The following is a 52,376-nucleotide window of genomic DNA, read 5'->3' as shown; positions in this document are numbered from 1 at the left end:
TTGAGCTACAAGTTTTGCCAAGGAGTGTTAAGCAGTGTTAAGAGCAGTTTGTAAGAATATATTCAAATAATTTATTCTATCTCAACATATTTAAAAAGTATCGTTTTTTATCTTTGCGATTAAAAGAGTCACAACAGATGACAAAAGAATCACAACAACAGAGTCACAACCGCTCAATATTTCTATTCTTAAAACCATTGATTTAAGTCAAAAGATTTTAGGACGACGTTTTTCCTTGTTATACCGTATTCTATCAGTTTTAGAGAATTTGATATATCGATCAGGTTGAGTTCTAGCGTTGTTAGTTAATAATAACGGCTAACAAGTGTTCAACTTCGACGTTTATACGATTATTCGAGACTAACTGGTCGAAATATCACCACTCATCCCTCTGTATTTTGCGTTATTATCTGAAAGAAGAAAAGCCAAATTATTAACCTTCCTAGTTACATGTCTGATGCTAGTGTAAATTGCCCTACAAAATCTAGATTTCACAATTCACTTCGAGATAACTTCTCCATGTTTTGCTGAAATACAAAAGTATTAGGTTTGAAGTTAGCTGGGTGAATGACTCTCTATCGTACTGACTGTAATTTTGACGAGTCTTTCAAAATTGTTGCAAGTTAAATTCAAAGACAAGCGGTTTAGTCGTTTGTTTGTCACAAATGCAATTGCTATTATCGGAGTGGGCAGTGACATAATACCAATATGATTACTGAATTGTATTGATAAAGTCGACAAAAATTACCGACCTTTAATTTATCATGCTGACAGGAAAGTAACTTGTTTATCAACTTTAAGAGTCCTTTAACTTGGATCTAGTTAGTTAAATTATCAGCTCCTATTTATGCCTTAAAGGTCCGTATGTGAAACTACATTATCACAGTCTTTTTATAATTGTTGATGAAAAGGAGCAAATTTCAATACTAACATGAATGATTAATAAAATAGATCCTCTATTATTAATAACCCTGGTAAAATTGATTAAACAATTTCCATTATCAAAGTCCTCTAATCTGGATCTAAGTTAGTTTTAATCACCATTTTCATACACATATTTGTTTTCTTTTCTACTTTTCTAGTATATTCATTTATTTTATCTTCCATCAATCATTATTTTTCTTACATGGTACTCCTAGTGATGTTTCCTATGTTTCATATAAAAATGTTTTGTTATTTATTTTCCTGTCTTTTATAGAAGCAGTCCAAATACTCTTACCTATGTTACCTATAACTACAACATAATCCAATATTATTGTGCTGTTTTTTTGATAGTGGATATGTCTTATATGGATGGCGTCTTATAGTCATTAGAGAATTATTTTTATATGTGAGTCTAAGAATGTACAGTTTATACATATATCAGATTGAATTTTGTGAAGTATTTAAATGCACAGAGTAGCTCCTAATCATTAGCTATGTAACATCAGAAAAGGAATGTTTGAAATTTTGTTGTGGGGTCTGCATTTGTTTGGTAGATTGATTTCATTTCTATGTAATTTAATTGAATTACATTTTAGTGAATCTATAAATATGGGATATTTATGTATATAAATGATGTAAAAAATAATTATTCAAAATACTTTCTTTTAGAAGTTTGGTATCTAACATACTCAAATCTGAATGACCACATACTATAAGATCAATGCTGGTATGCATATTGGTATTTTATTGTTTCCAGTGTAGAAAACAAGTTGCTCTTCTCGAGTCTAAAGATCACACATATCGAAATACATAAATACATATATATAAGCACTTACAAATATATTGTATTTGTATCTGCTTTGCTTAAGAAAACAAAATAAATATCTTCAAGTGTGGTTAGTTTGTTTTTCCTTTTTTTAGACTGAACGAGCAAAGAAATTTTATTTGAGTGAAGTGATCCCGTCCGATCTTGTTTAGACAATCTTCAGTTGTGTTTGAGTTTTGCTCACGTGAAGTTCTCCGTACTTCGCTCTCCTTTCGTTGCACTGTGATAGTTTTAACAACATAAGTAAAGTTTAATTAACTTGAACCGAACGAACCGAGTCTTGTTATGTTTCTCTGCAATGGGAAGCTTGGGAATCTTTTAACAAGATTTTGTAGATTCGTTAAGGAAAATGAATGTGAATAGGTAAAAAGCTACCAAATCCGTCAAGAAATTTATTATTGAAATTTTTGTTATTGAAAGGGTTGGATAAACCGGTTTAAAGTTCAATGGTTATAAATAAATGCGTGCAGAATGAAAAAAAATCTATAAGTTATTTGTGATAAGAAAAAATATAACCATGATATAATAACAAGTTCAGAGGTCACAAGAGTGTGAATAATTTGTTGTAAATACATTTAATTATAAATGGAAGAAGTACAAAAATTTAAAATACAAAATTAAAAAATGCGCCATAAACAAAAATCGCAGGCTCGTCTTGAGACCACTGCGTCTTGCAACAATTTGTGCCGCCCACCGCCTCAAACAAGGGAACCAATAGATTTTAGGTTTCTAATCGGTGGATATGTTCCTAAGACTTCTACTCTGGATACTGCAAACTACAATGCGTCCACAGCGAGTTCAACTGATACGGGTCATCAATATCACTACATACAATATCAACAGGCTGCGAAATACAATTGCTGTCATTGCACTTGTACCTGTATAGCACAGAATGCTCACCAACAACGACCTATGGTGCAAAATAGTTTCCCAATGCAAAAAGAGCAACAACAACTGCAACAGTCACAACCACCAACATCGCACGATCAGCAACAGAGTAATGATAAAATGGCAGTAGCTGTTGTTGTGCATCAGCGCAGTGGCGTTGGAGTGGACACTGAGCATGCGCACTCGGAAACATCACTGCTACACCATTCGTATCAAGCACTGCAAGTCACTCAAGCTGAGGATAAACCGCTCAATGTATTAGCGAATTCTAAACATAACTCAAGTTGTGATTGTGACTTGGAATGCACATGTAGCGCATCGGTCCCAAAAAAACAAAAACATTCCAATCTCGTTGATGCTGTAATAGGCGCTGATGAGATAACTGTTAGCGAATCTGATAACAATAGCACAATTCTGAAGAAGAAAAAGATTCATGATTGTCCGTATACGCATAAGAAGATGTAAGATCATAAATTTATAATTAGAAATTTATAATTATTAGAATCATCTCATTTGTAATCGCAGAGATGCATGTTGTGAAAATCATAACCCCACAGTCATACGAGGGAAAGTATGCAATTCAAATTACAATTCCAGCCAAATAGATATTTACAATGAAAGTATCATAACAGATGGAGAAACGAATGAGAGACCACCTTTACCGCCAAGACCAGCTTTAGGCCCAAGAAGCATGTCTAATACGAGTGGTAAGTATACAGTTAAAATTTTATAAACTTGAATTCGAAATAAAATAACAATATATATAGTTATTCAGAAATGTTATTATAACTTGTTATAATCTCAATTAAAAAAGGAAAATTTAAATATGTGAATATGTAAATAATTAACATTTACAATTTAAAATTTTATTATAATATAAGCTTCGAGACCCAAAGCGTCAACAGTTTAAGGATTCTCTGCATATACATAATAATTTTTATAACTCTAAAAAAAAATTTGAAGTTAAAATAATTGAATTGCATCATCTTATGTCCAATTTACATAACCAAAACTTCAATTTATAGGTGCGGGAAATTGGTTATGTGGTTATAGCAATTAGAATCGATGGGTTGTATCACAACGGGGCCAAATACTTTCAATGATTCTCGTCGATGAAATAAATAACACCGTAGATCACTGTACAGATTGGAGGGTCGCAGAAACAAATAAATACGTTCATAGTTGTTTTTGCCAAAAATAAAAATACGGTTATAATGATAAATTTAGTTTTATAAATTTATCAATTTAAATTCATTTATTTGGTATACCATACAAATAAAATAAAATAGTTTCACCAGTACATCAAATGAAAATTTGTGTAATTGTAGTAGATTAAAAACATGTCGCAGGCCGCATGTGGTCCGTGGGCCGTACTTTGGACAGCCCTGCTGTAGATGTTTAAATTAGATTAAACAATATTGGTTGTATTTAATTGAATCTATACTTGGTATACTCGTATTGACTTAGCTTCTGCACCAAATGCAGAAGTCAATGCTACGCTAAAATTATGTATATGTAGCCATACTCCATAAGGAACACAATGAATTAAATCCATAACAACAATGAATATGAAATATATAAATATTCAGTTATCATGATTTCGACGTATTCCATTCCTTTGCAGTAGCTAAAACATAATGGTAAATTGACATTTTTCAGCTATGAGCTGTACTGGTACTTTATACGAGTATTCCGGTTAAATTTTATTATATTTTATATCAGTATAATTTATTGGATCATGTTAAATATATTAGTTAAAAATCTAGAGTGTGATATACGACTAGGATCTCGAATTTATAAGTCCTCTGGAAATTGTCCTGATTCGAACGACCTTTAAATCAAATTAAATAATTAAAGTCTTTAATGCTCTTGATGCAGTTCTTTCTTTAAATAATACATTCTTTAAATAAGAGGGATTGTCTTCAATTACAAATTATTCATATTTCTTCTCGATTTAACGATGGGTTGATAACGATGTGTGTTGCTTGTATTATAATACTTATACTATGAATATCATCCTTAAATATCTTCTATTCCGGGCATCAATCACCTGTGTAAGTTTTAGTAAGCGCTGATCAAATTAGACAGTTTTTGGGTGTAGTTCATATGTAATTAATACTTAGATGGCAGAACGTAGGCACTTGTTGAATGCAACAGTTGACTTGCTATCCGTCTAAATTACTTTGCTCACGATAAATTCTAGTGGTACCTTCATTTAGTTATGTCTATTTGAAATATCATTTACCGCATATTGAAAATATAATCTTCCATCGTCATAGTGAAATCTCTTCTTTTTTTAATAATATAGATACATCTTTGTTTAATAACACCCTGTATTACTGCATATTCCTGTACATTCCGACATCTAAAAGGTACAAGCATTCAAAATTCGGGACATGCGTAGTCTCTTGAAACATATAAGCTTCTTAAGAGCAAATCAAGATTAATGCCAACAATTCAGGAAAGCTTTCCCAAAGAAAAGCTTTTTGCATTCAATACTCTCGTTAGCATTGAGTTCTTGAGCATTGAGTTCAGGGATATGTGTGCAAGAGTAGGAAGTGCGTTAATGTCATGAATTATAGTTGACATTTAATATACTGCATATAGATATTCGGGTAGATACTAAAATAGAGGTTAAACCGTTATAGTGAAAATAGTTTAAAAAATTTTTGAAAAATATAAATAAATATTCTGGGATTTTAAAATGGTTTAATGTGATTTTCAGTAAATATAGTTGCAGTGTTAATTACCCTCTCCTTGCCCCATACTTCTTTGTTTAATTATTTGTATTGAGCAAGCAGAATGCATGGGTATCCAGTCATGCAGTTTGTGCAATATAGTGTACCACCTCTTTGTACTTGGGTACCATCGCACGATCCACACAGAGTAGCTCATGGACCGCCGCCTTCAATGGGTGGTTAGTTGAAACGAATATAATTATTAGATACTATAGATATAAATATATATATATATATATATATATATACACATAAATAAACTATTATAATTTTTAAATATATGCAATCATATTATTTTTGCAGTAAATCCAAGCAACACTGGATTGAAAAAGTACGTTATTTGGTGTCTCATATGTGGCGGATTTTCATGTTTACTAGGTTTACTATTTCTGGGAGTTTATTTTTTATTGCACTCCTACACAATAACCGTGGGTAGCTTTGAAACCGTACCAACGTTTGTGCCAGCTGCTTTAGTATGTTTTACAGTTTCTAATTTTCTTAATTAAATAATAGAATAAATATTAATTAAATTATCAAATTTCAGTTAATACTAACAGGATTGTGCATAATCAGCTTAGCTAAACGAAAAAATCGTTACAGTTACTTGGTAAATATAAACTTATGTTCTCTTGATATTCATGATATTCATAACATTTAATTATATACACACATTTTTATAGATTAAACTGTCAGGAGTTTGTGGGCTCATATCTGCTCTTACTTGTGCCTTGGTTACAGTGACAACTACCGTTCTTCATATGAGCAGGTTGCAGGTAAGCTCGTATGTCCGATTATCGTTGTTTACATTAAGTTTATCGTGGTATCCCATAGGCTTTGCGTGAATGTGAGTATGCACAAAAGACGCGTACGTGCACTTGTTATTCGGATGTGATTGATTCACGTGGAGATGTAGACCGTGTCGATAAGGGTAAGTGGTTAGTCTTTTTACCTAAAAGGGCTCAAGTTATAGCAACAAAGACAAAGATATTTTAAATGTTACATATTATGTCGAATTTATAGGGCAACATTTATATATTTCACTTGAAGTAATAGGTTTTCATTATAGTTAGTTTGCTTTGCTCATTTTTGGAGCCCGTAGAGTTTCTCTTCTGTCCATATAACGCATAGCGCCGTTTTGTTCCAAAAACTCATTAATAAGATTAAGACAAATTTTTTTGATGTCAACCTTCTTGATTTAGAAAGATTTTTATTTTAAAATCAATATCTAGGATATCTGCTTGGTTCATTTATTAGTAAACTTCCATCTTGAAAAGACTTAACCTATGCAGGCTTGAGCATTTATATAAAAAGATTTCAATTGTATATTTTTCTCTTTTCTCCCTGCAGCTTATTTAATTTTGGTTACCGCGGATGTATGGTATCAGTAATTATCTGCCCATAACTTGTCATTACAATACTCTTAAAAGTTTTTATTATTTTTAAAATTCTTTGTTTATAACATATTTGAAGTATTTTATCATCAATTCTTTACTAACATCAGAGTGAATAACAATTAACCAGTGCTTTCCTTCTAAGTAAATCCTCAGTGCTTCCCTAAGATATACTCTTATTATATATGTTATTATATGTTAATGACACGATGCGTATGTACTAGAATTACGGCACAGAAGATCTGAGCTGAAATCCTACTATGGTGTGGTATTAAAAGACGCACTAAAACAGGCGTTAAAATATGTTTGATGGTACTGTCTCAGAAATAGAGCTTCTATTTGCAAAAAAACTCAACTACAAAATTTACATAGAGCTTTAACTTCAATCACCCAGATTGCCCTATGTTATAAATAAATAACAATTAAATTTTTTTTAGCATTATATATAATGCTATATAGTTTTTAATTAATCAATTTACATTTATTTTTCTTAAGGTATTCGCTTAGTGTTTGACTCGTTGTCAGATTGTGGGGTTGTACACGGCTCGCTCTACTCATGTCTTCGAGCAATTTTTGGACTATCTGTGGCTGGCGTATTAATAGCAGTGTTTAGTTGTATGCTGGTTTATCAGCTATTAAGGTTTGTTGTTAAATTTCATAAACATGTACATAACTCTAATAATTTTATATTTCCAGTCATGAACGAAAGAAAATGTACTGGGAACAACTTGAATTACGTTGTCGTTCTCTTTATACTAGTCAACATGCGCCACCAACGAATATTGCGCCATCAAATACACGTAATCCTGTTTGCCGTTGTTGCGAACAGTGCCACGCTCATCGTCAAATGCCATTACAAACCACCGCTTATCCTTGGGATGAAAATGTTGATCCTCGTTTTTGGAATGGTCCACAAGCAAGTAACTTTTACTCCCCAAATCCAGGGACAGATGAAGTACATGCTGGCCAGCTTTGTCGTGGACATGCGCCGCCCAATTCTCGTACTCGAACAACTGGCTGGAGTTGGCCTCGTATGCCATGGCAAAGAAACACTCAAGATGCAAATCCTCGATTTCGTCAAACACCTTCCAGTCCGGACTCACAGTATGGTTTTTCAAACAATGCACAAAACAATGAACATGTTATAAATCAAGAAGAATTAGCAGTGGCTCCACGAAATGCGCAACCCTTCAATGTTGTATCAAATTATGGTGTTTGGGGACCACCACCACCATACAGTGACCCCAATAGTCCGGCCCGTCGGGGATACTATCAGTATATACAGCCTAATAATTGTGTTGGTCATAATGCGCCAACTGAGTGCAACACCAATGTAACACCTGCAGAACAGCATATGCCATGCATCAATCACCGTGGTCAATTTCTTGAACACCGTAGTATGCCTTGCACTACACAAATCTCCAATACGAGAAATTTAAATAAAAATAATAATGACAATAGTAGTAACAATAATTTTAAGTCCAAAATGGAATATGATAATGCACATTCCGATGAGGATATTGGCACCGCTTGCGATCGTTTTTCTAACACTCTTCCAACTCGCAAAATGAAAAAACGTATCGATACTGGTCATAAAAGTATAGGTCATAATTCTAATACTGCTGTAAGTACACAAAGAATTAATGTACAGCAAGTCTTTCCAAATGCTTCTGGAAACAATAACATCCTTTCTGGAGAGCCAAGTACCAGTGAAGCTACGTCAGTAATAGTACGCAGCAGTGAAGACAACGCAAGTGGTAGAGGTTTGTGTCAACAGTCAAGTATGCATCAGCTCGGAGTTGAGAACTCAGCTTTTCAAGGCGCAAGCGCTGATTGTGGTGCCACTGCGATTATAAACAATAATTGCGATCCAACAGAATCTGAGGTTTATTTCGCAGATGTTAGTAGTTGTTGCAATATATCAGTCAAGAATGATAACTTTTACGATGAAACTAATCAACGCAATCTTCATGGTATGTTACTTCACCATCACCACCACCAACATAGCAACTGCAGTCATAGCAGTAGTGCAAACGAGGATTATCTAGCACAACGATTCGGTAAAAGAGAAAATTCAAAACGCAGTCGCTTACCATTTCCACAAACACGTAATGAAATGTATGATGAAGACAATAATCCTATTAACATGAGATGTGGAAACAATATATCAAATTTGAATAAAATGCAGAAGGAAATATCTCGACAAAGCATGTGTTCAACCGAATCAGATGCAAAGACTGAATTTACTGATCTATCACCATCGACTCCCTGCAGTAATAAATTCATTCAAACTAATCAAATTCCAACCAATAACAGCAATGTTAACAGTAATAACCAAGATCCAAATGAAATAGTAAGACCACCTGTTAATTTCGTTGCAACTTTTCCTTATTCCTCCGAATCGCAAAGTTTGGAAGCCCATCGGCGCTCAACAAAAAATGTACAACAGGAACTAATGCTAGCACCCGAAGCACACTATGAGGTAATCAGTGAAAACAATTGTGATTTCGCCAAAACAACAGGAATGCAAAAACTGTCCCGCCCTAACAATTTTTTAAACAATAAGCACAATGAGTTTATACACAAATCCAAACCCAAATCCAAGTCAAGAGAGCGTTTAGACACGAGTGAAAATTATAAGTCAGAACTCGAATGGTCTGAAAGTAGCGGAGATAATCGAAGACATTTGTGAAACGAAGTTTTTGTCTAGTTCATAATTTAATAACGCATAATATGTATAGATGTTTTTATAAAGATAGAACTTAAATCTATGCTTTTGAAGAGTAGCACGAATACATGGGAAATAGTAACGAACGATATTGTCATTGACATCTTAGATATATTTAGTTAAGGAAATTTTTGCAGTGTGTTAGTTACTTAATTCGTTAAAACGAAACAAAATATTTTCAATATTTTAAACTAATATTTTTCAATATCGCAAAATAAAAAGAGCATTTTGTTGAAATTTACAAGCACTTCTTTGACAAAATCTGATTGATGAATTGATTATTTTTAATACTATACATTAGGTCTTCCTAAAACGTGTGTACCCACATGCTTAAAGCATTTCATTGGATTATTTAAATTTAAAACCTTAAGTTCATTTATAACTTCTCATTGTTGGACCTCTAAATTTAAGCTCAGCCTTGAGTTGTTATGTTATATTCCAATTATACGCGGTTTCCGGTTTACCGAAATAATGCCTTTGTGTGTTATAACTAAGTTATACTATTAGTTATATATTTTTTTTTTGACATAACATTCCTTGAAGGATTTGAAAAAATGCATTCTCCCATATTTGTCGATTTTTCGTTTCCGGTAGCTGACAACTATTCTTCGTATATCATTTTTCACTTTATCTTGCATAAAATGTATTTGTTGGCAGTCAGGTATAAATAAGGTGGACTGAATATTTTGTTTCAATACTTCTGCATATATACCCGTATGTAAGAGAACTATAAAAACTATTAGAACACAGAAACTCTACAGAATATAGTTTGGAAAAATGTTTAGACGATACAAGTATGTCTCACTGATAATGTTTTCAAATTTATACTTATTTCAGTTAACTACATACATAAATTATATGTATTACATATTATATAATTTTATATATGTATATAGAATTCCCAAATCATACGTGGCATATATGTGTAGTATATCAAGTTCTATATATTGATTTCCATTTCAACGAATAATCAATTGTCTTTATTTTTGTGCATTTAGTACATCATTTTTATAATATGTAAGCCTTTATGTCTATCAAATTGTATTCAATTTTAGTGGTATGAATATTTATGTGTAAATTTATCTATGTTATATATATATAGTAGTGAATATCTTTCTCATTGTAGTTTTAACTATCTGCTCTATATACTCAAAAAACTATGATATGCTGTGTATTATTACCTATTAAATAGAAAGAAAATTGTATTTATGATATTAGCAATCCTTATATGGATATATATATGTATAAAAAATGAGTCATATATATATATATACATATATATATATATTTATATGTATATATAAATATATATATATATATTTACGTGCCGAACATATTTCTTGTTGATGTGGCAAATATTCTAGAATTTAGGAAAATATAGTAGTATTTATGATATATCAGTATTTAAAAATATATATCAATATATATAGACTATATTTACAAATATGTTAGTTATATTAAATTAAATATACATAAAATGCATTTATATACATTCATATATAGCTATTTATCTATATACAAATAAGTAATTTTAACTAATCATATTAGTCGTTGAAGAACGAAACCAACCATATTAACCATATTAAATGTGAAGACCCACATAGCTCTGAATTGTTCAGTTAAATATATAGTATAAATAATAAATTAAATTAATTATAAATTAGTTATTTAATTCACATTTTTGTTGTATATGATGTTGTAAACTTATAGCCTGCTTTATATAAATAGAAGAATTGTAATAACTTTTTAAACTGTTAAATGATAAGACATTTATGCTAACTTTGGACTCGATAAGAATTATTTTAATTTTTAATAGAACTATTGCTCAAAATAGAAAAATGTATAATAATAAAAATTATTATAAAACAAAAAGTGTTTTTTTTTAACAGCATTAGTATTGCCACCAATATTTTGTATAATAGTTGGTATCGCATGTGATAAGTATTTGTCATTCTCTTACGATGACCAGAGTGTATATGAATAATGCGGAAGGCAGGTTTTTGCACTTTGCCAGGTAAAGGTGTCATGTATTTGATAACTTATTACATATATCATTATATTACTAGGAATTCATAATAAACTTATAATCTGTGGTATCATAGAGTAAACCAGTATAACTAGTTTAATTCTCAAATATACTTATATCTCGCATAAACAATGATTCTCATTTCGATCAAGTTATTTATGATCTATTGTAGTTCATCATTTTGTTTACCATAACTTATTACAAAAGTTTACTTAAAATGTAAATATTAGACTAGCTATTTGCTGGTTTTTCTTACTGTCTGATTTTTCCATGACTATTTTGGGTCGATAGCTATAACTTAGTATTATATTTTGTTTGCGATATACATAATTTTAATGGTTATGATATTAACTTGTACGCTGCAGGGGTGATAAGTTTTATTGAAACATACATCTTCCATTATCAAAATGGAAGATCCATATTATCTTCCATTATTCTCTAATTAATAAACTTTTGTAATTAACTTGCTGTATATCTTTACTAAAAAAATTATGACATAGGATATCATCTGCAAATGTTGCTATCATAAGTGATACATAAGTGGTATAAAGTTGGACTAAGCACTCATCCTTGTGATACGCCTGCCTCAACAGAAGTGTTATTTAGCATAACTTAATTTACGTAAATTTGATATTAAATGTACTAATAACATTGAGTGGATTTGGAAAATATTGTACTTCAAAGGAGATTTTATAAGAAAAAAAGGTAATTAATAATTCCATACGCACTTGTAGAAAAAATTCAATACTTCTATACAAAATCAAGAGGTATATTCTTATAAAAATATCTTTATTTTGTTTTCTTATTAAAGTATTTAGTATATATTTTAATTTTGAGTTCAAAATTTTATAATACATAAATTAACACAATATTATATCATTTGTTTAGCAATGTCTTATTAGTTTTTGAAGACTATTTTAATTTCTTGATACAAAGTTAATGAAAATGGGACAAATTAAATTTTAATTGCTTAAAATATTTTCAAATTAAAAAAAATTATGTATAATATGTGTAATAATATAATATTTTTATAGTTATTATAAGCTTACCTATCTTAATTTTGTTGCAGCTGAATGTTGATCATTAAGCATCCTTAAAGAATTCAAAGAAGAATACTTTTAAGTGGTTTCATTTAGATCTATATATGATCAGAATGATCAATTTGTCAAAAGTAATGAATAATGAATTCATGTACTAAATTAAATTAATAACTTAAAATTTAATATAATAGGTGATCTACTAAAAATACATTTAATATTAAAAACAAAACTTGAACTGCTATCGTATTCATTTTGGTTGCATTATTACTTTCGCCTTTACGGTCTGTTAAAACTCCATGTGGAATTTCGTTATCTATAATATGAGGTATAACAGCATTTTGTTCCTTATATTTAATTTCTTCTATAGACAGTATAATTGCTTCGTTAATTGTACGCAACAATGGATAGTTAGTATTTAAACGAGTTGGCACAGTCAAAGGCGACCCTTTATTAACAAATTCGTAATCCATATATATGTCTTCCTCAGGTAAACAATCACCAATGAAATCATCCGTATCAACTGACCAAACCATAAGACCAGCGAGATCTTTTCCCATAGCAAACTTCACCTTATTCGCAATGGAACGTGAATTATCAAATGTAACGACACGTACAAGTCCATTGAACACGTCTCGCTCTGAACGACCAAGCATTTGAGAAGTTTCTACATCGAATTCTGTCACCCAACCAGATGTTTTGTTACTTAAAATATTGCATATTTCATTGTATCCGAGGAAACCATCTTCACGGGTATATGGGCCTTGGAAGCCAACACCTTCGGAATCATCATTAATATTTCCACTAAATGGTGTTTTAAATGTACGCCCATAAAAAGGTAAACCAACAACTATTTTATGCGATGGTGCGCCTAATTTTAACAAGTAATCAATTGTGAATTGCTGTAATTTAAATAAGATTTATAAAAATGTTGATAACTAGTTTGGAAATAATTGACTTACGACACTGAGTACGTCACTGCTTGAGGATTTAAGTGGTGCATTATACCCAATTTTTTTATCCCAACTGCCATGATAGTCATAACACATTATGTGTAAGAAATCTAAATATCTAGAAAGTTGACGCACATCATAAGCTTGATCAATAACATTTTTAGCAGCGCCAATTGCAGATGTTAACAACAAATTATACTGATCAAATTCTTCCCGCAGTTCTTTCGTCAACTTAACAAAGTTTTCACGATCGCTTGGATTGCCTCCACGCTGTGTTGGATATTCCCAATCCAAATCAAGGCCATCGAAATTATATTTTCGTATAAAGCTCGTTACTTGTTTAACAAATCGTCCACGTTGCATTGCATCTGCAACTAGTATTGAATAATTTTTCGAACCCTCGTTCCATCCACCAATCGCTAAGCTCACTTTTAGATGTGGATGCATACGTTTTAAACCAGTTAAACGCTCATAACCACCTTTACCGTATTCTTCTTTTAAGTCCTGCCATGGATCTAAATAATAAATTTTATAATTAAAATATAAACTATTACAATTAAAATTATCTCTTACACTACCTAAAGACTTAATCGCGGATTGTGTGATATCCAAACCAGCAAAAGCATACACAACATGCGTACATAGGTTAGGGTCAAAATTGTCAATTGAGTATGCACCGTGACTAGGTCGATACACAGCCCAAGTTGATATATAACAAACCACAACTTTTCCGTGTGCTGGTCCTGTAATCCAACAAAATAACTCAGTTTTCACCAAATATTTGGTAACATAGTAATTACCTGTTTTAGCTGAAACCAAACATGTTAAGGTCATGAACACGATACAGGTAAGAATAGTCCTACTTCCTGCATTTATGTATCGCCAGCAGTTCATTTGTGTTTGTGTTGATGTTTTCCTTCAAAGAAATTCGATTGAAATGTTACAAGTTGAATAAGGGTGTATATATAAATATAAAATTTCATGTGTACTGAAGTCATTTCTCACATCATTGATATAATATATCAATAAAAGGGTTAAAATTAGTTGGTAAATTCGAATTTCACAAATAACATATTGCAGTATTAATTAAGTATGCACAAACGATGATGAAGCATAAATATTTCTTCCAGTAGCCATAGCAGCTATAATATTTTTATACTCAAATAACAATGGGGTAGTTCATTATTACTTTCTGTAGCCGATTAGCATTCATTCGGACTATAAGATATGGCTTATTATTTTAATCGCAAGCATCTTGAAGTTCGTTATATTATCGCAGGTGTTAGCTTTCATAGAATATACTATATTGACTGTTTTACCCATCCAATGAATTTTAAATAAATTTTTATGGAATATTATTGGACGAAATGAATTAATTTAGTCTATGTTTGAACCTGATAGGTAATATTAATATTTTTCCAAAAAAAATACATGAAATATTGATATTTTAAGGATCAGAAATTGTTTATTTTATTTTTTTATTGCTATAAATTATTTTTTGTAGCAACCAACTATATATATATATAGTTGGTTAAGATGCGCTGACTCTGGGCTTTAAATTTGGCAGGATACGAGTTCCTGGTGCTTGCAGTCTCAAAAAATTATTTACTAATAATCAAATACATGAATTATTTCCAAGACCATTGATGACGGGTATTTGGCAACACTCGAAACAAGTGTATGGTCAGCCAATATAATAATATAAAAATAATTTTTGTTGTTGTAGTTCACTACTTTTTGAAAACCTCTTTATAAATTATTATTATAAATATTTTATCATTCAAAAAATAAAATTCCACCAAAGTAATGATTAACAACTAGATTCGTGATTAACGAGATATTAGAGAATGAAATAAATCTTATTAGAGTATACATAAAACGGATAAAGATAAGATTGTCCTTCGTCAATAGGTGGATCAGTTCAAAAAAAAATATATATAAGAAAGGTAGTGCTTTTGTTTCTGATGCACTTTGTCTTATATGCATACACATATATACATACCATATACATCTACATATATGAAAATAAGCAAAATCGGACGATTCAGCGAATAAAACATCAAATTCAAGTGCAAAGTTCAGAGATATGTGAAAAAATAAAAATCTACTCTTAGAATTGTAGGATTGCACTTTGTCAATATGTAGAACAATTTAAAAGAGAAGAAGAAGTAAAAGAAGTGAAGTGTTTTTATTTCTGATGCACTTATCTGCGTGTATATCTTAATAGTTAAGAATAGAATTTAAGACAAGAGAGTATATAGTATAGAGAAATACTGACATATAATATTTAAAATTATTTTAATTTAAAGTGAATGGAATATATAATTGAAAACATGAGCAATTTAATTAAAGTTAATAAATAATTAATATTTATTCATTTGTAACACACGTAATAGAGCTGTTCGCTTGAATTTCGATATTTACTGATTTTTCATGACTAATTGATTAGGTATTTAATTTGTAATAACAAAATTAATATATTAATTCACTAATAGCAAAATACTCATAGAATTCGTCACCTAAAAGACAAAATATGAACATTCTCTCTGACAGCGACGATAACGGTGACGGTGAAATTCTGACCAAACGCCGATCAATGACCACCAGTTTTTATTGAAAGGCAACGCACGCAAACTGCTACCGCTTAATTAATTAAACGCCGACGAACAATTGAAACAATTAAAAAAAATTTTATGAATTTTACTTTGTAGATTTAAAATGAAGAAAGATTTCCAGATAACGCCGACTTTTACTTAAAATATACATACATATGTATAATATCATATTTTGTAATTATAACCAGCATTATTTAAAGATCGTTTGAAGTTTCTATTTTCAATCTTAACTATCGAGATACAGAATATCATATAAAAATTCTACCCTCAACAAGCTATCAGTCAAGAAATTAATAACAATATCCCGAAAATTCATTTAAATAGTTTGTATATATATAGGAATTTATATATATATATATATGTATATATATATATATATATATATATATATATATTGTGGGATATATTATATATTTATATATATAACGATTTAACTTCGTACAAGTCTAGTTAAAAAAACCATACATCGATAAACATTAATCGATAACTCAAAGCAATTAAGTTCCCTATTGAATGGTGTATTATTTGCTATGCAAGAGATAATAAAATTTCATAATTAGAATCGTACAAGTATGTTTAGGCTAGTTGAGTCAGTGCACTTCAACACTTTTACTCTCTACAAACTGCGAGGTGTCTTCATAACCCCTCTCTACGCCTTGACTGGATTATTGATTATCACTTCATCTGACTAAACAATAACTGAGCTCAGATCTGCATACCTCGTCGCCTGTAACCAATTTAAGATTTGATAACGCGGTGTTGGTAATACTCTATCCTTTATATATTTTTTGATCGGATCGATCTTGAGGTCCCTGAGGATGTCATTCGTCCTAATGTACCATGGCACCTTGAGAAGTCTTCTCAAAGCATGGCCTTGTGCAATTTTCAGCTATCAATGATTTAAGTAGTTAATTTTCAAGTGAAATATATATATTGGCTTAGGTTGAGGTGTCAGCCTTGTGAACCAAAATGCCCTCAAGCATAAATAATGACATGTTGTAATACAATACTGAACGACGTTTGGGTCTGAAAACATATAATCATAAAGTTCCAGTAACTTACAGTGCGTTTTTTTTCTTATTTTGCCGAGTTGTGTTAAGTAATGAGTCTCCTTTACAGATACTTACTACCAAAGGACAGCCCATTATAGAAGGATAGGATAGGTAGAGGGAACTAGAGAAGGATTCAAGGTTGAAAATCACATCCAGACAAATTATATATACGTAGATAGATTTTTTTATCTCAGACGTATTTAAAAATTGCCAAGGTGTTGGTATGATTTTATATACACACTTACTGTGTTTTCTTTCTATCTTCATATAGCATATGTTTAAATACTTGCTACATAATAGTAAAACACATAAGACTACTTTGACTATTAATCTCAGTCTTATGTGATTAAGTTACTAGCAGTTTCCCTAATATTGTACTGCATACTATAGTCTAGATAGGTGTAATATGTGGTTTAAATATCAAAATTGTATTTTCGTTGGATAGATCAGATTTGTGACATAGAACCCAGTAAAGATATTTAAATTTCGTAAGAGTTTGCATAAGAATTTTAACATGAAAATGTTTATATAGAGATCTTCTACCTTCGAAATTTTTTAAACTTTACGATAAACATTCTTGTTCTGGTAAATATTATTTTGTTCTATTATTGTTTATTCTATGCATATTCGGTTGAGAGTACTGTTCAATAGTTACATGGATTATTGCAAGATTGGCGTAAATCTTTGCATAAGAATTTTAACATGAATATGTTTATATAGATATCTTCTACCTTCGAAATTTTTTAAACTTTACGATAAACATTCTTGTTCTGGTAAATATTATTTTGTTCTATTATTGTTTATTCTATGCATATTCGGTTGAGAGTACTGTTCAATAGTTACATGGATTATTGCAAGATTGGCGTAAATCTTTGTATAAGAATTTAAACATGAATATGTTTATATAGAGATCTTCTACCTTCGAAATTTTTTAAACTTTACGATAAACATTCTTGTTCTGGTAAATATTATTTTGTTCTATTATTGTTTATTCTATGCATATTCGGTTGAGAGTACTGTTCAATAGTTACATGGATTATTGCAAGATTGGCGTAAATCTTTGCATAAGAATTTTAACATGAATATGTTTATATAGATATCTTCTACCTTCGAAATTTTTTAAACTTTACGATAAACATTCTTGTTCTGGTAAATATTATTTTGTTCTATTATTGTTTATTCTATGCATATTCGGTTGAGAGTACTGTTCAATAGTTACATGGATTATTGCAAGATTGGCGTAAATCTTTGTATAAGAATTTAAACATGAATATGTTTATATAGAGATCTTCTACCTTCGAAATTTTTTAAACTTTACGATAAACATTCTTGTTCTGGTAAATATTATTTTGTTCTATTATTGTTTATTCTATGCATATTCGGTTGAGAGTACTGTTCAATAGTTACATGGATTATTGCAAGATTGGCGTAAATCTTTGCATAAGAATTTAAACATGAATATGTTTATATAGAGATCTTCTACCTTCGAAATTTTTTAAACTTTACGATAAACATTCTTGTTCTGGTAAATATTATTTTGTTCTATTATTGTTTATTCTATGCATATTCGGTTGAGAGTACTGTTCAATAGTTACATGAATTATTGCAAGATTGGCGTAAATCTTTGCATAAGAATTTTAACATGAATATGTTTATATAGAGATCTTCTACCTTCGAAATTTTTTAAACTTTACGATAAACATTCTTGTTCTGGTAAATATTATTTTGTTCTATTATTGTTTATTCTATGCATATTCGGTTGAGAGTACTGTTCAATAGTTACATGGATTATTGCAAGATTGGCGTAAATCTTTGCATAAGAATTTAAACATGAATATGTTTATATAGAGATCTTCTACCTTCGAAATTTTTTAAACTTTACGATAAACATTCTTGTTCTGGTAAATATTATTTTGTTCTATTATTGTTTATTCTATGCATATTCGATTGAGAGTACTGTTCAATAGTTACATGTATTATTGCAAGATTGGCGTAAATCTTTGCATAAGAATTTTAACATGAACATGTTTATATAGACACCTTCTACCTTCGAAATTTTTTAAATTTAACGATAGCGGTTATTAAGTGATCGATGTTCGTAAAACTCTTCGGCAAAACAAAAACAACAAATTTGCAACAATAATTTATATTGTACTCGTATACCAGTGGACTTTGTTTATATTTAGGTACATGTGTATAATATATGAGCTTAGTTGTGCAATGCTTGCTGTGTGAGTGAAGTTTACTTCCTAATAGATATAAATTTAATTAAGGTGGGTAATTTCCAAGCATAACACACCGCGCATGCATTGTTTGTTGTTATTAGCATGTATCGATATTTTAGTTATCATAAAAATTATAAATTCGAATTCGAATTCGAATCGAATTATATGCGCACAAAGGTAAAAATCGAAATGAGTTAAGATTTACATTTATTTTTTCATTTAGTTTAAGTTTTAGTTTTTAATTTCATTTTAACAAAAAAAAAATTAAATTAAAAAAAAGCATAAAAATGTAAACAAAAATGAAATGTTTATCAGAAATGAACCTAGCTTTTGTAAAGAGGACATTCTTAATGTCCAATTTAATTATTTTAGTAAATAATGTTGAGAATTCGTTTGACATTTTGAAGTGGGAGACAAGTAGATTGATAGAATGATTGAAATTCTTTCAATCTATTACAAGCTCTATCTTAATACCTTTGATATTAAAATGGTATTAAAAAATGAAAAAATTTTTAAAATAACTACACTTGTTCTTCCTTTCTTTAGATGAATCATTTTATTTTCAAAGTAAATATTTTATTAATTTTATACCGAAGAGAAAAATTGTTACAGATTATAGCTTTCAATTAGTTCTGAAATTGATGTCAATCATCCACTTTTACAAGTAGAAGAAGAAGAAGAAGAGTGTGCAGTGAGAACATGATTTTACATCTGTGAGTAAGTTTAAAATCTGTATATATATAACTTTTGCTTTTTATTACTTTTATTTTTTATAAGCAAGTAAGTTAATTTAAATTCCAGTTTTCGCTTTTAAGCATATTCATATAAACATGTTTATTATTAAAGCAGCGTGTTGTCGTGGAAAAGATTTAATTAAAATAAAAAACAGTCAAAGACTAAGAGAGCAAATGTTGGAGTCAATATTGAAGCAATAGAGTCAGTTTTAAGCACTTTTAAAGAAATCAGTTCACAAATCGAAACCGGAATAAAAATTTTTTACGTATTAAATGGAAAAAAACTTGGAAAAAATATGCAAATTATAATTTTTTGAAGCGCATGAGTAAGAAGCAAGTCGCTTCTTTAGGGAAACAAAATTTTTTTTTTAATTGAATACACAGCTTTTACGCGTTCACGTTCGCATGCGCAGTCGTTTCGTCGTTTTGTTGTTTCCGAAGTTTAAAATTTGTTCGAGAATTACATTAAAAAATAAACTCTTCATTTATTTTGAAAGAAATCTTACTGTTCACATTATTTCACGCAAAAATCTGATTTGTCAACATGAGTTAAACTTACTTTTAAGCCTGAATATGTTAACAATCAACTAATTTTCAACTAAGAAGTACATCAGACTAAGTACATTTATTAAGTGAACACAATTTGCAAAAAATTTTACTGAGCACTCGAATCACACACTAGAACGCGCACAACACGGAATTGCCAACTTCCACAGACCAGGCCTTACCAACAACTAACTGCTTCAGTTTTGGTTTTGTGTCAAGCGACACACAAAAGAAAACCAATATAAAGTACGCCTTATGGCCAATATGCGGTTACAGTTACTTAATGAAATTACTGCTCTTTCAGTTTCTCTTTCGTTTATGAAGTTTCTCAGTGTTTGTTGGTTTTGCTGCATAAAATACGTTTCTTTATCTTACAGCTGATCGTACTGAAGAGGCAAGAGGGCTTTGTCATTGCCTATATAAGACAGTGGCAGTTCAATGAAATGGTCAATAAGACATTTGTCTGGTTCACGATCTAAAATATACTCAATTCTTCCATGCTTTTACAATTCTTGTGCGTATAGCTCTGCTGCAACTCTGCTGGGTTTTCGCTGTAAACCAAATTTACGTTATTAATAACGTAAGATATTTTACATCGAATTAATACAGCTTCATTGGATTGAAGTTGGATTGGATCATTGGATTGTATTGATTTAGAGGAGTGTTTTGTTCAATAAACAAAATTTTTGTAAAATATTATGTCTTAAAATCACAGTAGATTTCAGTCTTGAACATTAAGGCCGTGTGCGATTTCGAGTGAATTGAGATAAAGTAAATTGAAATTTCCTAGGGACTTTTTGCACTGCACTTATGTAAATATTTATTTATTTATTTATTATTTTTGGTTAAAAGTTTTCAATTTTTTTTATTAAATATCTTATAAAATTTTCACAATGGTAATACCTAATTTACCTAATTTTTATCTAATTTAACCTACTCGAAATTCTGGTAAATACCAACATTCGCAGTTAAACCGAATAATTTACGACCTATTTCCCTGAATTTACCATAAATTTACTCGAACTCGCACAGGGTCTAAGTATGTGAAATGCATATTTCTATGCATAATTTTATATATTTTAAAGTTAATATCCCTTGTTAGGAGTTTCGGCTTAAATATTATAACTTAAGATTTGTATAGTATGCTTTGTTAGCTGCAAATATGCTTTATTCGCTGCATTTAGGTATATGGTCTGTAATAATTGCTAATATATAATCAATATATTTGCGTCGATTTAAACAAAATGGTACCATACTTGCTGCATTGTTTTATAACGTAAAAATGACAGTAGCGAATGCATTCATTTGCTTTATTCCAGATTTTAAAGCACAGAGATTTGACAGCTGTTGTTGAATAAAAACTATTGCAATAGCGTTAAGCATCCATAAGATTAAAAATTTTACCAATCGATTCTTGTATGGGGGAGGGTGTAAACACACAAGGTAAAGTGTCTGATTGCATTTAACTTGGTAAATACCAGCACAATTCTTGTCACTGTTCTCTCCAAGTTGACACATAGCCACCACGTGACCCCGTCTGGATAGCTACAATCAACCGTGCGTAGTAAACTGATGTATGCAGCGAAATCATCCTCATATATGACGTTATGCGTTAGGCTTGTAACCCACCACAGAAAAATACAACTCCAATGAAAAGGAAGAATCAGCCTCGGAAAATTAAACCGCTTACTATTGACGGTATAAGCAAATGTTATAAGGAATACGATTTAAGAATATGCACCTGGAACTATTTACAGAGAAGGTGCTTTTATACAGAAATCGAAGTCGGATTTGTGGTAAACCGAAGACTGTGAAATTTGGAATACCTTCACATATATAAAGGAAAGGCTTGCTAAAGTCCGTAGTAAGACAAAACTTTTTTACATCAGCCTACGGAAGATAAAGATGACGACGCTAAACAAACTTTCTATGAACAGCTTGAACAAACATATGAACGCTGTCCCCATCATTACCTCAAAATCGTTGACGAAGACTTCAACGCAAAGGTGTGTAAAGAAAGTATCTTTGTATCTATTTCAGATTTCATACAAAAACTTCTGATAATGGAAGAAAATTGTTTAATTTCGCCGCGGCTTAAAACATTGTGGATAGTAGTACCAGATTTCAGTATCTTAACATACATAAGTTACCATGGCTGTCACCTGACCTGATGTACATACCATCCAAGAAGCCAATATCGACTGGGATCATTATCTTCTTGCAGCCAAGATCCGCACACGTCTTTTCGCGCTGCAAAAAGGTATGTGAACAAGCACAACTAAAGCTAGACATCAAAAAGCTTCAATCACAACAGACAGCTAATGGCTTTGCTACTCGACTTTCCCAATTTCTGGATAAGGAACCTGAAGACACCAGTATATGCGTGTAATAGAACCACATCTCCCGATCTATGCAAACCGCTGCAGAAGAAGTGATTGGGTATCACTGTAGACAAAGAAACAATTCTATGTTTCTAGTAGAAAAAAAAGCAGCACCAGCATATCAAACCACTCTGCGGTCAGTTATAAATTCGGATTTAATTCCTACAAATGTTGTTCTGGCGATAGATATTCAAAGCATGTTTTACATTTGGAGAGATCACTTCTCAAATCTATTAAATGGCGGTAGTATTGATGTGACAAAGCCGATATGATCCCGTATTTGCAATCATTGACGATGAAATAATCGTCACGCCTGAAAGATTGAAGTAAATTGCCAATTAGCTGATTGATAAACTAGATATTCACAGTAATCCTAAAAAGACCCAAGGAAAGCAAATTGAGACACACCACTTTTTGGTTGATTTCATTGCCACTTTTGACACTACGACTAGAAGCACTCTAAATACCGCTATGTGTTAATTTGGTATTCCAGCCAAACTTATACGGTTATGTAAAATAATTTCGAACAAGACCGCCAGCTTCGTTATAATCGGGAAGAACCTCTCCGAGTCGTTTGATACCAAACGAGATTCCAGACATGGTAACTCCTTCTCTCTGAATATTTTAACCTGATGTTGGAAACAATAATTCGAGCAGGAGATTTAAACAGTACTATCACAATATTCTACAAAAATGTAATGCTGCTTGTGGTTACCGACGATATTGATATCATTGGCCTGAACATCCGTGTCGTCATTGCGGCATTTTCAAACTTAGAAAAAAAAACGAAACAAATGGGTATTGTGGTAAATGAGGACAAAACAAAGTACTTTCTGTCATTAAATAAATCTACTGAGTGTCTTGGGACTCACTTCACTGTTCACAATTATAAGTTCGAAGTTGCGAAAGACTTTGTTTATTTGGGAATCAACGTAAACACCAAAAATGACGTCGGCTTAGAGATTCAACGAAGTATCACTCTTGCTAACAGATGTAACTTCAGGGTAAGTAAGCAATTGAGCAATAAAGTCCTCTCTCAACAAACAAAAATCACGTTCTATACGTGTCGTATCATGCCTGTCCTGCTGTATGGTGCAGAAACTTGGATAATTACCAATAGTGATGAGAAGACGTTGGAAGCATTCGAGAGACAATTTCTTCGAAAGATTTCTGGTGCACGAGTCTTTCAAAGGGAAAGGCAATTTTAATACCGTTTGAAAACTAGACTTAAGGCGTGTTCAATAGTGATGCAAATTAATTAATTCATTTATTCTTCACTTGACCAGCAGTGCGCGGACATCATAAAGTATTATTGTAAATAGTTAGTAATAATGAAAGTAAATCTAAGTTAATATTAAAAATTGTGTTTTATTTCACTTAGTGAATTATCTCCATATTGGTGAACCCCGACAAAAAAAAACTCTTTTAAGAACTAAAGTAAAAAGAGTAAATAAATAAAAAGAAATAATTTAAATAAAAGTTGCTTTCGCAATTACTTTCGTTAATATATTCATTACGTCATCACAATGCCGAATATTGATGGAGCAACCCACGAGTTTGAGGGTGAATAAACATTGATATCGGTGCCTGAACAAACCTCGCGAGATATCTGCCGATTGGGTATTAAAACACAACCATTCATCAGGCATGATCCAGATTTCTATTTCATACAAATGGAAGCGCAGTTTAGAATCGCCAACATCTCAACTGATCAAAGAAAATACGATCATGTGGTTTGTAGCCTTGACAGCGTTACATTAAAAACATAACAGAAATCCTTCACTATATGGAAAATATGAAGCAATAAAAAAACATCTGATCCAGGATTATGCCGATTCATAAAACCGGAAGCTGTGACGCTTGGTGCAAGATCAGTCACTATTTGGCTAGCGGTGAAATGAAAGACTGCGCTATAAAACAATTGTGGCTCGATCGGTTATCTGAAGCTGTCCGAGCTGTAGTCTCAATCGCAGCTGTCGACCTAGATAAGTGGCTAGCAGGCTGAGCACAGCAGGCTGATTTGATACTTGAGATGGGCAACAATCATACAGTTTCGGCAGTGCGAGCAAGAATAAACAATTCAGTGTGCAGCACACCATTCCACCTTAGCTCATTGATTGCAACAGTCGAGAAGGTAAACAAAAGACTGAATGCAATGGAATCCGATAAAAGTCGCGATCAGTTCAGATTAGCAGTTACACCTACGCTTAGGTATCTCTCGAATTGCAAAGTACCCAACATGTTATCATTTCAAATTCGGTTCAAAAATCACTTCGTCACCGGTGGTTGACGAGGCGTCTGAACCAAACAAATCCTACCGACTTTTTATAACCGATGCTCTCACACGATCAAAATTTTTAGTAGACATAAGGGCAGATTTTTCTATTTTTCCGGTTTCGTTCTCTTTACGCAGCAAATGGTTCAACTATTCATACTTTCGGTAATAAGTTACTGACAATAACCTTAGGCCTACGCAGGAGATTCAATTGGGAGTTTGTGGTGACAGAAATCGAGAAACCAATACTTAGTCCAGACTTCCTCGAACACTACGGTCTCATAGCAGATATCAAATGCAAGTGCCTCATCGACAATACAACTGAGTAAAAACTGCCTAGCATAACTGTACACCAGCAACACGAACCAATTTTTGCAGGAATTCAAAGAGCTGGTGATTCCAACATTCTACAACAAAATTAAGAGAAAACACGTCGTTGTTTAGCGTCTATTGTTACCATAGGTCAGCCAGTTTATTCACGTCCAAGACGATTTAATACATAGAAGCTCCAAACGGCAAAATGCGAATTTGAATAAATGCGGGAAGAAGGCAGAGTGTGTGGGTCCTCCCATTAAACATGTTCACCAGTAATTGCAAAGAATTATTACTCATTATCGAATCAACTTTAAATTTTATTACGTGTTTTGCATATATAAGCATATAACAAACCTTAAGTCCACCTCAAGACGCACAAAAAGATATGCTGATTTGCGGTCCGTTTAGTGTGGGGCAGGGATAAGCCCTCCAGCCATAAAAGAGTGAGAGTGCGCAATAGCACTAACTCAAATCAGAACAACAACATATAAGCCGAACAAAATCTCCATTTTGTCCAGAGTTGCCATCGGTAATGCTTATTTTATTTGTTCTTTTGACACATGCTTACAAAAGAAAAGACCTATTGTTATGAATTTTAAGAAAATATATTAAACTACACGAGCATAATTTTTACTCCAAGTTTTTTACCCTGTGTATACACTTACTATATATTTCTTCCTTTTCAAAATTTTTGGGTTTAAATGTATGTATGTATTATTTTGTAATTTATTCTGCAAAAATTTGTGTTAATGAAAAAGTGTGTGCAAAATTGTTGCCAAAGTCTAGTCAGTGTAGAATCAGGTTTATACTATGTTTACACTTGCAATTATTGGACATCATTAACACATTTTGTGTGGATTTTCTTATTATTATTTAATATTATTTTCTTCCTTTTCAAGATTTTTATGTTTGATGTATAAATGTGTTGTTTTTGAATTTATTCTGTAAGCAAAAATTTGTGTTAGTTAAATAGTGTGTGCAAAATTGTTGTCAAAGTTTAGTCAGTGTAGAATCAGGTTTATATTATGTTAACACTTACAATTATCGGACATCATTAACACATTTTATAGTTTTTGTATTAAATTCATATAAAATTACGTCTATGAGATTTGAGAATTCTAAGTGTAAATACAGTATTAAGTCTATTTTCTGAAGGATATTAGTTAAAAGCAATTATAGGATATTTCAATTTAATTAAATAGTGGCATATACATTATTGAACCATACAATGCAAATTACGATTTTAAAATGATATATTTTTGTATTACATTGTAAATATGGTATGATTAGTTTTGAATGTTCAAAGGGTTCATTACCGACTTTTGTTCAGAAGATATTATTTGTGTCTTAAGAACTATCTTCCCGTGTCTATGAGTTGTTACTACACATATCTTGTAGGGTGGCAAAGTCGGTCCTAATTATAATCAATGAAGAATGAACAAAGTATTTTATGGCATAAAATCTGCACACATTAGAAGTGTGTTTATTGATTGTAGAATAAAGCAACAAATTTATTTTGACGTATAGTTAAACTTGCCTCGACGCGCACTTTTGTAATTAAAATTCTGTTTTATTTATATTTGTGCATTAAAAATATTGAATAACGTATATTCTTTGATTTCAAAATTAAACATCTTACCTATATAAAAAATTTAAAAAAAAATTAAAGTTTATTTTACCATATATCAGTAAGTTGAAAGCAACAAATATATTTACTAGTTTTTGTCGCTCAAAAATTTTGTAAATAAAGCGCGTATATTGTTGTACAATTTGACAGGCTGGATTTTTCTACTAAAGCAGGTAATATATATATTTATTTATTAGTCTTTATGCAAAAATTCACCCTTTAAATAAACAAATTTTTTTAATAAAAGTATCAATTTATGATAAGAACATATATTAATATATTCACTAAAAAGTCTTCATTAATTATTTTAATAAAATATTCTAAAACAATTGCACATATAAAAGAAAACGTCATATATAGATATGGGTAAATGCTATATATATAATATTCAAAAATTTTAAATATTGAAAATACATATTTTTTATTTTTTTATGTATTTTTTGCTATTTGTTGTTAAGAATATTTTACATTTTCCAACAACTTATAAATAAAAATTAAGTACAAAAAATCGTGTTGATGTGAAAATTGAATTTACCGGCAAATTGTGACAAATAGTTATCGATAAATTTCTTTCACTTTTTTCAATCATAATTTTTCGTCTTCTTTATTTACACATATGTCGTAGTTTTTGTAATCATTTGAAGTAAAGTGTTTTAATTAAATATTAGAAACTATTGCTTAAAATTTTTTTTGTTAGATAGAAACATTGGTTACTGAAAGGCTGCTGAGAGATTTAATACAAACAAGAAATTCTATTGTAATCAAGATAATGGATGGTGAGATAGAATCTGCCAGCGAACGTAATTTGCAAGATGTAAATTCTGTTGGTGAAAATTTAAGTGCTAGTCTTGAGGAGATTGGCAATAAGTCCGAGTATTACTGTTTATTATAAAAATATTTCAGATAATATATTAAATTAACATAATTTTAGTGACAATGTAAATGATGACAGTGGTATATGCGCAAATCAAGAATTCCACAACCAAGAACTTCCAACAGCAAGTGAAAAGTCCGAATGTGCTGAAAATGAAATGAACGGTGATGATGTAGAAAAAATGCAAGCACATAGTGATAGTGGGATGGAAAATCAAGAGGGTGTCAAGCGTACTTTCATAAATACGCATGATGGATTAGATGATGAAAATGAGCCCTCGACTAGTAGTTTCAAAAAGCGCTATAGGTCCCGCAACTATCGTAACTCTAATATGTCATCGTCTACATCCAGTTCGTCATCACCACGAAAGGAAACTTCAAATTACAGTGATGCAGTTGAACCGTTAATGGTAAATATAATTAAGAACAATTAGAAAATTCATATTATTTTTTGGTGCTTTATTTTCCATAACTTAAAGATATGCTTTACCGCAGCGCGCTTACTTTTTCTTACTTTTTCTATCAAACGAAATTTTCACATCTAGTATACGTCTATTAAATGACCCGTTACTATTTTAAATCTCTTAATTTTTTCTAAATATACATTAACTTAAAATTTTTTTGTTTTAGGATAAACACATTAAGGAAAAAAGTGCAGATGATCTCCCTTTAACACAAATGGATACAGTCTGTGAAACTGCTGGCACAGTTTTAGAGTGCGCGGTTCCAAATGTAATTGCTATACCAACCACATCTACAGATGGTAATAACCTCCCATCCCCAGAAGAACATTCCCTGATTGATATGATTAACACTTTAAGTCAAACAATACGCCAGGAGAATGAGAATCATCTTGAAGTATATTATAAAATTCAAGTTTATTTAAAATAACTTTTATTCACTTTAAATGTTTAGGAAAATATTTTGGACCTCCCTGATTTAGTTGACGCACATGAATCTAATGAAGAGTTCCAAAATCCAAATGCTTTACCTGCTGTTACTGATGAGGAGGTAATCACAACTATGCATAAATATAATATTTTTGGCTAACAAGTTTGTTTAAAAAATAGACTACAATTTCAAGTATAGATTCTGAAATTATTCGTACAAGCGATGACAATTCTACAGATATTGATCATGATTTTTCTAATGCGGATAGTGAAAGTTCCCGTGAGGAAAGTACAAAAACAATTAACGAAGTTTTAAATGCACCAAAGCCTAATTATGCCTGGCATTCATTTTATGAAATTATGCGACGTGAACACGGACTAGACGGCCGTGGTCAACGAACTCTTCGTAATGGAATGTCAACCAATTTAAATCATAGATTTTGTTCTTCTCGTCATGTTATTGAGCGTATGGAATTATCACATAAACTAAGCAAACATAATGGCTGTGTTAATTGTCTCAATTTTAATACTGCTGGAGATATTCTTTGCAGTGGTTCCGATGACTTGCGCATTATACTATGGAATTGGGCTGCCAATAAGCCCATAATGTCATTTAAGTCCGGCCACACAGAAAATATTTTTCAGACCAAGTTCTTACCTCACACAGGCAGTTCAGAAATCATATCTGCTAGCAGAGATGGACAAGTTCGTCGTAGTTACATTACACCAGGTTGCGGTAAAGCAAGAACGGTTTGCGAATATAAGCATAATGGTTCGGTCCACAAGCTAGTGTTGTCTCCGAATGACTCGCATCAAATTATTAGCGTTGGTGAAGATGGCTATATCCGTCAAAAAGACTTACGGTCTAACGATTGTGAAGCCACTGTTATGTTGAAAGTTTTAGATGCTGATCACAAGAAAAGAGTACGTTTGTTTAGTATTTCGCATAATCCATTTAAGCCAGAAATTTGTGTCAGTGGATGTGATAGCCATGTTCGTGTTTACGACAAACGCAATTTTAATAAGACTGTATATGAAATGTACCCAAGACACTTAGAGGATGTAAGTATTAATAAGTATGGTAAATATTTTAATTGTAAGTTATTGTTTAAAATTTCCCTCAGCCGACCATGTCACAAGTTACATGTGCGGTCTATAATAGCACGGGTAGTGAAATATTAGCCAGTTACAGTGATGATTACATATACTTATTCAATAACTTGGACTATAAGGAGGGAGAATTCTTACACAGCTATAAGGGTCATTAGTAAGTAAAACAATGTAAAATAACGTAAATGTACAAAAAAAAAAAATATTAAAGCGATGAACATATAGTTCTAGAATACATACATATACAATAAATAAATTAAATAAGTTTATTGTTCTTTTAATAGCAATTATAAAACCATAAAAGGTGTAAATTTTTTTGGACCAAATTCTGAATATATTATAAGCGGAAGTGATTGTGGTAATATTTATTTCTGGGATAAGCAAACGGAAGCTATATTAAATGTGTGTCCTGGTGATGACTTGGGTGTGGTAAGTAAAAATATTTTTATTACAAAACGTTCATAATAATATAATATTCTTTTTATATTTAGGTTAATTGTTTAGAACCACATCCATGTACTCCTGTTCTTGCTACTTCAGGTTTAGACAGCAATATCAAGATATGGACACCAAGTAATTCTACCGTAAGTACTAAATTTACTCTATTTATACCTTCTCGAAATATAAATTATATTTCTTTTAAATGCAGTATCCTCCTGATTTGACTTCTGCTAAAAAGCATATTAGTCGCAATATAAAACGCAATGTTATATCTGATGGTGTCGATGAACGGCGATTTCAATATCTCTTTCGGCAGTTTTTACGCCATTCTACACGCTCGAGCAACAATTCGAGCCCAGAAGCGGGTTATGCAACATCTTCCAGCGACAGTGATAGCGAGGACAATGTGCCACTTTTGGCCTGTCACCCTCAATAAACTTAAACTTGCAGTTATATACGTTTGTAATTAATTTAGTTTTCTTTAGTCGCTACTAATTTGAAACATATACATAACTACATACTTTTAAATACATTGATTGTTGTGCGCGTTATTATCGAAATTAAACAATTGTTATGAATTTATTTTTATCAAACATAAAATTTACAAATACAAATACAAAAATACAATAAAAATACAAAATATATAATTATTTGTTACTTATTATTTGTTATTCACTAGTCTCACTAGTCAGTTGTTTGACAAATGAGAGCAGTACTACGTTTTACCCAATGAGACGCCTTCTTTTTGGTATTTAATAAAACAGGAATAACATAATTTGTGGAGTGTCCTGTGGTTGATAGAACGCCCTTACGTTCGGCTGTTTTGTAAACTGGACACTTATATCGAGTGCCTTCAACGAGACGGACGATTTCAACAGGCTACACAGTTAAAAATAATAATTATTAGTGTGCTTTCTTTATATTTAAAGTTAAAGTACCTTTAAGTAAATTGCAGGTATACTGCTAATCAATACTTTTGGAATTTGCTCATCTACATGATTTTGATTCCAATTCCAACGAGCACCTTCTATGAATAGTCCATTGACAAAGACTCCGTCAGTAGGCGGTTCCTTTATACTACAAGTTTTAGGTACTATTTAAACATTGTTTTTTTGGTAATTTTTATTATTATTTTTATACCTGTCAACGCTTAAAACTTCAAAATCGAAAGTTAAGGTATCAATAGGAATCTTGTATTTTCTGGCAAAATTCTGCATAGCACCTGTTAAAAATGCTTGAGTAAAGAAGAACCCTGATAACCAATATGTAGGTGGCTTTCCTGTCTTGTACCTATCAAAATGATAATGGTGAATAATTATTATTATGTTAATGTTTTTTATGGCCAACCTACCAATGATCCAGCCAAACTAAGCGTTTGAATAAATCTTTGCAGTAAGATCCAAGCGTTTTCAAACTTGGATATGATTTTCCCATCCATTTAGTTGGTATTCTATTTAATTTAATAGCATTTATAATATTTTCAAATTCGGGTGTCAGCACAATTATGCCATCAATCGCTTTTTCTAGTTCGCGACAAGAGGAGCGAATTTCTTTTTGTAGTTTTAAAAATCTTTCCATTTCTTGTACAAGAACGGTATTCATTGATTCACTGTATTCTACAGGATATTTCACTTTCGCTCCATCGACATCCATATCCTTCGGCATGTTTTGTATAATACCTGCAATTGTATTTAATATCATCTGATCAGCACTTTGTCCAGCACCTGCAGTTGTTGTCACTTCACTTCCAAGAATTGCTATAGTTGAATCAAGTAAGGTTTTTGTTGTTTGCAAGTCTCTTGTTATGCCTGCATTGCTATGTAATCCAAATACTTCTGGTGGCGCTAGTGATGGGATATTCTCATCAATATATCTCAAAACTTCCCTATGTTCTGATTTTCTAGGTAAAATATAACTATCATCTTCAGCAAATCTATATCGCATATCAGCTACAACAAGTGGATTAACAAAATCTGCTAATATTGTCACAATAGCACGTCGGTCCCATGCATCCGTGACTCGGCCACCATAATTACATTCAGCTGTGAGATAGGAAAGAGCATCGTAAGGAACATGTTCGTATTGATTCAATAACATCTAAAAAGAATTGGTTTTAATTTAATTAATAGAATTGTAACAACAAGTTGGCGTACATTTAATTGGAGCACTGATATTTGTAGATCAGACTCATTAAAACCATATGATATATTCCAACCCATAGGACCATATTTTCGTCTTTCTTGCACGACAGCGTGAAAGAAGCATATACCGAATAGAAGACGAGTAAATGCGCGGTCTTGTTTAGCACAACCTGCCAAATGAATTATTTGTGATGTTAACGAAATCAACGTTGAAAGAAAATCAGTGAATTGTACCTACCTGTATAGAAAGTTGTATCATTAATAGGTTCAGAATTATATGACCGCATAATATTTTCTTTTAAGCCTGTTGGAGGTTCATTTGTCATCTTAACACCATTTTGAAGTATTGCTACAGGGAATTGTGGGGTTGGATAGCTTGTTAACCATAGGCGAAAATTTGCTGTAAAAAATACAAAAATATATTTCATAACATATATCTATCTGTCTTTTTTCTTTCTCTACTTACGCTGTGTATTAAATGTATCCATATTCTCCCATGAATATTCAAGTATTGGCATAAACGAAGCCGCTAAATGACAATTTTGTAAACATACCCAAAATCCTAGCTCTTGAGCATCTTTTATCATTTTACATGCGATTGGACCTTGTCCCTGTCCTAATGATATACTTTGAAATGATTCTTCATATCCCATTTTCTCAGAAAAAGCTAAAAGAGAACCCATTGGATCAGCTCCTGGAGATAATATAAAAATTAGTGGCGACAACGCATTCGAATCTGCATACGATTTGGCTATATCAAAATCAGGCGGCGTGACATATTGTGCACCCATTTCTTTTGCTATAAAAGAACGTATGGCAAGAAATACTTTGTCCGGCCGAAAAGCTTTTAATATTATAATTTTCTCAAAACCAGTTACTTTATTTTGCCATGGAGCTGGCAGCTCTTGTTGATCCGGTTCACTATGATCGTATATTCGCTTCCAAGCCTGCATATTCTGTTTAAAAGAATTAACAAACCCTCTCAATTCAGATAGTTCTTCTAAATGCAAAATGCTTAACCACATAATATCGGTAATCCAACTTGGATCTGGATTTGGTGCTCCACCAGTAGATTCTTTAGCACCTGTCACAAGATGTGATAATTGCCGCATTTTTAGTTGATTGGAACCTAAGAGTATACGCGAAGTCAAAATGAAGGAAAACAAAAGTTTATCTTTCTCGAAAATCGATCGACAAACATTATTATATAAGTTTTTAGTGATACCATCTACCAGAAACTTTATTCGTCTGGGTAAATCTTTTGATTTGTTCGCAGTTTCAATGGAATACATGTACAGATTTATATACCAGTTAAGAGAAAATTGATACATGGGATCAATATTTGGCAAATCAGTTATGGAGTAGTACAGTATTGACGAATGAACAGCAACTGGCTTGTAGTTTAAGCGAAAAGCTTCAATTTTCACTTCCGTTTCCTTTGATGCCGCTTGCTTTTTTACAATATCAATAGACAGATTTTTTGATTCATTTAAAATTTGAATTGCTTTCTCATTTTCCAAAATGTCACCTTCAGATGAGCTTAGAGTTTTAAGAATCATGTTTTCAGCATCTTTTAGTGCAGCCTTATTTTGTGCCGATTCAGTAGTAAGTGACAGACGCAATTCTTGTAAATCTGGACGTTCTTTTGCTACAACTATACTTAGTAGTTGATCCTCTAGTGCGCTTTGTGTTAGAGCAAAATTTATTATAGTTACTTTATTAAATGTTTCTGGTAGAAAGTGCGGATTTCTGAGAGAACATGTTAAATATAAACGAAAATGAGACGAGAAAGGCACAACATTGTCACCCAAGCTAATTAGCGTTTGTCCTCCTTGTCGAAATGTTTTACGAAATAATATAGGATCTAGAGGTACTTCAAGTTCCTCCAATATGCTCTCTATTAATACTGGTGCTCCGAACTCCATCGCTTCTGCCAATATTTTCATGTAATTACTTTGATTAAATTTTACGCAACTGAGCCGATTCTTTCTTTCCATATTTTTTATCCAGTTGTTTGCTTGTGATTGCGGGTCTATAAACAAACTAAAGCGACTTGAGTTGTCTTGTATAATAGCATTTTCTGTTGAAAATGCGTCATTTGGCAATCCATTGAGATTCCAGTTTTGTATAGCTATGTCAAGACCTAATACATTTATTATACTATATTCCTTGGACAATGGTATCTTAGCCTTTACACATTTATTATACCAATCATCTACACACACACTTCTGTACTGAAAATTCACTGCCGCCAAATAAGCAATAATACCGCATGATATTAATATATCACCTGGTAAATGATCATAATCTTTTTGTAGATTTTCAGCAGCATTAGTCCATCTAGTTTTTTCTCCGCCTAAACCACCAATTAATGCCTCTGCACGTAATAGTTTATTTTGGCAGAGTTCAGCTTCATCTTGCGTTTTCTTCATTTCAGCGTTAGCTTTTTCTAGTTCTTCGTTTAATCTAGCTACTTTCTCTTCCAAATCAGCGACCATTTGTCGTTTCTCAGTCAGGAATTGCATTGTTTCAGCATATTCTTTTTCAGCAGCCATTAATTTTGCTTTCTTTGGCGCTACAACTTTGTATACATCATCATATAAATCCATTGCTCTAATCCATTTACATAAACCTTCAGCAGCACTTGAAGCTTTTGCAACAATTTCTGGTCGAAAATCCTTATGTGGTATGAACTCTTTTCGAATTCTCTTCATTATTTCCGGATTGATATTATCTTTATCGAAATCTTTTAAACTTTGCAAAAAATTCATTTCGCCTAACAAGCGTTTACTTGGTCCCCAATAATCATTCACCATTTTGCCAGTGCCTTGTTCAACTACTCGATCTGGTGCTATACCCTTTATAACACACACAGCTGCCATAACCAATTTAATAACAGATGGCGGATTTTTCATTGACTTCACCAAAGTTATATCAGTCGGTTTAAGCGTATTTAAAGCTTGTATAGCCTCCTCTAATACTGGAATCGCTTGAGCAAGGTCCTTTTCACAATCAACTTTTAATTCTTGCGCTGCTTCCGCTTGTACACTAGCAACAGCTTCATCTCTTTTCACTTGCTCTGCTGCTGCACTCGCGGCCAAAGTTTCCTGATTAATTTCCAACATCATGCGACGGGAATTTTCTGCCAATTGCACCAACTTCGGCTTTAAAGCATTTAATTCTGTTTGCATTATTGAGATAGCAGCAGCTGCATTTGCCAAGGTTTCTAATCCACCGACGTAACGCATTTTCATTTCCATTATTTGATTTTGCTTGCGTCCCATCACACTTTCAAATGATTTAATCAACTCCAAAAATGATGCATTAGTAATGTAAATGTGACGATTAGTCTGTTCACAGAATTTGCCAGTCACTTGCATTGCTGTAGTGTGGAAATACTGACAGGTCTCTACAATTGATTGTTTCATAGCTTCCGATGGCACATTAACACCTTCCAATGAGATCTTTCCAATCATTTGCAATGCCTCTTCAGGCCAACTTTGGTACCAATCAATGGTGCAACAATTCACTAACGAGGGATATAAGCGCACTCGTGTTCGTAGTGCATCGCCAATTGGAGAAAGGCAAAGCACAATATGTAGTTTCTGCTTGCACCTATTCACAAAAAATGAAAATACTTGCAATGGTGAAATATCGATGTTACGATTGCCACCTTGTGCTGCCAGACGCACCATTTCCAGCACTTCCTGTTTTTCATCTATAGCGAAAATATTAGGAACCTCACCTTGATTTAATAAACAATCAATATCTTGTAAGAATAGTTCCATTTTAATTTGATTTTCAGTCATAAGAAAAATAGTATGCCTATCCAAACCACCAGCCTCTTTTAGAATCCCTTTCAAATCGTCGTGCCAATCATTTGGACCATAATTTTTTGTGATCTCTGGTTGAAAAAATGAGGTTTGTACCATATTAGAAGCAAGTTTAGTCAATGACTGTCGACCAGAACCACCAATACCAATAAGCAAAGCACTTGCGCCTTGAATGGCAACTATGCGGCATATTCTATTCAAGTGCTGCAAGGCAAATGTAAATAGTGTTATATCCATTTTATTACGCCTTGTTGAGTTGTAATCCTCTAAGCTGCTGACAGCAATTTTGTAAAAACTATCCATACTAGGCACCTCCTCGTATCGTCTCTCATCTGGAGTATTATCTTCATCATAATAAACACCAAAAAAGATTTGGCTTGCCCCTTCTAATGTAAACACAGGTTCTGGACCAGTATTGTCACAATATATGTCAAATACGGATTCAATTTTTTCTCTAAAATTTGTTTTAATGCATTCGTTCAATTGCTTAAATAACCAAATTTGATCGCTTTCATCAACTAGGCGATCATAAAATACACGTAATGCTTCGTGATACCAGATACGTATAAATTGCCTCTTATCAGAAACCGATTCCTTTTTCAACAATGAGCACCCCGTTACCACACGTGAAATATCGCGTAAATTAAATATGTAATGGCATTTAGCTGGTGTCGCTCTTAGATCCTTTTGAGCTGCTTTAAAGATGGCTTGTGTTGCATTGACTATCTGATTGGTGACCAGGAAAACATCATTACTGTGACCAGTACGTCGAAACCCATTTAGTAGCATATTTACAAATATTCTGTTCATGGTTTCATCAGAGAATGTGTTTATCGAGAATACATTAAAATGATTAAGAAATCGAGCATAAACGTCTTGACGACTGCCTCCTGGCAAACCGCATGCACTAATGAACATCAAGTTGCTTATGAATACTTTAGAGCTGTCTTTCAGGTCATATAAATGACCATAATCAAAGAATTGACGCATTAGTTCTAGCGGTGGTTGTGCTCCATAGACCTCCTTGACTGGCATATTCATATCATCCACAAAAAGAATTGTTGTTAGACCTTGTGGTGGCCCATATATACCGCGTTTTTTCTTTACCAACTATAAATTTCAAAAAATGAAAAGTTTATTAAAAATTCTATCGTACATTTTTTTAAAAAAATAATGAATTATATTTCCACTATTACCTATAATACATTATAATAAGATACATATCAATTCTTGAGAACTGAATTATTGAACAATCGTAATACCATATGTATGTTAATCGCACCTTAGAAATGATAAGATCTTGTGTTTGATTTGCCGTTATCATGACTGTCATAGTCATAAATGCCGACTCATAAAGCTCTTTATCCAATTTATTCATTAGATAGTTTTGTATATAAACACTTTTACCCGTACCAGTAGGTCCAACCAAAAGAAACCTTTTGCCATGCTAATTTAAAAAAAAAACCAAATTTCTATTAAAAATCATTGATCAAATAATCTGTTTATTACTTTAATGTGCATTTCCAATAAATGCATATATCTAGCAGTATCTTGTGTTGGCACTTGTACTCCCCCTGCTGTTATTTCCGTGTCCATACGTCTTGCCAATTCAGGCCAATGACGCCAAGCCCCTCTTTGTTTGTACACATATACATAATCTATTATTAAGCCTTCGATGGGAACAGAGATTTCAAGTTTTCCAATATTTTCAGGAATATTTTCTGAACCCCAAAGCTATAATTTTAAATCTATAGTTAATCTAATTAGTAAAAAATATTATGATGATATAAATTTACATCTCTTAGAAATTGATCAAATTTATTTCTTGATGAAGTATCCAATATACCAGCTATGCCCCACGTAAGTGAAAATAGAATTGCTGCTTGAAAATGCAAGAATAAGTACTTTGCATAATCTTCTGGATTTTCCTCGAGAGATTCCAATATTTGCATTTCTAATATATCCAAAGTTGTTGTTAGACAATTATATTCACCTGGCCTAAGATGCTGCGTACAATGCTTTCTTACAAATTCCATACACTGAAACAAATGAATAAAAAACAATATGGAATTAAAATGAATGTATCAATTTTTACCGGCTCTAAAAGCCATTCAAAAAGACTCATGACATATGGTATATTTTCCTCATCAGCCCAACGTTCGTCGGCTTTGTTAAACCATGATTTAGCATGTGTTCTCCAACCAAGTGTTGCCGCCTCCATATAGATCATACCACACCTGGATACAGTGGCAGGAGAAGCTTGAGTTAAATCCATGACTTCGAATACCATTGACATTTCATTTGTCATTGTTATAACTTCACCTGATGTAAGGCACAATTTCTTGTTGTCGTCTAACACTGTATTCATATTTTCAATCCAAACAGCATCAACTGGTCCGTCAAATATTACCTGTAATATTATTATACTTAACATAATATAGAGAATATATTGAAACATAGATAGGTACTGAACTGTTTATATGAAAAAGTTTAAAAATACTCGGTTTCTTTTAATAAAATACTCGTATTTAGTAGTTTTCTTCTCATTACAAATAATGTTATAGATCTTAAAAAATTTGCTTACCCATTTTCGGTCCGGTGTTGGAGTCATTGCGAAATCACGAAAAATTTTTGCTACTAAACCATCTGTCCATTCATAAGAAACTGGATCAAAAGAACCGTACAACTGATTCATCGTAATTGACTTGGGATTCATTATTCCCATCTGCACATATTGAAAATAAGGACTTGCTTCAGGTGCTTTTTCTTTCAACGCCGATAAAACTCTACCTAATACCTGTAAAGTTTTAGTTTTACCTGAAAGCGGTTCTCCCACTAACATAAAGCCATGCCGCACAATAATCATTTCATATGTTTGTATCACTTTTATAAGAAAACTTTCCTGTGGTTGTAGATTCATTTCCTCACATATTCTTTTGAATTCAGTTTCAATAAGACTATAATCAGCGCTGGGTAGAGTAATTCCAGGAAATATATCACTTATAATTCCTTCAAAAAGTGGTATGTCAAATGACAAAAACTTTGGAAGATTAACATCAAGCAGTGATCGTAATAATAATATATCTTCAACTTCATCTGGAAATTGCTTCTTAATATTACCACATGCCGAGAGTACAGTTTTAACAGCTCTCATACCATAATCGTAATGATTTTGGCTTGATAACTGTTCTGAGCACAAGCGGTATGTTGTCACAATCTTAACAGCCAACTTACGTGCGTCCACAAAGCCATATGAATAAAGTGAAATTTCGCCAATCATAGCATAATCTGGAACCATCATAGCAACGGAGCGAAAGAGTACTTTCAAGTTGTCGGGAAGCTCTGAGCGTCCAGCATAGCCTGGATTCATTGTAATGCATACATAGCAGGCTGGATTTAATGTTAGTTCTGTGTTTTCAAATATAAATTTTGTCACTTTCGCACGTACTGCTTGTATAATAAGTAGAATTTGTTGCGCTACAACTGACAACACTTCCAATTCAATTCTGTTAAATTCATCAAAACACGCCCAAGCGCCGCATGAAGCTAGACCCTTGAAAAATTTTCCCATTGCCTTATAATCTAAACCATCTGAGCAATTAAAAACTTTACATTGTACTGCTAAGGCCTTTGCCAAATCTTTAGTTGTCTCTGTTTTGCCAGTACCTGCTGGACCCTCAGGTGCTCCATTTAAATTCAACTGATAGGCACCAACAAGTGTTCGATAACAACGATCAGTTAATGGAGTTATGACCAAACGATCAGAATTTCCAAGATACTCATTTGCATATGGCACTGTTGCGTTTATAATACGAACCAGTGTGTCCCCATTTTCCCAGTAATAACGCAACTGAGACATCCATTGAAAATCAAATTCACTTTTAATTTTTAAACGAATTAATTCTTCAATTACGTCTTTCGCATGAACATCTATTACAATCAGTGATTTAATAGCTATCCGATTCAAATTTGTAATCGTTGTAGATCTTATAAGAGCAACTATATCATTGAGGTCTCGATTTAATTCTTTAAAAAAATCAATCATTACAATTTGATTAGCCGAAGATTTTCGCAAATTGTGATGAACTTGGCCGGCCCAATAAACTTGTGATATGCATAATACAATCATTTGCGGCCAATGTAGAACCCAATCGTAGCGTTTAACTCTCGGATAATGTCGATAAGAAAGTTCCATTTGATATCTTACTGCTTTTAACATTTCCTCCTCAACACCCAGTAACCATTTCTCCACACTACCACCAGCTGCTGCAGTAGACACCTCAACAACGAATTTAATTTTTTCTTTGTCACTACTTATCATTGATAAAACATTTTTAACTGAATCAAACTCCAAACTACTAATACCCTCAAAACATTTGCTAAGATGTGGTAACACACGCAGTGGATCCTTAGTTTCAGATAAAATTTCCAACATTTCATCATTAGATAAGAAAAAGAAACGCGGAAAGAATAAACGTTTTTTTTCCAAATAACTATTTACTCCATTTGTTATATCATCCAATAGTTCAACAGCCTTTTGTAAAGATTCTAATAAACCTGGTAAAGGTGCAGTTTCCATTACCAATGGCTGTCGAAGCACAATGCCCATATTTCTCATAAATGTTTGCTCAACAATCTGAAATAGGCGACCCTCCTCAGGCATTTGCGCAACAATGTCTTTAGAAGAAAATATAGGTAGCAAATACAAAAAATTAGATTGAACCTTTCCCCATTGATCAAGTGTTTCATTAACCCGCATTATTTTATCATACCAAGCCAATACTTCACTTTCACAAGATTTCATAAAGGCTGAACCTCGCATTGCTAGTGTTTTTAAAATATTGTCGTCAAGCAGTGCCTGTATATCATCAAGACTGGAAAGTATTTGTATGCCTGTCTCCTTATATGGACCAGTAGGAAAAAAACGAGTCTCCCACTCCTTAATCATAGCATGAAGATTTTGTTGCAATTGTAATTCTTTATTAGCGCTGACGCTTATAATTTCAAATTGATCTAATTTACTGTCAAGTCCATAATTTAATATCTTTCCTAACGTGGTTCCAGCATTTGGAGTTAAATCGAAACCAGCAATTTCAGACATTTCAGCCCAGTGTCGTTTCTTTAAGGCTGGATTACATAAATTATTTACAACAAAAATGCCTGTGGAAAAATCCTTAATAGCAGCGATCATTTTAGTGCATAACCTTAACGGTACAGGGTGTTTGTCTGTATCAGGATCCTCTGTTTGACCCTAAATTATATTAAAAAAATCATTCATTATTCAAATATTTTTTTATATAAAAATACTTGCCCGAAATTTGACCACAGGATCATCAATATTGTCATGTTTTATTTTAATACGGTAGAATTTTTGATTTTTTTGAAACTCCTTTAGATAAAAATCTGATGTATATTCTACGAATTTAGGATCTAAATACTCAAATGGACCATCCATCCATAAATTGTAATGACGTCTCCATTTTATGCATAACCTTCAAAAGACAATCAAGATAACCCAAAATCAATTAATATAATAATATTCAATATATACTATGTATATTATATATATATATATAATATACATTATACAATAATATATTAATATATAGAATAATATGTTTACTTTTAAATTCAGCTAAATAATAATATAATTTTGTTTGTTAATGCACTAACCTCAGTAAATCCGCAAAAGGGAAAACGTAGTTTCTTAGAATTTCTAATATAGGGTATTCTGATCTTTGAATCTTTAAAAGTTTTTCTTCCTTATTTATCCATTTTACGTAGTCCTCAAAGATGTCTAATTGATCCATAAAACTTTGCAATAAAATGTAGTTATCGCGAAACTTTTCCGGATCGTTCATATCATTTATAACACTTAACTTGGGTATCAATTCAAGTATATCCGATTCAAGCTTTTTGACGGCATCCTGTAAATGTTCTTCAAATGCTGTTTTATAGTTTTCTTGCTGTAAAGCGTTATGTTCACATATTTCAATAATATCCCTAAGCCAAGTGATAGTTCTAATTGTCAAATCGAAATGATACTGTGACATCTCCGCCAACTCAGCAACATTTGTACATACTTTAAGACAGTGATTAATGCGGTCAGTTAGTTCGAAAAGTAATTCTTTCTTTACATATAACATATACTCAGTACTTTCCAATAGCTCTTCTGTACTCTTTGGTACTTTAAGTGCTCTTGCTTTAATCTCTTCAAATACATCGCAAATATCTTCCTCTGCTTTAATATGTTGCCGGACAACTTCTTTCGTTATTAGATCAATTAGATCATTTGCTATTTTAGTCAATGATTTAATTGCTGGTGTGTTCTTGATGGTTGCCATTATGAAATAATCATTCGCCGGTTCACTACGTATTTTAGTAATAAAACTGTAGTAATAATCAATTTTTTCAAAATACTGGTCAAATTCACGCGGCTCACTGAGAAACTCATACAGTTCTGCTAGTTCATCAGCATCATAAAGAGGTCTATATTTTTCTCTCAAGCCCTCTATATATTCTCGCAAGGGAGTGTATGTTTTGCGGAGTATCATTTTTAATCTATTAACAAATTCAGCAATATAATTTTCATTTGTATGTATTCGTAAGTAATCAGGACTAAACTTAGAATATGTTGTATCAACCAAAGGTTGCAGAGCTTCTATTTTTGTTCCCAGCTCAGCTATATTATATACAATTTCTTCATAAGTTCCTTCCACCGCTTCTAAGCTTGGATAGCTATCAATACCAATAGTTTCATCACATTGCAGTAAAAATTGCAACATGGGTATTAGACGAGGATGAGAGCATATTCTAACTAATTCCTCGTAATTTCGCATCTTAACATTATTCAACTGTTTATTTATGAAACCTTCGATGCAATTGAATGCAACGATCGTTAAATTTTTTGGTATTAGGCGTTTACGAAAATGAGTTCGTATATTTGGCACTACTTTTGGATACCAGGTGTACCGAAAGTATGTTTGATGTGCTTCTAAATTAACATTCACATATTTAAGAAGCATTTTATATGTGATCATTTCACGTCCACCGAGTCCATATTCTGCATGCGCCGTATGGCCCTGAGTGAAACGAACGTTCTCGAACGGAATAAATAGTCGTGGGAAATCTATTTCCGATGTTATTAGAAGATAACGCATAATTTTATATAACATAAACAGCCTTTTCTCTAACTTTGACCTATTTGCTAAATATTGTTTATAATTTTCTGTACGGCCAAGTCGTTTTAAATTAAAATCGGTATGATTTATTTTAAATATATCTGGATCTTCATCTTCAAATTCGGGATGCACTAAAATGCATTTCAGACTATAAGCACGTATAAGTTTATCATATTCTTCTTTGACTTCTTTCATGTATTCAGATACTAGTTTTGGATACTTATCTCTTAAACGTTTAGGTGAATAACTCAACATTTTCTCTTCGGTTTTTCTAAGCATAGGGGGGATAGGAATTTTGCGTACATTGACCCGAATTTTATTAACGTAGTACTCATCCTGACGTTCACGCACTTCAGGTATTTTTATTTCTTCTTGACTGATTTTTAACTTGACAATTCCTGCACATCGCTTAATCCATTCAAAATGTCGGCGCTTATGTACAGTTCTTAATTTAAACCACATAAGGGGATTGGAATAATATGCCTCATCGTCAAATTCTTTAAGGTTTGAGCTTACCTGTGGCAAGCGCCTCAGCTTTTCCGTGTACATTTTAGCTTTGCTTTATTTTCACTTTTCTGTTTATTCACAAACAAAAAATATTAAAACATCTTTCAAATAATTTACTGCTTTTATTCAATTTTCAACAATTTAAATAAATATAAAAACAAAGTTAGTTTATAGTTATTTAAATATAAACAATATTTTGTTGCCATAGAAATAAAATGCCATATGCTATTGGTCAAAAGTAGTGAGTAGAGGGTATTTGGCATAACTTAATTTGTTTTTTTTTTTTTGAATATCCTTAGTATTTTGTTATGTTAATTAGTTAATTGTATTGCGCTATAAATGGTAATATCTATCACCATTAATGGGATAAATGCATTTTGTATAGTGCATATTTTATATTCGAAGGCAAACTTGAAATTGAAAAATTTATATTTTACGAAATTTAGGCAAAAATATTACGTCTGATTTTTGAGTTTTAATTATATTTACATATACATAGACATTTTCTTTAAGCTAAAATAGATTTAAACTTATCATTTCATAACATACAATATACAACATAGACGATCTGCCTGTTTCTCCAAAAACTACTGATCAAGAGGATTTATATACGTTTACAGATAATTTGAAAACAAATCTTAGAATATCTTAGGAATCTAACAAATGAAACATAAATCATTTAATTAGATGCAATAACTATTAGATATTTGATTATAATAAATAATTTATATATAATTTGCTATTCGTTTATGTAAACTTACAACAATTAATACAATATATTAAATTTATTTTGTTCTGTTTGTTCTGTATATCTGTTCAGGTCAAACGAGTGTTAACACATATTCCTTTAAGGGACCAGGCAAATTTAAGCGATTTATATTTTGTGCTAGTTTACGGTCAAGTGCTTGTATTATAGCGATACGTGCAAGTTGTTTTAAGGACCTTGAAGTTCTGTATAAGGATGAAATCAGAGATATTAACTGTTCCGTTTTTTTGCTCGGCACTTGAGCAACATAAAAGTTGTGCAAAGATTTAAGACAATTGTATAGCGGTTCATGTTGCATAGTCAAAAAGAATAAATGAATAATACGAGTGAATGTAAGTTCTGGATCATTGAGTATAATCTCCTTTTTAGTTATTAATATAATATAATAGAAAAGTATATATCTTGAATTTGTACGAAATGAGTTACGGAATGAGTTATCACCCAAAGCTTGCCGGCCATTATCGTTAGTGCCATCTTCTTGCGCATTATTTGTGCATAATGCTTCACCATACATCGCAATTTCATTTGAGAATATGGCACTACCAGACGTGGTTTTACCACTGAGCACGATGTTTGGATCAGCTCCATATTGTATTAGAGTAAGTGTAAGTTCATATATACACTGCATATCCAGGCATGTACGCACATTTTGCACCATGTCCATGACAGCTTGCAGTATATGCTGATATGTTTGGTTACAATCAAGGCCATGTTGCAGCAACAAGAGTAAAATATTTTTTATAAAATCAAAGTTTGTTCGTTTTTGAGCGTCACAATTAAGCGTAAAGTTTTCACTAAGTGTAAATATAAGAACATGCAAAGGAGTCAGATTGGCACGATATGAACAATTTGGATTGGCGCCGTATTGTAGTAAGATCCGTATACAATTCAGATAGCAAACCTATAAAATAAAATAAAACATTAATAGTATTAAAATCCAAATACAATTAAAATTACAAACTACTTTTCTATTTATATATCATAGTTACATCAAAATCATTCATTATTTTATATTCTAAATGTAATAAAAAAAAACCCGATAAAAAGATCTACGTGTAAAAGATCTAAAGTCGACATATTCTTTATGGAAGTTTAGACATAATAAATAAAGGAAAATCTACAATTTTCTTATTTTAAAAGTATTACAAAAGTATGCAAATTCATTTGTGGTTTAAGCTTTTTTACATTAAACTTTACATGGTTGGAAACCATTTGTGTTTGAAGTATTTTAATAGTTCAAACACAAATAAAGAAAGACGAATTTATTCCTATTTTTCGTAAATATAGATCATTTTAGGACGATCAAATTCTATAATAAAAGGGTCGTAAATTAAAGTGCATTTTTGTTTTTTAATATAATTTATTAAATTCAGGTGCGTTCAACTCTACCAATAGGCACTTAGCAACAACATGTTAACGTATTTTTGAACTTTGATTTTCTATTATAAGAATACAGTTACACACTTAAAACTTACTTAGTTTACAGGATTAATAGATATCCTTTAATGAATGAACTTTAATGAATCCTATGAGAAATCAGTGATTTCCTCGATTTTTAGGTCTACAAATGTTGCAATGAGCAAAGGGAACAGTCTTTGATATATAAGTTTTATATAAAAATTGAAGTCGAAATTAAATAAGTATAAATGTATTGATTACTAGACAATAACATTGTATCTTCAACATATCCATGTTAATTACTGTTTTTAATGGAATGCTTCGCATTGAATGAAAAACGAAAGTAATTTTATAATTATTTAATAATAAAAATAATTTTGTTGTAGCGACAAAAATAAGTTAATTAACTCGCTTAATAAATAGAACAGTATGAAATAATTCCAGTACTAACTTACCTTCATCGAATGAGTATAATGATGAAACTGATCCTTGTTTATTAGAGGTACCAATAACACCATTAACGGCACTGAGCCATCACGACCAACAATATTAGGATCACCATCTTCCTTAATTAACATATTCAACAGTTCAAAACAAACTTCCCAATCCCTTACATGTCGAAACACGCAAGCTAAAGCACTATTTCCTGCCTGATTGATTGAACTTTTGGCACCATTTTGCAATAAAAATCGTACTAAATGCAAGACATCCCATTTACTCCATTTATCATATCCATATCTAGCCTCTTCCAGAGTATAACGCATAATTAAAGCATGTAAAGGAGTGTTACCTAAAGAATCCGGTTCATTTATCATCTCCTTGCAACCTCGTTCTAAAAGTATTCTTAAAGTGTTTAAAGTATCTTCTGCTGATTTTCGAGCAGCAAAAATGGCAACATGCAATAATGTCATTTGTTGCGTACACGTACGCACTGTAGTCACAGCACCATGTTGTATAAGTAATTCCAAAAATCGTCCGTCATGCATAACAGCCTGATGAATAGGATAATATTCGTCTTTTATAAGATTTATTTCTTCTGAACGCGTGATAACTAATTGTTGAACACAGTTCCATGCACCTCGCTCACAAGCCAAATGTAATAACGGTTTTTTTGCTCGAAATGGTATCTAAAGCAAACATATTTAAAAATAATCTGATAGGAAAATATTATTTATATTAAGTACCCAAGGATCTTCCATTTTTTGTGCGAGTATATTTAAAACATTTATTTGATCTCCATCTATGGCGTAGCATATAGCATTTTGTAACTTAGTATTGGTACGTTCGCACACACCAGCGCCTGTTGCTACATCATCATCATTCCCATGATATTTTCCACTCTCTTCACAGTTATGGGAGTGAGCACCAGGGAAGCACATTCTGGAATCTGTATCAATGCGAGCACCATATTTTAGAAGCAATTCCACACACTCTTCATACCCCTTTAGACATGCAATATGAAGGGGTAATGAACATGGACTATCTCTATTGACATCGGGACGATGACGATGCAGAAGCCACTTAGTTAGCTCGGTGTGATTTAAACCAACACATCGTTGTAAGATATTAAAACCGCAATTATCATGCACAACTAATATGTTTTCATTCTAAAAAAAAGTAATTAGTATATCTAGAGTAAACTACTTAGACTAATATTATGTTTAAATATACTTTTGGTATTTGTAACAATAAACTTTCCAAAAGTTGTATAGATATTTTTGGTTTCGCACGAAGAATTTCGAAAAGCGTTTGAATTTTCTCCTCTGTTGATTTTGATACTTTATGTCCATCTCGATGTGAAAGCAGGGCCGAACCCGATCGAAAAACCTGACTAACAGAGCCGCCCATGGCTTAGTAAGGCGTCTTCTGTGTTCTTATTTTCGCATATCGTCAAGGTAGTTCAATGGATATTAAAAACAAACACTGAAAATTTTACTGCAAAAATCAATACTAATTTCTTTCAAGTTGATGTTTTTCAATTGCGTATTGACACGATTTTAATCTGATTAGCTTAGTTGGAATGAGCTTTATGTGAAAACAGTTTATTTTTAATCAATTTAATACACAAATTGTTTTTCGTATATGTAAAACAAAGCATACACTGCCGAACCCTTAAAGTGCATATCGATAAATAATTTTTAGTGCAATTATTGAACAGCTGACAGTTGTAAAGTAATGGGATTGCCACAGTTTGGATTTATTTACATCCAATAATAATTTCACTGCCAGTTACCGTATGTATCTTCACTAGTACTTTATGTTTACACCTCACAATTATCGAACGTTACACAAGTTCGTGATTTTTGCGAAACAAATTTGAAATTGTACAGACAGAAATTGTATATAAAACAAAAGAAACAAAGAAAAGGAATAGCAAATATAATAATACAGATTTAAAGTTAGAAGCAAAATCATATTTAAAATAGTAATGGCTCAAATAACTACCTCAATTGTTCAATAATAAATTGCGGCATTATAACATATAAAAAAAAAGGAGCGGAAAAAAGTGTTATAATCAGAATCAATTAGTCTGGCAGTACTTTTATTAAGCTTAAAAAGATATAGAACTGCAGCAAGTTCTATATCTTTGTGAAAATTTCCTCATCTTTAAAACTTTACATATTTAATATATACATTAAAGCGAAACTTAGAAGAATACTATTGTGTTCAAATCCAAAGCTCAGATCTTTATAGACCAGCTCTAACTGGGCAAACAAAAGCAACAGTAGAATTTCGGAAACCCAAATGAGCTGCTGTAACCATAAGATCGATTTAAATTAATAACAGAGGTTCAATTCTCTACCTATGAGAAAGTAATACCATACATACCTATAATCAATATCCTAGCTGGATACAACTATCATGTTTGATTATATATTATCTTGTTTGTATAAATATCTGAGACTGAGAGTTTAATTTGACTTTCAATATTTACTATTACATCTTCTGTCAGATAGAAATTATAAGACTATTCCACATTATAAAAGGAAGTTGATGAGCAATTCAACTAAATCGACGTACATCTTTTTTCATGTTAGAAATCGTCGAGTTGTAGTGCCTTTGTGAATGTGATGGCAGACTTGTCCCCATAGAACCCAACCCCATAGAGAGGTTTTTGTTTATCGAGACAGGGCTTTATTTCTCAATTGCTTACTTACCCTGAAATAACATCTGTTGGCAAGAGTGATACTTCATTGAATTTTTGGGCTGACGTCATTTTCGGTGTTTACCCTGGTTATAACAAACTTTTTTACAACTTCGAACATATAATTGTCAACAGTGACGTGGGTACCAAGACGCTCAGGAGATTTGTTTATTGACAGAAAGTATTTTGTTTTGTCCTTATTTACCACAAGACCCATTTATTTCGTTTTTATTTTCTAAGTTGGAAAATGTTGCAATGACTACACGGGTGTTCAGGCCAATGATATCAATATCGTCGGTAACCGCAAGCAGCATTACATTTTTGTAGAATATTGTGCTAGTACTGTTTAAATCTGCTGCTCGAATTATTGTTTCCAACATCAGGTTAAAATATTCAGACGAGAAGGAGTTACCATGTCTGGAACCTCTTTTGGTATCAAACGACTAGGAGAGGTTTTTTCCGATTATAATGATTATTTTTCATAGCCGCATAAGTTTGGCTGGAATACCAAATTCAGACAGCGACATTTAAAGTGCTTCTAGTCGTAGTGTTAAAAGCAGCTTTGAAGTCAGCCAATAGGTGGTGTGTCTCAATTTGCTTTTCTTGGGTCTCTTCCAGGATTAGACGCACTATGAATATCTGGTCTAGAATGAATTTTCTATTATTTCATCGTCAACGATTGAAAATACGGGATCATCTTGGTTTTCAGTCACATCACTACTACCGCCATTTAATAGGTTTGAAAAGTGATCTCTACAAATATTAAACTGGCTTTCGGCATCTATCGCCAGATTGACATTTGTAGGAATTAAATCCGAGTTTATAACCATTTGTCAGATATTTGATTTTTTGATAGAATTTTCAGCTTCTCAAGTTCTTCGTACTCACGGCTTTCTGTTTCTTTCTTTTTTCGCCGGAAAAAACGTTTTTCTTCGTCGCAACTGACCGCAGAGTGGTTAAATATGCTGAAGCTGCATTTTTTTCTACGGTAACGTCACAATTCTTGAGCAAAGCAGCAGTTTCTTTGTCTGCAGTGATAGACAATCACGGGAGCGGGAGATGTGGTTCTATTACACGTATATACTGGTGTCTTCAGGTTCATTTTCAAAAAATTGGGAAGTCGAGTAGAAAAGTCTAGATTTCGTTGTACTTGTTCACGCACCCTTTTCATCGTGCATGGACGTTTGCGAATCTTGCCTGCAACAATATAATGATCCAAGTCGATATTGGCTGCTTCTTTATACATCCAAGATACTGAAAACATGCTTTCCGGCTACCACAACGTGATCAATTTGCGATTTTGTGTTTTGATTAGCTGATAAAAATGTTGGCTTATGTATGTGAAGACGCTGCAATCTGGTACTACTAACCACTATGTTTTAAGCCACGGCGAAATAAATCAACCTTCTTTCATTATTAGTTTTTGTGTGAAGGCCGAACTTTCCAATGATTGTAACGTCATGATGGTGACAGCGTTCATATGCTTGTTCAAGCTATTCATAGAAAGTTTCCTTGGTGTTTTGTCTTAATACGGATTTTAGCAACCTTCGGCTTATCACAAATTCGACTACGAATTCGCGCTTTGTTGCATGGCAGCTATAGTAAATGTCTAAATGTTATCCTTTAGAGCATCTTTTTCCCCTCTATCGCATTTCCTGGAGAGCGGTCGGGAATGTCAGCCTTATATTTCTGAGGACATCTGCCAGCTGTATAAATGTACCTTCACTGTAAAGAATTTGGACATTCCAGGTACATATGCTGTCAACAGTAAACGGTTTTCTTATCCGAGGCTGAATCTTTGTTTTCATTAGAGGTGTACTTTATCATGGTGAGTTTCAAGTCCGACGGATAACCTCATATATCCATGAGGAGGATTTCGCTGCACTCTTAGCCATATATATTCACTTTCTCCCCCTTCAATCTAAGAATAGAATTGTATATTAATCTGAATACCAGGATACATTACGAAGAAAATTGTTAATGACGTTTTCATCAATTTCGTCAAATCCAGGCGACTTTTTATCATTAATTTCCTTAATGTCATCGGTTACTTCTGTAAGGAAATGTTTCGATTGGGAAGGCTCATCGGACAAAGCATTGCATCGAATTTGGGGTTTGTATAAAATACTGGACAAAGATGCTTTGCGAATACTTTTGTATTCTCTTTCTTCGATCAACACCATTCTCCGTTATTATTACAAATAGGAACATTTCTTTAAGCCTTTCACATTGTTTCCTTTTGCATGGTTTCTAGATAAAGCAATATTTAAGAGGTTGACTTATAGCATAAGTGAGTCTGACACTTAGGTATAAACACAATTGTGTGAACTATTGAGGATATAAAAGAATTTATCATCGCGGTTATAAATGCTTGTGAACTTATCGCGAGATCCGTAAGGTCACATAGACTTTTTTATTCCTGCTTTATATTACACAGGAATAATATAAAAAGCTTTCTGGGTTTCAGTAAAGCTATAGTTCGGATTCTAAGTGTACTATTAACAAGGCGCTATATCATATCCGATGCCTCATTGGCGTGTTCTGAAAAACGGATTTTACTACTGCTACGGTGAAAACAGGAGGAGAAAATCTATTAATCATTTTATATGTCTTTGTTTAGTACTATAGATGCAGCGATTTCAACGTCTTAGAGGCCATTTTATCAGTGGTCTTGGTCTGGCAGAAATAAGGAAAGTGAACGTGGCGGAGCACAAGGTTAATACAAATGTATTAATAACTGTTAATGATATTCTTCACTTCCTGATAATTTTGAGGAAATTATAATGCTCAATAGATATCACCGGATTCTT

General features: G+C 32.2%; 5 protein-coding genes across 8 annotated transcripts; 2 read left to right on the top strand and 3 right to left on the bottom strand.

The window, feature by feature from the left end:
- The first annotated feature begins 1,998 nt into the window (after positions 1–1,998).
- LOC119671913 lies at positions 1,999–10,346 on the top strand. The gene is made up of 8 exons (XM_038082789.1): positions 1,999–3,099; positions 3,164–3,345; positions 5,680–5,849; positions 5,921–5,983; positions 6,057–6,149; positions 6,208–6,304; positions 7,263–7,407; positions 7,464–10,346. Exons 1-8 carry the CDS (start codon positions 2,375–2,377, stop codon positions 9,457–9,459), a joined length of 3,471 nt encoding a protein of 1,156 aa, XP_037938717.1. The 5' UTR covers positions 1,999–2,374; the 3' UTR covers positions 9,460–10,346.
- A 2,196-nt stretch (positions 10,347–12,542) lies between these two features.
- On the bottom strand, positions 12,543–20,882 carry LOC119665777 (probable chitinase 2). Its single transcript, XM_038075026.1, has 5 exons — positions 20,697–20,882; positions 14,312–14,427; positions 14,090–14,254; positions 13,521–14,026; positions 12,543–13,460 (listed from the first exon to the last, which is right to left on the bottom strand). Exons 2-5 carry the CDS (start codon positions 14,403–14,405, stop codon positions 12,741–12,743), a joined length of 1,485 nt encoding a protein of 494 aa, XP_037930954.1. The 5' UTR covers positions 14,406–14,427; positions 20,697–20,882; the 3' UTR covers positions 12,543–12,740.
- A 6,440-nt stretch (positions 20,883–27,322) lies between these two features.
- On the top strand, positions 27,323–31,216 carry LOC119665758 (DDB1- and CUL4-associated factor 8). Of its 4 annotated transcripts, none has more exons than XM_038075015.1 (10): positions 27,323–27,454; positions 27,983–28,154; positions 28,213–28,564; positions 28,785–29,012; positions 29,070–29,165; positions 29,225–30,106; positions 30,169–30,311; positions 30,439–30,583; positions 30,646–30,738; positions 30,804–31,216. In XM_038075015.1, the coding sequence occupies exons 2-10, from the start codon at positions 28,051–28,053 to the stop codon at positions 31,029–31,031; spliced, it is 2,271 nt and encodes a 756-aa protein (XP_037930943.1). In that variant the 5' UTR covers positions 27,323–27,454; positions 27,983–28,050; the 3' UTR covers positions 31,032–31,216. The 4 variants fall into 4 exon arrangements, with proteins under 4 accessions (XP_037930943.1, XP_037930932.1, XP_037930948.1 ...); XM_038075004.1 differs by having other exon boundaries at positions 27,979–28,154; XM_038075020.1 differs by lacking the exon at positions 27,323–27,454 and adding an exon at positions 27,802–27,924.
- A 40-nt stretch (positions 31,217–31,256) lies between these two features.
- On the bottom strand, positions 31,257–44,299 carry LOC119672027 (dynein heavy chain 12, axonemal). Its single transcript, XM_038082977.1, has 14 exons — positions 42,243–44,299; positions 41,881–42,061; positions 39,154–41,820; positions 38,665–38,979; positions 38,366–38,608; positions 38,079–38,303; positions 37,852–38,016; positions 33,203–37,679; positions 32,975–33,136; positions 32,749–32,906; positions 31,947–32,692; positions 31,736–31,885; positions 31,534–31,672; positions 31,257–31,474 (listed from the first exon to the last, which is right to left on the bottom strand). Exons 1-14 carry the CDS (start codon positions 44,297–44,299, stop codon positions 31,280–31,282), a joined length of 11,880 nt encoding a protein of 3,959 aa, XP_037938905.1. The 3' UTR covers positions 31,257–31,279.
- Positions 44,300–44,719: 420 nt separating this feature from the next.
- LOC119672026 (ankyrin-3) lies at positions 44,720–48,719 on the bottom strand. Its single transcript, XM_038082976.1, has 4 exons — positions 48,093–48,719; positions 47,606–48,028; positions 46,877–47,548; positions 44,720–45,924 (listed from the first exon to the last, which is right to left on the bottom strand). Exons 1-4 carry the CDS (start codon positions 48,267–48,269, stop codon positions 45,079–45,081), a joined length of 2,118 nt encoding a protein of 705 aa, XP_037938904.1. The 5' UTR covers positions 48,270–48,719; the 3' UTR covers positions 44,720–45,078.
- Positions 48,720–52,376: the final 3,657 nt, after the last annotated feature.

The sequence above is a fragment of the Teleopsis dalmanni genome, chromosome 1 (assembly GCF_002237135.1).
Source record: "Teleopsis dalmanni isolate 2A chromosome 1, ASM223713v2, whole genome shotgun sequence".
Classification (NCBI taxonomy): domain Eukaryota; kingdom Metazoa; phylum Arthropoda; class Insecta; order Diptera; family Diopsidae; genus Teleopsis; species Teleopsis dalmanni.
This window is presented reverse-complemented; position numbering and strand designations above follow the sequence as displayed.

Coding starts and splice junctions, on each gene's coding strand:
- LOC119671913 (XM_038082789.1), top strand. CDS start 2,375: ATGCGCCATAAACAAAAATCGCAGGCTCGTCTTGAGACCACTGCGTCT. Junction 6,305..7,262: donor TGTAGACCGTGTCGATAAGG/GTAAGTGGTTAG, acceptor ATTTTTCTTAAG/GTATTCGCTTAGTGTTTGAC. Junction 7,408..7,463: donor CTGGTTTATCAGCTATTAAG/GTTTGTTGTTAA, acceptor TTATATTTCCAG/TCATGAACGAAAGAAAATGT.
- LOC119665758 (XM_038075015.1), top strand. CDS start 28,051: ATGGATGGTGAGATAGAATCTGCCAGCGAACGTAATTTGCAAGATGTA. Junction 28,155..28,212: donor GAGATTGGCAATAAGTCCGA/GTATTACTGTTT, acceptor ACATAATTTTAG/TGACAATGTAAATGATGACA. Junction 30,739..30,803: donor GGACACCAAGTAATTCTACC/GTAAGTACTAAA, acceptor TTTTAAATGCAG/TATCCTCCTGATTTGACTTC.
- LOC119672027 (XM_038082977.1), bottom strand. CDS start 44,299: ATGTACACGGAAAAGCTGAGGCGCTTGCCACAGGTAAGCTCAAACCTT. Junction 38,609..38,664: donor TTGAATGGCTTTTAGAGCCG/GTAAAAATTGAT, acceptor CATTTGTTTCAG/TGTATGGAATTTGTAAGAAA. Junction 31,886..31,946: donor TTAGTTTGGCTGGATCATTG/GTAGGTTGGCCA, acceptor TCATTTTGATAG/GTACAAGACAGGAAAGCCAC.
- LOC119672026 (XM_038082976.1), bottom strand. CDS start 48,269: ATGGGCGGCTCTGTTAGTCAGGTTTTTCGATCGGGTTCGGCCCTGCTT. Junction 47,549..47,605: donor AAAAAATGGAAGATCCTTGG/GTACTTAATATA, acceptor TGTTTGCTTTAG/ATACCATTTCGAGCAAAAAA. Junction 45,925..46,876: donor ATTATACTCATTCGATGAAG/GTAAGTTAGTAC, acceptor TTTATTTTATAG/GTTTGCTATCTGAATTGTAT.
- LOC119665777 (XM_038075026.1), bottom strand. CDS start 14,405: ATGAACTGCTGGCGATACATAAATGCAGGAAGTAGGACTATTCTTACC. Junction 14,027..14,089: donor ATCCGCGATTAAGTCTTTAG/GTAGTGTAAGAG, acceptor TTTATTATTTAG/ATCCATGGCAGGACTTAAAA. Junction 13,461..13,520: donor GCAGTGACGTACTCAGTGTC/GTAAGTCAATTA, acceptor TTTAAATTACAG/CAATTCACAATTGATTACTT.